We start from the raw sequence: 72089 nt of genomic DNA on the forward strand, positions 1-72089 counted from the left end.
GGTCAGCTTGTACCTTTGATCTCATATAAAAGACAATGCATGTAGCCAATCCCATAGTAAACCATCTAAGGATTTATTAACTAATAAAAGAAATAAGGGAGTTATTATAAGGTTAAAGCAGGCAAGCATATACACAAATGAGTTACAGTCCATGGTTTTAAAAGTTGACCTAATTGTAGTAATCTGTCAGTTCTGAGTGTCTTTTACGGCTAACTCAGGTTGACCCTGGGGATCTCTACTTCTGTTTCATAGCTTTGGCCCTGTGAGAGTCCAAACAGCAAGAGAGATGAAAAATTTTCATGTCAACTGTCTTTATTTCCTTCTTCCAGAATTCAACCTGATGGGACAAGCCCTTTTGCACTTAGCCTCTTCATGGTGTGAGGAGATTGTTAGGGTTCCCTCCCCACTCTGAACTCTGGGGTACAGATGTGGGGACCTGCATGAAAGACTCCCTAAGCTTATTTTTACTAGCTTAGGTTAAAAACTTCCTCAAGGCACAAATCCTTCCTTGTCCTTGGATGGGTACTGCTGCCACCACCAAGTGAGTTAGACAAAGATTCAGGAAAAGGATCACTTGGAGTTCCTGTTTCCCTAAAATATCCCCCCAAGTCCTTTCACCCCCTTTCCTGGGGAGGCTTGAGAATCTACCAACCAAATAGGTAAACCATGTGAGCACAGACCTTGGGTTTTTAGGACACTAAAAACCAATCAGATTCTTAAAAAGCAGAACTTTATTATAAAGAAAAAAAGTAAAGAAGCAGCTCTGTAAAATCAGAATGGAAGGTAACTTTACAGGGTAATTAGATTTAAAACACAGAGGATTCCCCCCTAGGCAAAACTTTAAAGTTACAAAAAACAGGGATAAACCTCCCTTTTAGCACAGGAAAAATTTACAAGCTAAAACAAAAGATAACCTAATGCACCTTGCCTTGTTTACTTACACTTTTTGTAATATCAGAGACTTGTTTCAGGATTGTTTGGAGGAGATGGATTTTCCTGATCTGGTGCCTCCCTGCCTCCCGAGAGAACACAAAGAAACACAAAACAAAAACCTTTCCCCACAGATTTGAAAGTATCTTCTCCCCTTATTGGTCCTTTTGGTTAGGTGCCAACCAGGTTATTTGAGCTTTTTAGCCCTTTACAGGGTAAAGGAAGGATTTTATGCTACCCTTAGCTGTGTATTTATGACAGGGATAATTAACAATGTTTTTGTATTGTGATGTTTCACAATTGCCCATTTGGTTTTGATAGACCTTCTTGATGGGCAGGAGATGATACCTTCTGCCTATGTTCACAGTTTCAGGGCAAACATTTTTTACAGTTATAAAACAAAAACTTAAATATTACCTTTTAGCATGTGATAAAGATATGTGAGATTAATGCATACAGCAACTTACCAGCATTTCATAAAGTCTAAACACTAAACACATTGCTATAAGTTCAATACCCACCTTAACCATACTAACGCAGAGGTGAAACAGACTGGTTTCCAGCAATGAATTTGTCAGTGCTCAGCTGAGGCCTGAAGCTTTGGCAAGATCTGGCACCTAGTTTGCCAGTGTCACAATTACTAAAGCAGGTCTGAACCTGCTTAGAGTCTGGTTTGGATCACAATTTTTCCCTTAGGCCTCGCATAATGTTAGAGTTAAAAAACAACAACTTTTCAGCAAGATGACACTTCCAGTAGCAGGCCCCAAAATGCCAATTGTGATTACATTTTAAAAAAAATGGCATTTCCCGGTTTATTTATTATGACAACTGCTTTCTACTTTGTGATCTCTTAAACTGCTTAGCTGAACAATATGGTTGCAGTTTGCCTTTAAAAAATGTTTCTTGCTTATTTTTCTAATAAGCATTCCTAGACTGTAGAGTATGGATTGCAAAGTTTGCCAGTATTGATATTTGTATCCACTGGTTAATTGTGAGTATGAGGCCCTTCAGGGCTTTTAGCTTCATTTCACAGTCAGACTAGTTCTTATGAAAAAAAGAACAGTTCCTAAAATTCTTCTTCCTCTTCTTTTATTTTTTTTTAATAGCCATCAGGTCTCTCTATTTAATAGAGTGTTACCATATTGAGAGTACAATACCTATAACATCTCATTTCTAGTGATTTGGTTAAATTGAGTGAAATCTCTGATTACATATTTAACAGACTATGCCTGTCTATTAAATGCTAATATTTAAAAAAAAAGTTGGACTGAGGGACTGGTTTATTGTAGGTGGATATACTCTTAGTATTGAATAAAAGACCACCAAATATTTAAGTATCTTTTTGACCTCTATCTGTTTTGCTAGATACATTATTGGTGTGTTGGTTTGCTAAAATTCTTTTTATTTCAGCCCAAAATAAAAGGGTACCAAATACTTTTTGACACACCATGTGACTTTACTGATATTTTAGGCACTGCCTGAAATTCCTCTGTAAAGGATGGTGCTTTCATTTTTATTCAGGAAGCTTCTTTAAATGCCAAAAAGGAACTGAACAATTTGTTAATGGACACAACGTTATTTGAACACATAGGCATGACTTTATATTTCCAGAACCCTGGTTATGAGCAAATATCTTTGCTGTGTTCAGGAGATGCATCTGGAACAATCTCTATTGCAACCTAGACCTCACCCTTTCTGTCCCCAGCTACTCTGCTAGGAAAATCTTAGGGGAGGGGAGTTAGTTGCCCGATTCCCACTAATTTCTATGAAAATTGGGTATCTAACTCCCTCAGGCCCCTTTGCAAGTCCAAGCCTTTATTAGTTTTAAAACTTATTTCTAATTTTTTTGGGGATGATCTTCCAGTAAAACTTTACACTGGAAGGAGATCTGGCATTTGGAATTTTAGGAGTGTTGGTTTTACCTGGGGAAGTTGGAGAAGGCAGCTCTGGTGAATGCACATTTGTAACTACAGTATAAGGTTTAAAAGCAATGATGTTTACTGTTTGATTTGCCCTGAAGAATTGGGATGCATTCGCGGCCAGTACAGCTACTGGAAAAGTCAGTTCATATGTCTGGGGGTGGAGCGGGAATCCTCCAGGGACATCTCCATGAAGCTCTCCTGCAGGTACTCTGAAAGTATTCTGGAATCATTGCAGCACAAAGCATGGCAGTGAGTGGTCCTCGGTTTTGGTCGTATCAAGCAATGTTCAGTCTATATCGTTCTGTGTTAGCCTCAGGAGAGTGATGTCATTCATGGTCACCTGGTTGAAATAGGGGAATTTTTGTAAGGGAACAGTAAAAGGACCCCATTCATGTTGGGCTGTTTGCGCTTGGCTAAAAGGGATCATCCCGGAGAATAGCCACACAGTGAGGTTGGGAGGGAGGTGTGTGCTGCACATCCACCTGAAAACCGCAGCCCCTCCTTTTAAATGTGAAACCGAACCCATTGCTTGCTATGGGAAAGGATGGCGCTGCAGTTTGAAACCATTCCCACATGTTATACGTAAGAAGCCAACCCCACGTACCCTTTGCCTTACCATGGCTGCATGAAAACGGAATTCTGTTGCCCAGCCGTGTGTGATGTGTCACCATACCTGCAGGCGCTCATTATAAAAGGCAAAATGCGACCTTGTACCTAAAGCACATGTGCTGTCTGGTGCAGCTGCAGGAAAGCCAACAAGAGCACAGACCTCCGCTGGATCCATTGTACAACCGCCTGCCCTCCTTCCCAAGTTCCATATCCTCCTCACCCAGATGCCCAAGAACGTGGGGGTGGGGTGAGGAGGGGAGGCTCTGGGCACCCAGCCACTCCACTCCAGAGGATGGCCCAAGGAACAGAAGGCTGTCATTCAAATAGTTTGATTTGTAGTGTGGCTACAATAAGCAACGTGGCCTTGTCCTTCCCTCCTCCCGCACCCCACCCCACCCGGGCTACCTTGTCAGTTATCTCCCTTTATTTTTTAATTAATAAAGAAAGAATGCATGGTTTCAAAACTATAGTTACTTTATTTCGAAGGGGGGAGGGTGGTTGGGTTACAGGGAATTAAAGTCAACAAAGGGGGCGGGTTTGCATCAAGGAAAAATACACAGCTGTCACACCGAAGCCTGGCCAGTCATGAAACTGGTTTTCAAAGCTTCTCTGATGTGCAGTGCACCTTGCTGTGCTCTTCTAATCTCCCTGGTGTCTGGCTGCTCAAAATAGGATGCCAGGTGATTTGCCTCAACCTCCCACCCTGTCATAAACATCTCCCCCTTACTCTCACAGATATTATGGAGCACAAAGCAAGCAGTGATAACAATGGGAATATTGGTTGCGCTGAGGTCTGACCTAGTCAGCAAACAGCACCAGCAAGCTTGTAAATGTCCAAAGGCACATTCTACCACCATTCTGCACTTGCTCAGCCTATAGTTGAACTGCTCCTTACTACTGTCTAGGCTGCCTGTGTAAGGCTTCATGAGAGCAAGGAGTAGGCTGGGTCCCCAAGGATAACTATTGGCATTTCAACATCCCCAGTGGTAATTTTCTGGTCTGGGAAGTAAGTCCCTTCTTGCAGCTGCTCGAACAGCCCCGAGTTCCTAAAGATGCGAGCGTCATGTACCTTTCCTGTCCATCCAACGTTGATGTCGGTGACATGTTCCTTTTGATCCACCAGTGCTTGCAGCACCATTGAGAAGTACCCCTTGCGGTTTATATACTGGTTGGCAAGGTGGTCCGGTGCCAAGATAGGGATATGCGTTCCGTCTATTGCCCCACCACAGTTAGGGAACCCCATTGAGGCAAAGCCATCCACTATGACCTGCGCATTTCCCAGAGTCACTACTCTTGATAACAGAATGCCAATGATTGCATTGGCTACTTGGATCACAGCAGCCCCCACAGTAGATTTGCCCATTACAAATTGTTTCCCAACTGACTGGTAGCAGTCAGGTGTACCAAGTTCCCACAGGGCTATCGCCACTCACTTCTCAACTGTCAGGGCAGCTCTCATCTTGGTATTCCTGCGCTTCAGGGTTGGGGAAAGCAACTCACAGAGTTCCAGGAAAGTGGCCTTACGCATGCGAAAGTTTCGCAGCCACCGTGAATCATCCCATACCTGCAACACTATGCAGTCCCACCAGCCTGCTTGTTTGCCGGGCCCAGAATCGGCGTTCCACTGTATCAACCAGCCCCACTGCCATCATGATGTCCCAATTGCCACAGCCCATGCTTTCAGGAATGTCTGTGTCCATGTCCTCATCAAAATCGTCCTCGTGCTGGCGTCTCTTAGCCTGGTTCTTCATATACTCCAGGATAATGTGCAAGGTGTTTACATGCTCACAACAGCAGCGGTGAGCTGAGCGGGCTCCATGCTTGCCATGGTATGGCGTCTGCAGGAGAGCAGAGTTGCAGCAGAAGTGGTGGATGACGACGGATGCCAAGAGACTAGATATTTATACAGAACGACGAGAGGACCTGCGAGGTGGATTCATGGCACCAGGAGAGCAGGAGAGTAGAGTTGCAGCGGAAGTGGTGGATGATGACAGTTAGCAGTCTGCTGGAGGATTCTCTGCACCTTGAAGTCTTTAAACCATGATTTGAGGACTTCAATAGCTTAGACATAGGTGAGAGGTTTATTGCAGGAGTGGGTGGGTGAGATTCGGTGGCCTGCATTGTGCAGGAGGTCAGACTAGATGATCATAATGGTCCCTTCTGCTTAATGTCTATGAGTCTATGAGCAGCACCCAGGACACAACAGCAGTGGTGACGGTGAGCTGAGCTGAGCAGGCTCCATGCTTGCCGTGGTATGGCGTCTGCACGGAAAAAACGCGCGAAACGATTGTCTGCCGTTGCTTTCACGGAGGGAGGGGTGACTGACGACATGTACCCAAAGCCACCTGTGACAATGTTTTTGCCCCATCAGGCATTGGGAGCTTAACCCAAAATTCCAGTGGGTGGAAGAGACTGCGGGAACTGTGGGATAGCTACCCACAGTGCACTGCTCCATAAGTCGATGCTAGCCACAGTAGTGAGGACGCACTCCGCCGACTTAATGCACTTAGTGTGGACATACGCAATCAATTGTATAAAATTGATTTCTAAAAATCAACTTCTATAAAATCGACCTAATTTCGTAGTGTTGACATACCCTGGCTTTCATAGAGCTCTTAATTCAAAATTCAGGGATACAAAAGGGATACTATCTCTATTGTCATCTCTAGAGCCACTGATATAGATCTGGCTATGCAGACACCATTTGCCATGTATAACTCATAAGTTTTAGTCATCATATTTGATGATCTTGCTCTTCACTTTGTTTTATTGTTGAATTCTAAATTCACAACTGGACATACAACTGGATATTGCTTGATTTCCCATGACTAAAGATTTTAACTTCTTCTCAATCTTTTTTTTTACCCAAGGGTTTTACTCACTTTTCACCCTGTTAGCATGTGGGAATTTGTGGCACCCCAGTTACTTCTTAGCTACCTAATTCCCAGCAGTCCTCATCCATTGGTCTGGTACTCTTGTTTTCCCTATTTCCATTACACTTAGCCCAGAAGGTTAAATCTAACAATGTCATCATTAAATTCATGGGTGTAGTTTGAGGGGATGCAGGGGGTGTAGTTTACCCCCCGAAACAGAGACGAGGGGTGTGTGTATGTGTGTGTGTGTGGGGGCGTTACATGGGGGCCACTTTCTCCCCTCCCCCGATTTCTGTGAGCGCTGAGCTGCCCTGCAGGGCTTGCTCTGCTCAACCTGCGGCGGGAGAGTAGGGGTGCTCTGTCCTTCCCACGCTGCATCTCCCCCCCGGCATGTTTTGGCTCATGGGGAGGGGGTGAGATGGAGCAGCTGTAATCCTGCGCTTCAGGCTGCAGCCTCGGCAGCTGGAGGCTGCCTCCTGGGTTCTAGTGCGTGCCTGTTTCCTCTACAAGGGTGAGTGCCAGCAGGGGGGCAGGGCAAGGGATGGGTTGGATGGGTGAGGGAAGAGAAGGGGACGGGGCAGGGGACAGTGGAGAGAGGAAGCGGGAGGGGATGGGGAAGAGAAGGGGACGTGGGAACGGGTGGGGGAAGAGAAGGGGACGTGGGAACGGGTGGGGGGAAGAGACGAGGACACAGGAACGGGTGGGGGGAAGAGAAGGGGACGTGGGAACGGGTGGGGGGAAGAGGAGGGGACGTGGGAACGGGTGGGGGGAAGAGAAGGGGACACGGGAACGGGTGGGGGGAAGAGAAGGGGACACGGGAACGGGTGGGGGGAAGAGAAGGGGACACGGGAACGGGTGGGGGGAAGAGAAGGGGACACGGGAACGGGTGGGGGAAGAGAAGGGGACGTGGGAACGTGTGGGGGGAAGAGAGGAGGACACGGGAACGGGTGGGGGGAAGAGACGAGGACACAGGAACGGGTGGGGGGAAGAGAAGGGGACGTGGGAACGGGTGGGGGGAAGAGGAGGGGACGTGGGAACGGGTGGGGGGAAGAGAAGGGGACACGGGAACGGGTGGGGGGAAGAGAAGGGGACGTGGGAACGGGTGGGGAGAAGAGAAGGGGACATGGGAACGGGTGGGGGGAAGAGACGAGGACACGGGAACGGGTGGGGGGAAGAGACGAGGACACGGGAACGGGTGGGGGGAAGAGAAGGGGACGTGGGAACGGGTGGGGGGAAGAGAAGGGGACGTGGGAACGGGTTGGGGGAAGAGAAGAGGACATGGGAACGGGTGGGGGGAAGAGAAGGGGACACGGGAACGGGTGGGGGAAGAGAAGGGGACACGGGAACGGGTGTGGGGAAGAGAAGGGGACGTGGGAACGGGTGTGGGGAAGAGAAGGGGACGGGGCAGGGGACAGTGGAGAGAGGAAGCGGGAGGGGATGGGGAAGAGAAGGGGACGTGGGAACGGGTGGGGGGAAGAGAAGGGGACGTGGGAACGGGTGGGGGGAAGAGAAGGGGACACGGGAACGGGTGGGGGGAAGAGAAGGGGACACGGGAACGGGTGGGGGGAAGAGAAGGGGACGTGGGAACGGGTGGGGGGAAGAGAAGGGGACGTGGGAACGGGTGGGGGGAAGAGAAGGGGACGTGGGAACGGGTGGGGAGAAGAGAAGGGGACGTGGGAACGGGTGGGGGGAAGAGAAGGGGACGTGGGAACGGGTGGGGGGAAGAGAAGAGGACGTGGGAACGGGTGGGGGGAAGAGAAGGGGACGTGGGAACGGGTGGGGGGAAGAGAAGGGGACACGGGAACGGGTGGGGGAAGAGAAGGGGACACGGGAACGGGTGGGGGAAGAGAAGGGGACGTGGGAACGTGTGGGGGGAAGAGAGGAGGACACGGGAACGGGTGGGGGGAAGAGAGGAGGACACGGGAACGGGTGGGGGGAAGAGAAGGGGACGGGGCAGGGGACAGTGGAGAGAGGAAGCGGGAGGGGATGGGGAAGAGAAGGGGACATGGGAACGGGTGGGGAGAAGAGAAGGGGACGTGGGAACGGGTGGGGGGAAGAGAAGGGGACGTGGGAACGGGTGGGGGGAAGAGAAGAGGACATGGGAACGGGTGGGGGGAAGAGAAGGGGACGTGGGAACGGGTGGGGGGAAGAGAAGGGGACACGGGAACGGGTGGGGGAAGAGAAGGGGACGTGGGAACGGGTGGGGGGAAGAGACGAGGACACGGGAACGGGTGGGGGGAAGAGAAGGGGACGTGGGAACGGGTGGGGGGAAGAGAAGGGGACACGGGAACGGGTGGGGGAAGAGAAGGGGACACGGGAACGGGTGGGGGGAAGAGAAGGGGACGTGGGAACGGGTGGGGGGAAGAGACGAGGACACGGGAACGGGTGGGGGGAAGAGAAGGGGACGGGGCAGGGGACAGTGGAGAGAGGAAGCGGGAGGGGATGGGGAAGAGAAGGGGACGTGGGAACGGGTGGGGGAAGAGAAGGGGACGTGGGAACGGGTGGGGGGAAGAGACGAGGACACAGGAACGGGTGGGGGGAAGAGAAGGGGACGTGGGAACGGGTGGGGGGAAGAGACGAGGACACAGGAACGGGTGGGGGGAAGAGAAGGGGACGTGGGAACGGGTGGGGGGAAGAGGAGGGGACGTGGGAACGGGTGGGGGGAAGAGAAGGGGACACGGGAACGGGTGGGGGGAAGAGAAGGGGACATGGGAACGGGTGGGGGGAAGCAGCAGCCGGGCATGTGGCATCCACTTGGCAGCAACAGCAGCCCTAGCAGGGAGGTGGCTGCAGCGGCACCAGAGCAGCCACGTCACTGCCACAGCTGTTGTCAGGGTGGCCACTAGCAGAACCAGGGTTCCCCTCTTAAGCCAGCCTGTCCCCCCCCAGCACCAGCAGCCCAGGTTCCTCTCCAAGTGGGCGGCGAGAGCCCGTGAGCCAAGGGCACTGGCTTCCGTGTGCACGTGCATGGGTGTGCCCCTGCTTTGCTGCCCCGCCCCCCATAGAGCGGTGGGCTTACGCCTAGGCTTAAATTTATAGGCATTTCTCCGGTTACTACCTGCTGCCCAGACAACAGAGTTGTAACACTCTGTCACATGCGATTCACAGAGCTTAGGCTTGGATCAGCTCTAATTTATTTAGGGGTGACTTAGAAGCTGAGTTAAAGGCTTGGCGTCTATAATCTATAACTCATCTTATTAATGCCATATACAGCATCAATGTGTTCTTATCTGCACCCCAATAGTTCCCAGTAATACTTTTAAGTTGATGCAGCCTGTCTTTACATTTAGTCTTGATATTATCTATATGACCTTTCCAAGGTAGTTGATTATCAAATATAACTCGTAAGAATGTAAAATTATGAACTACCTGTATTTTTTCTGTATAGAGATATTGGTTCCATTCTTCCCCAGACTTCCTTTTTATGTATATCATTCCCTTTGTTTTAGCAAGTGAGAACTTAAATCCCCAAGTATCTCCCCATTCTGAAATCCTCCAGAATGCCTCATTGGTTCTCTCCACAGCTATCTTAAGTCTTCTGTGTTTGGCCCATATAGCACAGTCATCCATAAATATTGTAATACCTATTCCTGCCCATATATTCTCCACGAGGTCATTCATTATAATGCTAAACAGGGTTGGGCTGATAACACATCTCTGTGGAGTGCCACTAGTAAGTTTATAAATATTCAACAAAGCACCCCTACCCTGACTTGTATGGTTCTATCACTTGAGAATTCTCCTATCCACCAGAACATTCTTCCTCTTATTCCAGTTGTGGCTAATTTCTACAGCAAGCCTTCCCTCCATAGCACATCATATGATTTTGCAATGTCCAATGAGAAAGCTAGCAAACTTGGTTCCTCATAAGTTTTTTGTATTTCTGTGTCTAATCTTATTATATGATCAACTGTGCATCTTCCTTTCCTTTGTACACAGTTTATAATTTCTTTTTTTCCAAGTATGCTACTAATCTCTCATTTAGCATGCATTCCACAATTTTGCCCACATGATGTGAGGACAGTAGGTCTATATGCATCAGGTCTTGTGTTTTCCTATTGGTATAATGACTGCTTCCTTCCATTCTGCCAGTAGAATCTCTTTTCCCTATATATTATATTATTTCAATAAAACTCTTAAACTCCCTTCCGGTAGGTGCTTAAACATTGCATTACATATGCTATCTTTACCACAGCTGTATATTTTGCTTTTGTTTATAGCTTTTTTGTGTTCCTGTATGTTGAAATTGTCATTCAGTATGTCATCTTTACATTCTACTGAGCCAGGCAGGGCCTCACAATTTTCTTCATCAAACATTCTTTTTTGTTCACAGAACTCTTTCCTGTGATTGAAATCACTTGTTGTCATAAACTATCCCTCAATACGAGGATAAAAGGGGGAAAAAAGTCATTGATGAGACTTAAGATGGCTGAGGAGTGCAATCCATGCTCTGCAAGTTTTTCCACATATATGACAGGTGGTTGCTTAGAGAGAGCACAACTGCTGGCCGCGATGCTGTACCCTTTCCTTCCTCCTCTGCCATTTTGCAGCCTCTTGAGCAAGGCGATTCTCTTCAAAATGGGCTGAGGCTTGAGATATAATGCAATGCCATTGCAGTCTATTGCCAGCCAGCTCTTCCCAGTTCATGGGGTCAATGCCTCCCTTCTTAAGATATACTTTAAGAGTGTCCTTGTAGTGTTTCCTCTTATATCACTGCTAACTTTTTGGAACTCCTTTGCTAAAATGTCCACTTTAAGTTAGAATTTTCAACTTTATCATTTACTATAAGACCAGGTATAAATTTGTTTTTACTTCGTATCCCATTCATTCTTTTAACTTGTTTATATAGCTCTGTGTAACCTTGGAATCTTTGTTCATTTTCCCACAATACTGTCTCCAACTCTCTTTCTCTGCCTTTTTAATAATTCTTTGTGCCACTGCTTTACATATTTTATAGTTCATTAAGTCCTTGTTATTCGTTGTAATTTTTGCTTGTTTGTATGCCTTCTCTCTCTCTTTCTCTCTTTAGGTGTTGCTTTACAATCTTCATTCTGAAGATTTCTGAGTTTGTGGCAATTCAATGTTTTATGTATCGCTAGGTTGACTGCTGTTACAACTCCTGTTATTATATTATCATGAAATTCCGCTAGATTATCACTATAATTTGGTACTTAGATATCAGCACATGTACTCTTAAAGAGTCCCCAGTTTGCTTTTCTAAGGCTCCAGGTAGGAATTCCTTCATTGTTTTTAACATTACCTTGGTCTTGATATGTAATTTACACAGGAAAGTGATTACTTCCCATTCCATCTCTTTTATAGGTTTACCAGCAGCATTTGCTTGCTGTTTTGTTTGTTGCAATTCCTAGCTCTAAACCTGAAAAGGTTCTATCCACCAGCTTAAACATAGTAGGTGCTCCAGTATTGAGCAATACCATATTGTGCATGTCAATGAACTGTCCCAGGCGTTTGCCATTATAATCAGTTTTCATGCTTCCCCATAATTCATTATGGCTATTAAGGTCTCCACAAATAATATATTGGCCTTTGACACCCTGAATTTACTCTTCCAAGTCTAGACTGTCTTGTTTTTAAAAGGGGTTGTAAACATTATAGATTCATATAAAGCTGCTATTGTTCTGCAGAGGAATCTCAACAATATTGTACTCAAAACTTAAGTTCTGTACAGTTAAGTCAACATAACTAAGACCTTTCTTTATAAATACACAAGCCCCTCCTCCTCTTGTTATTTCTTTGTCACATCTGACTACATTGTATCCTGAAAGTCTAAACATAAGTTTCCTCACTGACCTTGTTTCTCGTATACATATCACTCCAGGTTTGCTTTCTCTATTTCAAAACCAGTTTTCTTTTAATTCCTGACCATGTGTTATTAAACTATATGCATTCCAGCAAAAAAACCAAAACCAAAACCAAACCCAAAACATTAGACCTGTGTTGTTTAAACTGCAATGTTATTTTCATTTTTAAAATTATATGAATGCAGTCTAAAGAGAGAGGGCCTATATGGAAATACTTTTCTGCCACTTGTTATAATTTTTATTCTTTCAGTCTTCTTCCCTGTCTGTAAAGTGCACTTAATAACTTCTGTCAGAAAAGCTATAAATTTCTCTTTGCCTACAAGCAGTACATCTTCATTTATTCCCCTTATATTATCTTTCCTGCCTTCAACGGCATGTAGGTGTACTGGTAGCTCTTTTCCCTCAGTAGCATTTTCCTCCTTCTGTATATTGTGCTGTGAATATATTTTGGTGGCTACTACATAGGATATTGTATGGATAATTTTAATTTTCTGTATCTCCCTCTAGCTCATTCCTCTGCCACACATCCTTTGTATGCTGCCCTGTGCTTATCCTCACAATTGCTGCATTTTAGTTCTGTTCCTCACGGACAGTTCTCATACAAGTGTTCTCCTTCACATTTGGGACACCTTGTTTTCCCCTTACAGACAGCTGCCACATGCCCGAAACTTTGACATTTAGAACATCTCAAAGGGGCTGGGAGATATGGGATATCATCTCTTCTGGGTTAAACCATATTAACCCTATTAGGTAGCATTGCACCTTTAAATGTTACTCAGGTGGCTGTGGATGGTTTGTGTTCTCCCGCTCTCCTGCTAATCAGTCTTTTAACAAACAGCACTTGGTCCTCACTTATACCCCTTTTCATTTCATCCTCAATCATGCCAAGTGGAACCCCATACATTATTCCTCTTGCTTCTGTTATATGTTTAGGTAGCTTGCAAATTACTTTTATTTTCCCTAAAACTGTAGTTTTAAGAAGTTTTTCTGCCTTATGGGTACATTCTACTAATAAATCTCCACCCTGCAGCCTTTTAGCTCTTAATATATCACTGATATTTCACCTAATCTATTCCATGGTTTTAAAGGGATTAACATCTCCTGTTACCTCTGTCTTTACCTCTTCAGCTAGTGATTTAATAATTAGAAGATGTCAATCCTTTTCCTTCTCTTTTTTTCCATCCATGTTTGCTCCCTCTTCTTCAGATACAGGTATTTCTATTCTGTTTTTCTTCTTCCTAATCCGCAGCTATTCCTCATCCCTTGCCTCATCTCCTCATTTTCCAAAATCACTTCCAGCCTGTCCCTCTCAACCTGTATTTGCAACTCTGTTCAGCCAGCCAACCGCCAGCCCCAGCCGCTCCTGAGTTACAAGTCCCAGCTCTCAGCCTCTCTCAGCCTACACAACCAGTTCACAGCCTGGTCGGCAAACACCACTGCCAGTGCAGCCCAGCCAGCCAGCCCCATTCTGTCCTCAGCTTGCTGGCTTTATACAAGCTCAGCCTGCCTCTGACCAGTTGGGCTTCATCATCTTCAAACCTAAGTCTTCTCCCAGGTGCAGCCGACCAGTTTTATTGACCTAATTTAACCTATTCTGCCTTGTGTCGGGTGGACACCCCATCACATACCCTCCCTCTTAAGACTATTCCATGGAGGTACAGGTGCTGCCTATCTTGCATTTTTCATAACTGGACCCACAGGTTATCGCTTTGCCTGCCCCAGGTCCCGCATGAAGAGAAGCAGTGTGCCCTGTTCTTCCATAGTGCCACAGTACTTCTCCCATTGGAACTCTAGGGCCTGCTCCTCAGCTATCAACTCCTCAGATAGCCTCTGCCATTGCTTCACAGGCTACCCAAGAACCCTTTCCTTCTGGGTCTGAGCTCTCACCGTATTCCAGCTAGTCTCCATATTTATCCCAGTATCCTTCAGCTTTATCTTTGTGGGAGTGTTTCTTCCTTCCAACTCCTCTCTACCTTCCATCATTATAGCCCCTTTGGCCTTCTCTGCTAGCTTTTGTGCCCAAGTAGTGGGCCATTGGCACTCCCTTCTGTTCCTTTCCCTCAGACTTGCTCTTTTCCTGGGTATTTTTACCCTTCTTGTTAGGATAGCCCCTCATTACATGCCCTAATTCCCCACAGGAAAAACAGGTATCCCCCTTTCCTGCTCTCGCGACAGGTGGGACTCTTCTTGGCTGTTCTGCTTTCCTTCCTTCCAGACAAACCTTTTTATTACAACATAGGGAGGGGCATTCCTTTTTCAGGTGTCCCCTCCTCCCACAGGCGTGACACTTGCTTGGCAAGACCTCTGGCTCCTTAGCCGTTAGGAATGGAAAAGAGGTTCTGTGGCTAATTTCCTCCTGGATCATCTTAAGGAAACATTGTTGCAGTTCAGCCAACTTTACCAAATAACTCTGTAGAAATTACTGTGTTTCTCACTTCAGAGTAGCAGCCGTGTTAGTCTGTATTTGCAAAAAGAAAAGGAGGACTTGTGGCACCTTAGAGACTAACCAATTTATTTGCGCATAAGCTTTCGTGAGCTACAGCTCACTTCATCGGATGCATACTGTGTCACAAAAGCTTATGCGCAAATAAATTGGTTAGTCTCTAAGGTGCCACAAGTCCTCCTTTTCTTTTTGTGTTTCTCATTGTCTCTGTTGGTTCTCTAGGATCTGCATAAATAGCGCTTGGATCCCTTTTTGTTGTTTATTGGCCTCCTCTGATGAAAGCGGCAACTGTGGGGTCCAACTCGAGAAAGTATATATGCCTTCAGCAAAAAAGGCCTTCACTCACTGTAGTTCTGTTGTTGCTTCCCCTTTGCTTTTTCTACTGGAAACACTCATCCTCCCCTTGTATTGAGGTAACCATCACACCCACATTCTCAAACTAGTTGTTATGGGGTTTGCACATTATTGGCTGTCTCCTTGTGGCCACATCTGGGGATTAGCTCTTTTCAGGTCAGATGCCCCCATTCGGACGGTTGCTAACACTGTGTCCTTCCTTGCTCTCCAGGACTTCCAGAGCTCCTTCTTCATGACTCAGGGTGCTCCATCTTTGTGGCTTGGCCCTCCAGCCAAGTCAATGTAGTTTTCCCTTTCCAGGGTATCAGACTCTTGCTGGGTTGGTTGTCCACATGCCATTCGAGATGGTCTTCTGCTCTGAGGCCAGGTCCTATGCCACATTCCCAGTGGCTGGTAGGAGAACCTTGGCCCACCCACTACTCTGGGTTCCAGTCCAGGGACCTTATGTCTAGTAACTCTTGTCTATTTCTTCCCAGACCCTGTCGCTATTTCCCTAGACTCCTTCCTACTTCCCTCTTTGACTTCTTGCCAGACTCTAGTCCCAAACATACCTCCCTTCTCCTAGGGAGTGACTGCTGACTACTTCCTCTGCAGCCCCCTTCTGTCCTCAGCTTGTTGGCTTTATACAAGCTCAGCTTGCCCCTGCCCAGCTGGGCTTCATCATCAATCAGTGCTTGTCACTCAAGCCTAAATCTCCTCCCAGTTGCCGGCTACTAGGCTAATTAGCCTAATTTAACCAGTTCTGCCTTGTGTGGGGTGGACACTCTATCACATATGCTTACAAGCTTGTCAGTAATGGTGGATACATAAAGAAAGAGAGGCTTTCCATGATATAGTAATTTTCATAAGAACAACTTCACAACATCAACCAGATTTTATAATTTGTACAGACAGATTCCCCAAATTGTCACACCTGGTTCCCTAACATGGTCCTATCATTATCCTATCACTTTCACACTAGAATAAAAAAAGTTAGGCTACAGACATCTCTAGTTATTGCATTCATTTGTGCTCTGACACTATTAGAGTCGTAGACTCAATGTCCAAAGGAGTCAGGTGCCCAACACCTATTGATATGCAATGGGAGCTGGGTGCCTAACTCTCACCTTGCCTGTGGTACACAATAGTTTAGTTTCCTGAGGACTAACATCCTTTGATTTAACTGAAATTATTGGCTCAGTGATGGGGTATTTGAGTGAAGTCTGATTGCCTGTATTATGCAACGGGTCAGACTAGGGCTGGCCTTACCGTGAGGCAAACTGAGGCAGCCACCTCAGGTGCCAGACTGGGAGGCACCAGTAGGACCCAGAGTTTCAAAGTTTTGGCCCAAGTGAGGGGACATGGGGGGCATCATTTGAGCTCCCAGCCTCAGGTGCCAAAATGTTGTGGGCTGGCCCTGGGTCAGACTAGTGATCTAATGGTCCCTTCTGGTCTTAAACTCAATGAAACTATGAAATTCCCTTGGGCTTCTTTGAAAATCCCAGCTTCAGTGGTTTGCAAAATAGGCTCGTTTGCTGCTTGATTTCTGGTCTTGATTCTGATTCTTCATTAGGATCAACCAACTTGGATTCTGTAGAGAGAGCTCTGTGGTGTTGGGAGGGTGTGGATCAGGGAAAGGTCTGAAGGGATGCAATTCATCCTCCCTGTCCAATTCCCATGGAAAAAGTAGCACTGTTAATACAGTCTTTTCCATGGCTTCTTCTGTACTAAGGAAACATTTCTTAATGGTTCCAGGACCAGCTGCTGGCTAGAAATTCCACAGGGGAAAAGGTCTAGGAAATTCACTCAGGGTATCCTCAGAGTTTTCAACCCAGCAGGCATTTTCTGGGAAGAGGGTTGATCAAGGCTACTGGTTAGTATAATTTTTGTGTCTGTGTGAGAGAAAAGTATTGTGTTTGTGGCTTAGTATAGTCAAAATTAGCGAGGTTCTACTGTAGGGAGACTGGGATATATTTTTCCAGCTGTAAAGCAAATGTCTTAAAAGAGGACCATTTTCTAAAGCAGCTGAAGAGTATTTAATCACTAACGCACAGTCAATGTCAGTCTTTCCAGGTGTTTCTTGATTGAATTGCTCAGAAGTGAGGCCTCAGTCACAGTAATTACATAACTGTTCAATGGCTTCATATATTAGAAAACAATATGAAAATATTCCTGAGGTTTAGGCCACCTGAATCATCCTCTCAACAAGACAATGAAAATGTCACCCACATTCACTTTATATTCAGGCTATTACGTATTATTCCATCAAAACCAAAGGTTACAGAGAAACTTGTGCTATTTTATCCTTCCACATAAAATTCAAGTTCCTTGTTTTCTCTTTCAAGGCCGGGGACAAATTGTCCCATCTCTCTTCACATCTTCTACTCCATTCCTTGCCCACTTTGCTCTGACCAAGCTTCCCTACTCACTATCCCCCTTTTCCTACTCCAGCTTCTATTCTGTTCTATTCAGGTTCTTGTACTGCATTTATCACCATAGTATCTGAGTGCCTGCCAACCGTGCAATAAGCAATGTGACTAATATCTATTATGTGTTGTTTATTCTCACATCTTCTCCACAGGGGCAGAAACACCTTCAGTGGCGTGTTTTATTTTGGTAGGGTTTTTCTGCCGTGTGGATCCTTTTTTATTTTGTGGGATGCAAATCATTGATTAAAAGGGCTTATGGGGCCTGATTCTCCTCTTGCGCTGAGGAGTTCTACCTTTGAAGTCAATGGAATTATTCTACTGAGAGGAGTACCAGGCCAGTAATATGTGCATGTTTCATGTGCTGGGCATGAAGTTGTATTGAACTACATAAGTGTTGATATTGTAATGAACTAGCTAATATGGGTAAAATTGTCCTTCACTGGGTAGAATCAGAAATACTCAAAGGTAGAGCAAGCTCAAGCATATATTGTAGAGTATGCTCCATGTTGCTAATACGTAAGAGATAGTCTTTCAGCTCAACTGCTAAGGGTTTGGGTTTATGGCGCAGGAGCATCTGAATTCTATCATCGTGAAATCACAAGTGGATAGTGGCTATGGATTTGTTACAGATGTCACAGAATACTGGATTATAGGGTTTAGCATACATAGATTACCATTCATGTCGCACTCCCCACCAATATCCAGGCAGAGCATTATGACTGGGGATGTACACTGATTTAACTGGATTTGTTGTTTTAACTATTATACAAATATTTCAGCCTAGTAACCAAGATGAAAGGAATCTAAAAGGGTAAATCTTCATTAATGTGCACAGAGAGGTAAATGCAAAACTCTATGATCAGGCACATGGCCAGCCTGAAAGCCATATGTTGTAAACAAGTATTTCTTTACCTATTTATGACTCTCTCACAGTCTGTGCTTCGCTTATCTTTGACAATGAAAATTAATTAAGGTGCTTCCAAGTTCTCAGTGCTGTAACATTTGGGTAGCAAACACTTCATGGAAATTTGTCCTTGCTGTAAAAACCAGTGTTTTCAACGGAATTTAAAAGAATAACATGGGGAACATTTTTCTGTGAGTCTTAAGGGTTTGTTTTTATAAAACTAATTTTTTAGATAAAGTGGAGTTGTCACCTTACTAATGGCTTATCCACACTGGGATTTCACACTGAGATAAACTGTGCCAGCACAAGTCATGGTTAACTGGGCATGGATTGTCTACACTAGAGGCTTGCACAAATGCAGCTATGTTGGTGTAAAATAACCCAGTGCAGACAAGGCCTACAAGTCAGACAGTCTAGCACTCACAGCAATGCACCCCGAAGAACCACTTATAAAGAACAAACGAAAGAAATGCCAATTCCTAAGCAAAGAATGGGGCCTGGGATGATGGCTTCACGGTGCAGGAGGGGACTCAGGGCTGGGGCAGAGGGTTGGGGTGCAGGGCAGGGGTGAGGGCTCTGGCTGGGGGTGTGGGCTCTGGAGTGGGGCTGGGGATGAGGGGTTTGGGGTGTGGGAGGGGCTCAGAGCTAGGGCAGAGGGTTGGGGTCGGGGGGTGAGGAGTCTGGCTGAGGAGTTCAAACTTTGGGGTGCAGCAGGCAGGCTGCCCTGGGGCTGGGGCCAGAGAGGAAGACTCTCCCTAGCGCTCTCCCCGCCGGCAGCAGAGAGCTATGGGGGAGAAGCCTCCTCTCCTCTCCCTCCCGCGCCCCCAGCACGAAGCTCACCCAAGCCCCAGGCTGCGGCTCAGGAGGTCCAGACAGGATAAGCCTCCTGGGAGTCGCCTGCCAGGGTTGGGGGGGTTCAATGCCACTGCGCCTCCTTCCTCTGCAGGTGCAGCAGTCAGCCTGCTGCCAGCGCCCCTCCCTTAGCCAGCAGCGGCGGATGAGGGAGTGCAGCGTGCAGCTGCAGGGGGCAGTCGCCCGCTGCTCAGGGCACAGATGAGGCAGGGACACTCAGGGGAGGTGTGCGGGGCAGCAGGCGGGGATGGGGGATGCTCTGGGGGAGGCACGCAGGGGTGGCAGCAGGCAGGGCCAGGGGAGAGACTCGGCCCCGAACATCCATGGAGCCGGGCCGCTGAGGCCCTGAATTTGCTGGAGCACAGGCACCACAGGCCCATACAACTTGCCGCCCCTGAAGAAGACTGGAGAATAAAAGTTACTGTGTCACTCTCTACAGTTAAACGTTGAAGAGAAAAGATCTGCAGGGGGATCTGCAATTCTGAGTTTGGAGCATTGCCATTGACAACAAGCATGCACTTGGAAAGACAGTGGACCAATAAACTGTTCTCTAACTGTGGTTAGAATTAAAGAAGATATGCTTTCCTGGGATGTTCTTCCTCTTAGTATTGTTATGAGCTGGATGAAACCTTGCTATGGGTGGAGTTAAAACCTAGTTCAAACTGATATGTGACCAAGTCCCCCATTTAGTAAGAAACACTTAAAGGATCACACACAAAACAAGAGTGTGCCCAGAAACTAGCACCTGGCGGGCCGAGGGTTCAACTGGGTATTTTGATCAAGTGTGTGTGCGTGCGTGTGAGAGAACACACAGAAACTGAAGACAGACAAGAACAGAGGGAGTGGCAGAGGCAAAAGACAGCAAAGTCTAGCAATAGCCTGTGAACACAATGTGCCCCTGGAAAAAGCTAGAGAGAGGGAGAGCTTTTGGGTGTGTTGGCTAAAGAGGCTTGGGGCTGTAAACTAAGAAATTTCTCCTTTTGTTTGTGGTTCCTTCTGCATTCAGAGACAAGAGCTTGTATGTTCTTTGTAAATAAACAAAACTGCATCAAAGAAATACCTGATTATCACCAATTTCTACTCCCAACTGGAACAAACTGTTAGACCCTGAATTTTGTCTAGCCACACAGGCCAAAAGGAGTAACAATATTTTGTGGCTTGGGGGTGCCCCCCTTTTTTTGGAAAAAAATGTGAATCTATCAGAGAGATTGTCTGTCTGTGCAGTCCGAGAAAAAAAAAACCAGTGTATATTTATTGATTTATGATGGTACCCAATACCATGATTACATATTTAAAAATCCCTGAGTCTGACTGTTTGCCCTTAAGTACATCTTTACCCTGAAAGTTATAAAGATCACAAATGTTTAAGTAATTCATCCCCTTTAGCAGCAAGGATAATATCAATAGTCAGCACTACTTAATTTCACCATCTGTTTTCTACCATGTTACCTTACTTTTTCCAGTGTTGGGGGCAGTAAGTCTTGAACTTAAAATGAATCTTAAATAAATAAAATCAGCAACAGACAGACCATCAAACTCTTCTTTTTGGTGACCTTTTTTATGAAGCTTACAGGTTTTAAATGGTAGCTGTTAGTCCCTAATTCTTAAAACGGACATTTAAAATAATAGAACCATAGACATGTAGGGCTAGAAAGGACCTTGAGAAGTCATCTAGTCCATTCCCCTGTGCTGAGACAGGACCAAGAATACCTAGACCATCCTGATAGGTGTTCGTCTAACATGTTCTTAAGAATGCCAATGATGGCAATTCCAGAACCTCCCTTAGAAACCTATTCCAGTACTTAATTATTTTTATAGTTAGAAAGTTTTTCCTAATATCTAACATAAATCTTCCTTGCCACTGATTAAGCTGATTACTTCTTGTCCTACCTTCAGTGGACAGGCTGCTGTTAGTAGACACCTCTACATAAATCAGGCCCAACATTTCTTTATCCAGAGAGTAGGTCTACAAATCTATAGCACTTGGTGATGACCATTTTTTGGAGAGTTTGCTCTTTGTGGCATTTTCTTCTTTCAAATACAGTTTTCTGTCCATTTTTACAAATGTAAGCAGTGTCAGGATGAGCTCCACCCTGACATCTGGTGGTGAGGTGTGGCAAGTTGTGGAAAAGAACTTCAGGGGCTGATCTCATTTGCATAGGCACACCCACCACGCCTAGAATGAGACCATAGCTGCCCAAATGGTCACTTTGGCTGCTGTGGGATCCCCAGTGTCTCTGTTATTGGGACAGGAAGAATAAATTGTTATTACCCTGATTATGGGAACTGTGCTTGGAACTGTACGTGGCCTTTTGTTATGATGGAGGGATTCACCATCAACTAAGTAGCACTCGCTAGGCAAGGGTCATGGGTTCCAAAACTGTGTGAATGGAGAGAGGCTGGGGACAAGTATTAATACTTGGTGGCATGGGCCCCTTGGTGAGGGCCTTACATGCTAATTGCACTTCCTCCTCTCTCCACTGTGGAATATCAGAGCTAATTTTGATTTCATTAGAAGTCTAGTTATAGGCTGCTGAGCTCACTTTGGGCTGACAGTGCACCAGCACTGGGGCTCCCCTACTACAAGCTGAATTCACCTAAGAGCTGAAATCACTGAGTGTTGTGTTAAGTAGTGGGGGAGCCTGAAGATATATTGTGGAGCAGTTTGCGGGAGGGCTGGTGAAGCAGTTTGATGTGGAGCAGTTTGTGGATGGCAGGAGCTGCTTGTGGGCCGTGGAGCTGAGCGAAGGAGTTTGTGGGGCGACTGGCGGAGCGGAGCGTGGCTGAGCGAAGGAGTTCGTGGGGCGGCGAGCGGAGCTGAGCGAAGGAGTTCGTGGGGCGGCTGGCAGAGCGGAGCGCCGCTATGGAGCTATGGGGCGGTCAGCTTCAGATCATGTAAGGTGCCTCTTACCCCCGTCCCATTTCCACCCAGGTTGGGAGGTAAAGCTCCGCAGATAAACTTTCGAACTCTGGGGCTGCCCTGACCAGGGACAGAGACTTTTTGGGGCATTGGACTTTTGGGACTTTGGGTGATTTGGGGTTGCTGGACTCAAGAACCAAGGGGAAAGGGGCATGCCCCAATTTGCTTGGGGTGGGTTTTTTTTTGCTCATGGGTTGTGTTATGAATCCTGTTGGTGGTGTTTCCCCAACATAATGCCACATTGTTTCTCTCTGTTATTAAAAGGCTTTTGCTACACTCAGACTATGTGCTTGCGAGAGGGGAAGTATTGCCTCTTGGAGGCGCCCAGCGGGGGTGGTATATATTTGTCCCAGGTCACTGGGTGGGGGCTCGAGCCGGTTTGCATTGTGTTATTGGAATGGATCCCCTAGATATTGAACCCGGCCCTTGTTGCTGCCAACTCTGTCGAGCAGAAGGGTTACACAAACATGCAGACATACCATCTTGTGTTTATCTTGACTTTGAAGGTGAGGGCGAGAAATTTGAATCTGGCAGAGGGAAGGCACAGCGTAGTCAGTTAAGGGATGCCAAAAAGAGAATGACAAGGTGAGAGCATTAAGAGGAAGACTGTTCTAATGCCATAGCATTATAGTTGGGAGTAGAGGGATGAAAGTTGAAATATGGGGAGACCAGAGAAGAAGCGGTAGAGGCATCAGAGCATCGACTAGAATTTTAGTACTAGTGCGGAAGAGGAAAGAACAGTTTCTGGAGATGGAACCAGCTGGATTTAACTATAGCCTGGATGTCATGAGCATAGAAGGAAGATTTGTTAAATGAAACACTGTAGCCTTGTCTTCCCTAGCAAAAGAAAAAGGGTGTTTTTAACTCACGCTAACTAACTTGAGGTAAAATCCTGGTGAAAACAAGGCAGGTTGTAGTTTCACAAGTTAACAAGTCAAGTTATAGGGGAACCTAGTCAAAGGATAACTATGAGACACCAATATGATGTGGCTGTGAAAAATGCAAATGCAATCCTAGGATGTGTCAGGAGGGGCATTTCCAGTAGAGCTACAGAAGTGTTAACATCATTGTACAAGGCACTGGTAAGACCACATCAGGAATACTGTATAGAGTTCTGGTCATCCAGATTTGTGAAAGATGAATTGAAACTGCAGCAGGTACAGAGAAGAGTTACTAGGATAACAGGTGAATGGAGGGCCTATTTGACAAGAGGAAACTAAAAGAACTTGGCTTGTTTAGCTCAGCAAAATGGAGGCTGAGAGGGGATATGATTGTTCTCTATAAATACATCCAGGCGAAAACACCATGGAGGGAGTAGAACTATTTAAGCTAAAGGACAATGTTGGCACAGGAACAAATGGGTATAAGGTGGCCATGAATAAATTAAATTGGAAATTAGAAGATTTCTTACTGTCAGACAGGTGAGGTTCTGGAACACCTTCCCAATAGGAATTGAGGGGTCAAACAAACTTAATTAGTGTTAAGATAGTGCTTGACAAATGTATGTATGGGAGTGTATGTGGCAGCAGGGGGCTGGGCTCAAGAGCCCTGAAGGTCCCTGCTGATTCATGTCTTGTATTCCTAAAACCTCCGGGCTTCAGTTGGTCACCTGCAGTGGTCAGCAGGATTCCCCCTCCCACAATATATTCTGTTTCCCCCATTCTACCTCTAAAGCATCATAGATGGCCACAGCTGTAGATGGGACACTGGATGGGTAGGTCATTGGCCCAAGGGGGTACTAAGAATTCTCTTTCTCAGGTACTTGGCTTGTCGGTCTGACTCACATGGTGAGGATCTAACTGATCACCATATTCAGGATTAGGAAGGAATTTTCCCATAGGTCAGATTGGCAGGGACCTTGGGGTTTTTTCCCCTTCCTCTGCACTGTAGAGTGTAGGTCACTTGCTTAGGATCATCTGGTATATTTCACTTCATTCCCTGCCATTGTGGGGGCCTTGGGCACTGGTGCACCTTAGCCCCTTCTGTTCTTCTGCCTGGAGTAGTCAGGAGGTACTGGATCTCCCGGGCCTGTGGGGAGAAGAGGCTGTGTAGGCACAGCTATGGACCAGCCATAGAAACATGGACATCTACTAGTAGTTTGCAGGCAGGGTGCAGGGGAAGGGCTATGATCAGCAGCAGTGCTGTGTGAAAGTGAAGGAACAGCTGCAAGCACACCAGTAGGTCAGAGAAGCCAACAGCTGATCTGGTGATGAGCCACAGACCTGCTGCAACCCCACAGAGCACCATGAATACCTCCAAGGAGCCCAAGATGCAGTCCCCTGCTGCTAACAGCAAGGAAGAGGAGGAGAAAGAGGACAAGAAGGATGGGAGACATGACTGAGCTATGCCGTGAGCCAGGACCTGTGTGAGAATTCACCACAGTCTAGCCACTCCTGGCAGCCAAGAATGGGTGAGCCCAATGCAGGGGAAGGAACCTTGGGTAAATGTGTGAATACCTTTTCCATTACAATGTTTAGATATACTGATGACATCCAACCCCAAGCTAAGCCGGACTTAAGTATTGACTTCTCATTAATTTACTCATATTAGAAGAGGTAGAGGTACAACGAAGTGAGGTGGAGTTGGTATCTACTTTTCATTTCCCTGTAGGGTTAGGTGGTGGGGAGAGGGGAAGGGAGCCATGTGGAGCAGTTTGTTTATGTTTACTGGTATGTCCCTTGAATTCTCCTGAGAGATCTCAATGAAACTTTCGTGGAGGTATCTGCAATCCTCTTTCAAAGTGTAACAAGGGACACTCACAGCTAGGGCACCTCCTCCTGGCTGCTCCTTCCAGATCCAAGAACCCCTTCTGTCATTCATTTGTGTGCTCCGTCACCTCTCTCTCTCTCTTTCTGACACAGGGTACTCACTCTTTGTGGCTTGGCCCTCCGGACAGGTCACTATAGGTTTTCCCCCTTCTGAGGTATCAAAGGCCCACAAGATGAACCATCCCAGGTAGTCTTTAAATCCACTGCCCTGACTGTGCCACTTCCCCAGTGGCTGGTAGGGGAACCCAGGGCCACCCTCTATTCTAGGTTCCAGCTCAAGGACCCTTTAATCAGCTGCCAATGTCTGCAACATCCCACCTTGCCACCGTTTCCTTGAGCCTTTTCCTACTCTGCCTCTCTCAGGCTTCTGTTCCACCAGCATAAAACCCTTCCTACAGGGCCTGGATCCTCTAGGCTTGTACTCTCCCCAGGTTTCCCCCTTTCCCTGTGTAATGCATAGTGAATAACTACAGGCTTCCCCACTACAGCCTTTTTCTGCTTCCAATTTCTTGGCTTTATACCAGCCCCACTTGTTCCTTCTCAGCTGGGCTCCACTATTAATTCAAGGTTGCTTAGGCCTCCTAATTTCCCTCAGGTGTGGCCTATATAGTTAATTGGTCTTTTCTCAGTCCCATTAATCCATTCCAGGTTAGTGTGGGGGTGAACACTCCATGACACAAAGTTCTTTAGGAAATGACAGCCTTATTTGTCTCTCCACGGTAGGACACTTTCCTATGCTAGTCCTCGATGACTTCAGCAGGCACCATTGCAATAAACAGTCTAGAGACAGATGGGCCCCAACGGCGCCAAGATGCCAGTAGCAGCTTTTTTGTCTTGGTTACCCTCAGGAGCGAGATATCAGCTAAAATCACCATCACCTGTCAGAGGCAGATTAAGATTTACTGGTGCCCTGGGCAGAAAGAACATTTTGCCCCCTCACACCCTGGGGGCCCAGGGCCACCAGAACTGGGGGCTAAGGGAACCTTTGTCCCTCCTCCACTTATAAAAGTGGGAGGGCCATAGCCCCCTTTTTAAGATGGACATAGTAGTCTCGGGAAGGCGAGGAGTGGTGGTAGTATAGGTGTAGTTTGGGGGATGAGGGAGCATTGTCCCTTCAAACTGCAAGCCTGGGGCCAGAGGCATATGGTTGCTACCTTGGGTACAAAGCCCAGTGGCAGCCTGTCACTGGGAGCAGGAGGGACCAGGCAGGGGCAGCTTGGCAGCAGCAGGACCCAGCAGGGACAGCCTGGCAGTGGGAACCAGGTGCAGGCACTAAGCGAGCCTGGGTGGAGAGTGGTGGCTGCTGAGGCCGGGCCAGTAGCAGCAGAAGCTGTGCTGGAGGAGCCTTCCTTGCCCAGCTTCTTGCCACAGGTACTGACTTTACAATGTGCCTGGGGATGCTCAAGCCCCGGCTCTGCCCCAGGCTCCATTCCCACTCCACTCCTTCTCCCAAGGCCCCACCCTTACCCACCTCTTCCCACCCCCACTCCACCTCCACTCTGCCTCTTCCTGCCCCCTCCCCTGAGCATGCTGCGTCCTTGTTCCTTGCCCCCCAGCCTCCTGTGAAACAGCTGATTGTGGCAGGCAGGAGGCGCGGAGGGGGAGGTGCTGATCAGCGGGGTCCACCGGTGGGCACTGGAGGGAGAGGGAGGTTCTGATAGGGGGGCTGCTGGTGGATGCTCAGAACCCACCATTTTTTCCCAGTGGGTGCTCCAGCCCCAGAGAACATCTATGCTCCTCTATGTCTGCAACCTTTCTGGAGCTCCCTGATTCCTGTCAGGCTGGGCCAGGGCCTCCTCCCTCCACAGAGCATGTGTGCAGGATAGGGTTACCAGGTGTCTGGTTTTTGATCAGAATGCCCAGTAGAAAAGGGACCCTAGCATCTCCGGTCAGCACCACTGACTGGGCCATTAAAAGTCCAGTCAGCAATGCAGCAGGGCTAAGTCAGGCTCTCTGTCTGCTGTGGCTCTGTGTGGCTCCCAGAAGCAGTGGCATATCCCCGCTCCGGCTCCTAGGCATAGGGGCATCCAGGGGACTCCACACACTGTCCCTGCCCAAGGCACCGGCCTTGTAACTCCCATTGGCCGGGAACTGCAGCCAATAGGAGCTGCGGGGGCAGTGCTTTTGGACAGGGCAGCACATAGACCCCACCTGGATGCACTTTCGCATGGTAGGAGCTGGAGGGGAGCCATATGAGGTAAGTGCTGACCGGAGCCTGCACCCCTCATCCCCTCCCATGCCCCAACCCACTGTCTCAACCCTGGTCCCCCCCTCCCGCATCCCAAACCCCTCATCCCCAGCCCCAACTCAAAGCCTGCCCCACCATCCGGAGCCCGGCCCCTGGCACCCAACCCCTTGCCCCAACCTGGAGCCCCCTCTTGCACTCTGAACCCCTCTCCCCCAGCCCTGAGGCCTCTCCCACACTCCAACCCCCCCAGCCTGGAGCCCCCTCCCACACCCCAAACGCCTCATCTCTGTCTTCACCCAGAGCCCACAGCCCCAGCCGGAGCCCTCACCCCTTCCTGCATCCCTGCCCTCTGCCTCAGCCTTTAGCCCCTTCCTGCACCCTGAACTCCTAATTTCTGGTACCACCCCAGAGCCCTCAGCCCCAGGCGGACCCCTCACCCCCTCCTGCGCCCCAACCCCCTGAGCCAGCCTGGTGAAAGTGAGCAAGTGACAGATGGAGTGAGTGGGGGTGGGGGAGGGAGCAGTGGCAAGGGTGTTCGGTTTTGTGCGAGTAGAAAGTTGGCAACCCTAGTGCAGGACCCAGGGTGGGGGCAGGAGTCTGGACCTGAGCCCCTGCCCCTGGGTCCCACCGGCAGTGGCGTGCCCCATGGGGCAGGGATGCAGGCTGGGGGTTGCTCTTGGGCACCCCGGACCCTCCCCATAGTGGCCCAGGGTTCCTGGGCTGCTCTTACTACTGTCCAACTCCAGCTTCTGGCCTGGCCAGGAGGCGGGACCCTGGGGGAAGAGGAGGAGCAGGGGGCATGGCCACAGTTCTGGTGCTGGTGGCTCCCCCACTTCTACGCTCCATGGGCCCATGCGTTAATTCACCCCTTCTGCCTGTGGAAGACCGTGCCAGTAGCCTGTACTTGCACCCGTTTTAATAGGAGCTGAAATTGTATTGTTTTATGCACCTGAACAATTCCCTCCTCCTTCCCTCAGTACTGGTCCCCATGACCCTGCTTGCCCAAATTCACCATGGCTGGGACTGCTGTGCAGAGCTGCTCCAAAGTTGAAGTGTCAGTAAAAGCATGTGGTGTTTAAAACTTTAGGGGAGCAAAGAGTGGGAATTCTGAAACACAACTTTCACTTTCCTATGTGATTATGAATACAATGATACATCTGTGTGTTTTATTTCTAGTTGCTTCTATTGCGGCCTTGAGGGCTCCCTCCTCCACGCCTGTGGAACACCTGACCAAGACAAGAAGGGGAAAGAAAGGACTCAGGAGGACATGTTCTCAGAGATCCTGCAAGTCAGTGCTGCATCGGACTATGAACAGAGAGTCTGGAGGGTGAATATTTCAGACACTATGGAGAAGGAAAGAGCGGATAGGAAAGGCCCAGAAGTCCCAGCAGGAAAAGGGATGGAAGATGCACCAGGATATGGAGAACTAAATTTTAACAGTTCCCTACACCCCAGTGTTTTTTGTGGCATCAGGCCCTGCATCCCTACCCATACCACCCCAAGCTGGGGGACAATGAAGGCAGCCACAGCTTCAACATACATTGACCTGTGATTGCTGTATGTGTAGGCAAAATGGACTGAAAAGGACATGAATGTCCTTTCCCCTTGCTATGTTCTGTTCCATTAATTTATTTACATAACTTTTTATTGTATTGGTTTTTAAACTGAACACTTTTTTACACTGGTTTTGATTCACAATAAATCTCTGTTTTAGAAATTAATTCATCTTTATTACTTCGTAACATCTACTGCAGAATGCACAGCGGTACTGACAGCACCCACTCCTTGTTCTTGTACAGGACCACAGGTCCATGACAGAGTGTAATAATTATAAATGTACAGCAAACCCTGCACAATTAATAGGTATATTAACAGACTGCTATATTCATAAAGGTACACTAAGCACCACACCATTCCTAACCACACCCCAAAACTTCAGGGTTGGGTACAACACAGTGCACTGTTCCACAGTACTGTGGTTGGTGGTTAAAGTGCTCTTTCAAGGCCTCCTTCAGCACCGTAGCTCCTTGTTGAGCTCTTCTAACAGCCCTTGTGTCAAGGTTCCTTCCCCACTCTGAACTCTAGGGTGAAGATGTGGGGACCTGCATGAAAGACCCCCTAAGCTTATTCTTACCAGCTTAAGTTAAAAACTTCCCCAAGGTACAAACTTTGTCTTGTCCTTGAACCGTATGCTGCCACCACCAAGCGTTTTAAACAAAGAACAGGGAAAGATCCCACTTGAAGACATCTTCCCCAAAATATCCCCCCCCCCAAGCCCTACACACCCCATTTCCTGGGGAAGGCTTGATAAGAATCCTCACCAATTTGTACAGGTGAACACAGACCCAAACCCTTGGATCTTAAGAACAATGAAAAATCAATCAGGTTCTTAAAAGAAGAATTTTAATTAAAGAAAAGGTAAAAGAATCACCTCTGTAAAATCAGGATGGTAAATACTTTAAGGGTAATCAGATTAAAAAAATAGAGAATCCCTCTAGGCAAAACCTTAAGTTACAGAAAGACACAAAAACAGGAATATACATTCCATCCAGCACAGTGTATTTTACCAGCCATTAAACAAAAGGAAATCTAACGCATTTTTAGCTAGATTACTTACTAACTTAACAGGAGTTGTGAGTCTGCATTCCTGATCTGTTCCTGGCAAAACCATCACACAGACAGATCCTTTGTGTTCTCCCCCGCCCCAGATTTGAAAATATCTTGTCCCCTCATTGGTCATTTTGGGTCAGGTGCCAGCGAGGTTACCTTAGCTTCTTAACCCTTTATAGGTGAAAGGGTTTTGCCTCTGGCCAGGAGGGATTTTATAGCACTCACTACAGCAAGGTGGTTACCCTTCCCTTTATATTTATGACACTTTGTGTCTGGCTGTTCAAAGTCAGCAGACAGCCACTCCCACCTCCACCCCAATAGTAGCTTCCCCCCACCCCTTTGCCTCACAGATATTAAGCAAACACAACAAGCAGCTGTTACCATTGGGATATTTTTCTCACAGAGATCTAATCTCATGAATAAACAATGCCAGAGTCCTTTCAATCTACCAAAAGCACGTTCATCTGCCATTCTGTACTGCTGAGATGGTAGATCTTTCCTTGGTCCTATTGAGGGGGCCAGTATGGCTTCATGAGCCAAGGGAGCAAGGCTGGGTCCCTCACGATCACTGTTGTCATTTCATCATCACCAATGGTAATCCATTGGTTGGGAAAAAGTGTTCCTGCTTGCGTCCTTCTGAATGCAGCTCTCATTCTGGTGTCCCTGCGCTGGAAGGCTGGGGCTAACTCAGCACAGAGATCCAGGAATGTAGCCTTTTGCATCCAAATGTTCTGTAGCCACTGCTTGTCATCCCCAACCTGCATTACAATGTGATCCCACCAGTCAGTCCTTGTTCCTTGGGCCCAGAAGTGACTCTCTACCATCTGCAGCTGCTCTGTGAATGCCACCAACAACCTTAAATTGTTTTTTTGCTATGTCCCATAGCAATCTGTCCACCACAAAATTGTCATGTGTCCAGGTGTTCTGAGTCTTCTTGTGGCTCTGCAAACATTGGAGGATCATTCATCCTGTGTTTGCAATTCTCCTAACAGTAGTGCAGAGCTGTGCGGGCTCGGTGCTTCTTTCAGAGATGGTGGACAGTGAAAAATGCTAAGTAGGTTTGTGGGATTTTTAAAAAAATATGGGATATGAATGGATTATGGGATGGTGGAATTTGCATGATGGGAACTTAACCACTCGAGTGTTACTCATTTCTGGACAAGGCACCGAATGATGGTGAGTTGCACACTGGGATACCTACCCATGGTGCATCGACAAGAACTTCTGGTGAGTTTGTGCTACACCGATGCAAGGAACCAAATATGCATGTGTACAAGAGATATACTAACTGTGGTGAGTTTATTCTGATGTAACTTGTGTCAATCCAGTCTACTGTAGTGTAGACATGGCCTATGACTGTGACTCTATACTGACTTGTGAAAATTACACACTGCTTTGTTTTCACTAGGATTTTATCTCAAGTTAGTTAACTTGAGTGAAGAACGTGCTTTTTTCTTGTAGTGAAGACAAGGCCTGTGAGATGGGAAAGTGAGGAAAGTTCTTGCTGGCAATGCATAAAGGACTGAAAGGGGAATGTTTGGGGCACAAATGGCCCTGAACTGTAAAACTTTGGGTCTGAATTCCATCAAGTTTTGGAGGATGGGCATTGAGCCCATCACAGAGATATGAGCCAGCGGTAACTGTGGAGTGGGAGCTGGGCTTTCCCAGACTCCAACTGGGCAGTTTGGACCTACAGGTAGGTGGGTCTCTGTGGCTTTGCCCCAATTCCCAGCGCAAGGCAGCTCTACTGGAGCCACACTGCCAGAGGCTCCACTGGAAAGTTAACAGAGGACTTGTCCTCCTTGGTCTACACTGGGTGTTGGTGTGGCATGATGAGCACCCTCCAGCCTCACCCTGGCCTGCTAACTCCTTGTCCCCTTCCTGCCCCTGGATAACCATTGTAGGGCCTGGGAAGGCAGGAAATGGTATCTGATCACACCCCCTTCTACATGAGGAAAGGGGAAATACATACAGGGGGACCACTTCAAACATGGACATAATCATAAAGACATGAATCTAGCCTTTGTTCTGCTGAAAAACGGATGGCTCCTAATTTTTAAACCAGACCATAAGCCTATACCTCTCATTAATAGAAACATATTTTTGTTTTAAATGAATTATTTCCTACCATTCTTTCCTTCAGCTTTCAAGTAGTATTTTTCCTGTGAATTTCATTTATCTAAATACTCCTTATGCAAAACTGTATCTGGGAATCTGTTTCAAGGCTGTAACTAGTTGAATCAAGTGTCTTATGGCAAATAGCAGGTACTGAGTATAGCCCCTACCAGCTGTAGAAGACTGGTAAGCACTCCAACAGGAAAACAAAGACATGCAAATAAGGTGGGCTCTGCAATCAAACCAAGAGGAAATGATATTCATGTGTAAATGAATGTTGTGTTTGATGTGAACACAAAGAAAAGTGTCCTATTGAAGGACCTCTGAGACCCAGAAAAGTTTATAAATACATCTTTTGGATCAGCAAATGTTTATAACATTCAATATGTGTCACTGGCTTTGGTCATTCCAGAATTTTTTGTGTATTGATTCTTTTGATTCACACTAACAGATTGAAAGTCCACAGGGAAAGAATCACTTCTCACCACAGACAAACAATGGGAAATATTAAAAAAGACAACCATTTAATTCCATTTAATTTAAGTAAATTAAGGGGTTTATTCATTCAAACAGTTTTCAGCAGTTTCCATGGTCATAAAGCAATAGGATTTGAATATTCCTGAAGTGCTGTAGGCAGATGAAATGCACGTAATTTATACCCTAGGCCTGATGGAGCAGTTAAAAGTAAACTACACCCTCATAAAAGATATTCTAATCACTACATCTAATTACAATGAAGAATAAGTTAATAAAAATACAACCAAAACCCATGATTAACAAGCAGCCAAGGAGTAGCCACTTTAACAGGCTGATGTAGGTTAGGACATAGGAAATAAATCTCATACATTGAGTGAATGGGAGATCTGTGGTCGTCAAGCTGTCATGTAAATTCTATGTCTTAAAAATTATTTAACCATAATTAAATAATTATTTAAAAAAAAGAAAAACAGAATTTGCTTTGATAATCTGATTTCCTGTTCACTCCAGTAGTGATGATTACATTTCATCTCACTCTGCTTCCCAGCTGCAAATCCAATCTGTAGCTTACTCTCCCACTGAAAGAGAAAGCCGCACCATTCAACTGGCGGGATTGTTTCCTTTCCCCTCAATCCACATGCTTGAAGGGGACCATCTGTGTGCAGAAATGGGGAAAAAAGGGATGGGTTAACGTGCCTCTAGCAAAATTCTTTCTTCTGGATCCCATTAAGGGCATTTCGGGGGCTAGAATCTGTGCTGGAGGGGCAGGGGGCAGAGTCTGAGAATGGGCAGGCCGGGAGTCAAAACATAAGATGCACTTTAGTCTTCTTTCTTAATTTGCTGAGGTTTATGTGGGGCTGTGTTATCTTTCACATGGAGCCCTTTGTGGTTACTGAGACCAGGGGTAGTCCCTGGTAGCCTGGCTCAAGTAGAACCATAATGTCAGAAACTGAGGGCTCTTGCTGGGGGTTAGAACAACTGTGAAGGGCTCAGGCGTCCTGTAGCCACCTAGGATCCTATGTGTTTGGTTCTATTCAGTGGGGGAGAAGCGAGGGGAATAATTCTTTACATATGTATTTCCATAACACTCTTGAAAATGCTACACTGGGGACAGAGTCTTGTATGCACTAGTTCCATGTGCCCCTTCCCAAACCCACCTCTAGCTCTTGGGCAGCTAGCTAAAACTGAGCCACATTGCCAGGCTGTCTCCTGTTCAGGAAAGCCTCCTGCAAGGAGAGGGTTCCCAAAGGCAGGGAAAAAGCTTATGCATCCTGATGCAGCACTCAGTTTTTAGCAGATTTGACAGTGGTGGCTGGGGGAGATGGTATGCATCCACTCATCCCCCAGTCCTCCTACTTCCTCCACATGTGCAACCAAATTCTCTCTCCTCCATCCTCAGTGTTTGGCAGCATTTTAGTCCCTTCAGACAACACAAGGTGGCCCTTGCAGTTGGATACCCAAATAAGAATGAAAAGGCAAGCTGCATAAGCCATCTGAAACAGAAGGGCCAAATCCTCTCCTCACCTTCAAGAAAAATCCCTTCTCTGACAATGGCTCCTCCTACACCTCTCTGAAAGGGGGAGGGATAGCTCAGTGGTTTGAGCATTGGCCGACTAAACCCAATGTTGTGAGTTTAATCCTTGAGGGGGCCATTTAGGGATCTGGGGCAAAAATTGGGGATTGGTCCTGCTTTGAGCAGGGGGTTGGACTAGATGACCTCCTGAGGTCCCTTCCAACTCTGATTTCTATGATTCTATGAAGCTGATAGAACACTCATCTCCGCAGGTATCCTGGGCTATGATGTGGGCGAAAGGGCGAGGCCGTGAGAAGAGGAGGTAGAGAAGGAGGAGGATGTGCCAGCGTGAGTGGAGGCTGTGGTTTAAATACATTTGGATGTTTTTGTGAAGGGACAGGATGAAAATCTGAGTGAGCCGGGGCTGTGTTTTGTTGATTGCAAAGACAGGGGTTAGAGGTATGTCTACAATCATCTTCTGGATGTAAGAGCTTAATCAGCGGAGAAGAGGCTCATTAGCTGAATGGGTAAGAAGGAAGAGGGTAGATTGATATGACCTTTGTGTGGAGAGGAGAGCTGCATGGAGACTGGTTATTAAAGCTTCTCTCTGATTATACTTGCCTACTATACTTGCCTGGCCCAGCTGTGATGGGGTAGCAACATTCCACACTAAGTGGAGCTGAGAAGAGTAGGAGAAGTGGGATTTGCCACTAATGGTGAGAGCTCCAAACTAATTAATACGATCAGGGCTCACCCATAGTGAGGAATCTCCCCTCTCCCCCTTCTGCCTGGGGAAGCATAAAGACAATGGACCAGATTCACTGAAGATGCTGCACAGAGGAGAAACCTCCCTGAACCAGCGAGGTCCCTGTGTCCCAAGGATGAATCTGACTCAGACACATAGAAGGAGAGCTGGTAGTGAAGGTCCCTCTAGCTCTACATTCTAGATGTTTGTTTCACTGAGAATCCGCATTCATTGTTTTAAAGAAAATGCTTGTCCCCGACTCCTAGCTCTCCTTGGGAGTGTTGTATATAGTGTCCGATCTATCAACATCTCAGTGTTGCAAATTTGAATTCAGACTTTACTAGCTGTCATGAATAACATCACATTTCTCTTATTCATGTGCTGATGATGTCAAGTTCTGGGAAACAGCAAAAGCAGCAGCAGCTGGGAGCTGTTCCTGTTATTTCAGGATTCCCCCCCGATGTTTGGGTTCTTTATTCCTGTGCTTGTTGCACACTGCTAGAGGTCAGTCAGCACTGGAAGTTTTCTACAGCGATGGGAGGGTACCTGAAGAAAATGGAGAGCTTGAAATAACGTGTCTAAGAGAATAGGACTAATTTCTTTTTTTTAGAAGTAAAAAGACAGAGATTGATCCTTTTTTGCCATTGAAGAAAGTTCAGTTTTCAAGAAATAACAAATTCCCTGCTCTTGTTTCACACTGAACAACTAGTTCTAATAAGGAATTTTCAGTATTTTCATCTTTATGATAATTTCAGAAGCAGTAGCTCATTTGTTCTTAATAATGTTACTGAAAAATGCCAGTAATTATATAATGGCCGCAGAAATCACATTTTAAGCAAATGAAGAAAGAAATGATTTTTTTGATTGTAACTCTCCAATTTATATGTAATTACTAACTATAAAAGAACCTTCCTGGTATGCATAATGACCACCTTTTGTCCCTGCATGAAAAGTCGAGGTGTTTTCATTCAAGGTTTTGTTCTCGTCAGCTTATTTCTGGCTGGTTTGGGAGACAGAGGCAGCTGTTTTTATGACATGTCTCACAGCCCTTCTCCAGACTATCGAACATGTTAGTTTGAAAACCAGCTGGGTATATTCTTAATCTGTCAAACCCAGTCCACAGAAGCAAGAATTCTGGGCAAGTCAGTGGAAACCTGCTAATAGTAAGAAAAAGTGGTCCTGGATCATTTTTTAAAAAAGTCTTTTAACAGTGAATGACAATTTTTAATTACTGTATCTGCAACTTCTGTGAGAAGTATTAAGAATAATACAACAGGCAACATATAAACAAGAACACATTTTTTTCCCATTACATTTGGCTTTACTGGCAATTTCCTGGTATATGGACTGTCCTTTTTATAACTACACAATGAATTCTAAAAGAAAAAAATATATACATTCTCCTGTCTTGTGGGCTCAGGTGGTTTATATGATTGTCTCAATGCTACAAGGTTAGGTATAATCAAAATGATTTTTTTTGGTCTTTTGAATGGAAAAATAATGTTTACCCCATCTGTCTGAGTTCTATAGCTTGATACAGTCTTCTTTCTGATGGAAATGTGTCAGATCATTGGTAGGCGATGAGATAACTTTGGCAGATGCATTTTGGCTGGACGGGAGGGAGCTTTGCTAGGAATAAGGAGGTAACAGAGGAGATGATTACTGTAAATTAGGTGCAAGGTGACAAAAGCATCTATGGTGGGGTGCTCTTCTCACCACTAGGATGGCATCTCCTCCTGGTCGTTCTGGGGAATAGCTCAAGGTCAACACCCCTTCCCACAGTTGCATTTTATCTTCTGCCTCTCTCTCTCTCTAGGACTGTGGCCCCTCTCTCACTGCATGAGCTGCTGTTGCCTCTTCATGACTCAGCCCTCTGACCACATCACTAGATGCATTTTCCCTTTCCTGGGTATCAAGTCTTTCTTCGCCAGCAGTCCTAGGCAGTGTTCCCATTCACTGCCTCGTAGTGCCACTCCCTCAGTGACTGGCAGGGGAATCTGGGCCCACCCCTTACACCGGGTTCTGGCTCTGTGACCCTCTAGCCAGCCAGTCAAGGTTAGTTCCCATCTAGACCTTACTGCCTTTCCCTGAGCCTTGTCCTACCTTCCTAGCTCCCTGCTCCCTCCACCCCACCCCCAAGTTTGCTAGCCCAAATGCACTCTTCTTCCCAGGAGTGACTACAGGCTTTCCCAGCAGCCCCCTTCTGCTGCCAATGTCCTGCCTTTATAGCCCTAACCCAGCTCATTCCTTCTCAGCTGCACCCCCTCACTCAGTCAGGGGATTGCTTAGCCACCTGATTCCCCTCAGCTGTGGCTTGTAGGGTTAATTAGACTCCTTCTGAGTCTGCATTAACCCTTTCCAGACAAGTGCGGGGTAAACACACCCAATCACAGCATGCATAAGGATTTTAGCCACTGGGGCAGAAAGAATCATAGAATCATAGAATATCAGAGTTGGAAGGGACCTCAGGAGGTCATCTAGTCCAACCCCCTGCTCAAAGCAGGACCGATCCCCAATTTTGGCCCAGATCCCTCAATGGCCCCCTCAAGGATTGAACTCACAACCCTGGGTTTAGCAGGCCAATGCTCAAACCACTGAGCTTTTATATGTTGTGGAGGAAGAAGTAGCAACACTTGATAATAGTCCGGATAGAGAGATGGTGCAAGAGTGTCAAAGGATTTGTCTAAACTGCAATAAAATTGTATCGGCACTGAGTCTGAGAGCCTGGGTCAATTGACTTGGGCTTGCAGTACTTAGGTTCACAGGACTTGGGCTGTGAGACTAACAATTGCAGTGTAAACATTCAAGGTCTGAGCTTGTGCATCTGCACTGCAATTTTTAGTCCCTCAGCTCAAGCTCCACAAGCCTGAGTCAGTTGGCTGAGTCAGTCACATGGCTGTGCCACAGGTCTTTTATTGCAGTGTAGACATACCCTTAGCCTGCAAGATAATGACCTGAATAACAGGTGTAAGAGTAGTCACCGGAGTCAATGGATACTGATCTCTTCATGTTACAAGAGTTTTTTAAACTTGATCCATGTCATGTGACAGTGCCGAGGTAATAAGAAGCTGCCTCTTAAATGCTGTGTGTTACAACTTTATGAGGTAGTATCAGAAGTGAACTAAATCCGTCGTGCAAAAAAGCCACCTGAATCCCTCAGTATGTAAAGGAACCTGGCAGAGAATTAGATGAAGTGGCTGCATAACTTCTTTATTAATGATAATTTTTACTACTATAGTTATTGTGAGAGGCAGTGCTGAAAGTGACATTGCAGCTAAGGTTGCCTAACGCTTTCTATCGTTGACCTGGATTCAGGTGTTTATGATATTGCTAAAAATGTAATCTTTTGGGCTGAAATTTTCCAGACCTTGGTCTTTACCTCAGGCTGAATTATTTTTTTAAGCTTTAGCAAAAACGGCGTAGTCATTTCCAAGAATGATGGTAGGGGAAAAACAGGTAATTTTGCTCATTTTAATTTTTTTACAATCACTTTTTAGAAGAATTTTAGCACTTCGTGCTTTGGATCAGGAACTAGAAATTTTTCCTGGAGGTAGTCTTGGGGTTTGGTTAGTCCCTTTTGCTGTTCCCATGAAAATCTTCTTAGGTTTGGTCTCAGAAAAGCTAGGAAAATCCCCATTTGGACATACACAGTAGGATTGTATATAGACATGCTGCTAAAGTCTCTGAACATTCCATCTGCAGTGAGCATGCTCCAGATGCCACAGAACTTGAACTCCAGATAGGACACACTAGTAGCACCCCTTTGGCCAAGAAGAGTGCTGAACTAGGAGCCAGGAGGTGGTTACGATTTCTAGTCTGAGCTCTTCCTATGTAAACTTAATTCAGCCCCTCCCTGTGTACATGCGTTATGATAACCTTTAAATACATGATTATTCTTTATTGTATCCAGTACCTCTGCTTCATTCACTACACAGGATGGTTTGTGAATGAGGCAGAGATGACCAAGTTCAATCTCCTGCGGTTAAGGCACTAAATCTTGATCCAGGAGAACTAGCTATAGACTTCAGCTGTTGTAGCAGTCAAGGCTATTATGAGTTGCTACAAGGGGGGCCAATTAAGGTTGTAGGGATAAGCTTAATTCTGGCATTTTGAGTGCATGACTTTGCAACCTTAACATTTTTAATGTAGTCCTTTGCACAATGTTTATTTATTTGCATGTTTTATGCATGTATTTATTCATTTGCCCAAAGTGTTTTAGATATTTTCCAAACACATAAGATGACATAGACCCTGTCCTGGACCATAGCCTAGAAGAGAAAAAATGGACAAAAGCTGAGAAAAAGTGATAAACTAATACACTGGACAAGTAGAAAGGTAAGGGTGATGACTGGTACTTATATAGGTACTTTCACATTTTTAGTTCTCCTTTGCTGTGCAAATTATCTCCAGTTAATTTCCTATCTATCGATTATGATTTGAATAATTTCTTGTAGGGCTGAAGTGCATCTTGGAAGGAAATGGAGACAATGGGAGTGTAGTGATCTGACATATTAGTTTAAAGAGGGCATTCCATGTATTAGGTGGTATATGGAGTACAGAAATGCACCAGTTGCTGGCGGTGGATCACCGGCTCAACCACTAATGGACTGTTGTTTTCATTAAACGTTGCCTCTCACAAACCAGCATTTAAACCAAAAATCACCATTCCAGGTACAGTTCAGGAAAAATTTAAGAGTAAACTGTCCTGGCATATCAGATACTGCAATAGGAAACAATAAATCCTTACCACTTATACTTTAGCTCTAGTTAAGAACCTCTGTTGGCTTTAGATTGGTAGCCTATTTTATTCAGTTACTGAATTGTGAGAAAACGAACCGTTAAATCATCAACCACTTTTATAGGATTGGCAATTTATTTCTAACAATAATAACATAGAATTTTCTAGTAAATGTTAGACTTTTGTTAAATAGGATTTTGTCCCCTTCCAAAAGAACCATATTTATTTACTTGATAAATGCCATAAAATAAAATATGTGAGGTAGCTGTGGTTTGGTGCCACTGAACCTGTAACAGCAAAATTGCCAATCTACTTAAAAAATGCATTGACTTTATTCCAAAATTCAGTGTAAACCAATTGTCTCTAGCCCATTGTTGTTAAGAAATGGCAATGCTTTAGAAGACTGGGTTACAGCAAACACATTGTACTAGATTCAGACTCAGAGGGTATTTATGCCAACATGCGTTATGTATCTGAGGCTCTTTCAAGAGAAGCTGCCAACTGTCTTCATTAAGTAGTGCCAGATGTGTTATGCCATTGTGATGTTTTAACTCTATGAATTGATCAAAGATCTTTATTCATTTCATGGAGATCCTTTTATAGCTTCTAATCTCAATCTTTTTTTTAATTACTTTGGATGAGACTAATTTAGATTTCAGTGGTGGAGGGATAGTGCCCTAGTCCACTGGAACATGCACTTCTTTTCTACACTAGAAAGACGTTAGCTGATTTATAAGCACATCATGGAAATCATGGAAAAGTTGTGTCTGATCTGATCTTCATGGTTGGGTAGGAATACACCATGTGTTCTGCTTGGAGAAATTAGGTGAGTGAGAACAAGGAGGGGAAAAATAGACAAAATAATTCAAGCACCTCTGCATAGATTATGTGCATCTCTGTTTACGCTGACCTATTTAATAAGACTCCCATCACCATAAGAATTGTTCACCAACCAAATGTTTAAAAAGAGAAATGACAAGATCAGTCTGTTTCTCTTTTTCTTTTTTCTCAGCCTATCAGAGAAATACCTTAAAATACCTTGATTAACTTAGGGTTGCTGGAGTTTTTTGTTTGTATGTGTGAGTGGGTGTCTGTTTATGTGTGTAAGTGGGATGGTGTGTGTGTGTGTGAAAAATTTACTGAGAGAAAGCTAAGTCTAATAGATACATTTTATACTTCTGAACAAGGTGAGGTCAGTGATCAGTCTTATATTTTCTAGTAGTGAGTTCGTGGTGTAGTTCCCAATTTGTAGATTCTAAGGTCAGACAGAACCTTAGTTATCATCTAGTCGAATCTCCTGTATAACACAGGCCCAGAGACTTCCTGAAAATAATTCCTAGAGTTTATCTTTTAGAAACCATCTGAACTTGATTTTAAAAATTGTCAGTGATGAAGAATCCACTATTATCCTTGGTATACTGTTCCAATGATTAATTGCTCTCACTGTTAAACATGTTTCAGAGTAGCAGCCGTGTTAGTCTGTATTCGCAAAAAGAAAAGGAGAACTTGTGGCACTTTAGAGACTAACCAATTTATTTGAGCATAAGCTTTCATGAGCTACAGCTCACTTCACGAAAGCTTATGCTCAAATAAATTGATTAGTGTCTAAGGTGCCACTAGTACTCCTTTTATTTTCCCTGTTAAACATGTATGCCTTATTTCCAGTCTGAATTTGTCTAGCTTCAACTTCCAGCCCTTGGATCCTGTTATGCCTTTGTCTGCTAGATTGAAGAGACCATTATTAAAAATTTGTTCCCCATGTACATACTTACAGACTGCAATCAAGTCAACCCGTAACCTTTGTTAAGCCAAATAGCTTGAACCTTTCGAGTCTGTCATTATAAGGCATGTTTTCTAATCATTCTCATGGCTCTTCTCCGAACCCTCTCCAGTTTATCAATATCCTTCTTGAATTGTGGGGTCAGAACTGGACACAGTATTCCAACAGTGATCGCATCAGTACCAAAAACAGAGGTAAAATAACCTCCCTGCTCCTACTCAAGATTCCTCTGTTTATGCATCCCAGGATCACATTAACCCTGATGCTATAGCGTCACACTGGGAGCTCCTGTTCACCGTGAGCCCCCAAATCTTATTATCTCCAGGTGCATTTCCCTTTTCTCACCCTGCTGGGACTCTTGGGCCTTTTTCCTGCCTCTCTGTCTTTTTCCATGCTGTTGGTCATGGCCCTCCAAACTCTTTGTTCACAGTCCATGAAACAACGGCTTGCAGGATCTTGCAGAACATGCCCTGCCTAGTCCTCTTTTTGCTCGTCCTCATGCATTCTGTGGGCGTAGAGGGGGAACCCCTCAAAGCTGCCATGCCAGACGCTGCTGATAAAAACAGGATTTAGAGTCACTATGGAAAGGAAAAGAAAAATTTCAAAACTCCCTTCCCTTATCCTTATAAACATTTTACCTAAGAAATGTGTATTGACACTTCAGCGTTGGAGTGCCTCAGCACAGCACTATGCTCCAGCCCCATCCATGATGCATGTGGCCCACCAGGGATTGGGTGTGGTACGGGGGTGGGAAAGGATTTCTTGTTATTTGAAACCATAACCTTTTGATCCGTTTTCCTTGAGTATGCATACAGGACAATGGTGTTGAATATTGACACTATTTTCCACAGGCAGTGGTGATTTTAGTTGATGTCTCACTCCTGAGGAGTGCAAAGATAAGAGAACACATCTGCTGCTGGAGTCCCGAAGCCACCTGGACCTGTATGCCACTAGCCTGTTTACTGCAATGGTGCCAGCTGAATTTATCACAGAGTGGCATGGGAAAGTGTCCTACTATAGAGGAAAAAATAAGGCAACCAACCCTAGAAACATTTGGGAGAGGATTGTAGAGTATCTCCATGAAAGTTTAATTGAGATTTCTCGGGAGGATAAAAGGGACATCCCTATGCCCATAAACAAACTGCTCCCCATGTCCTTCCCCCATCCCGCCTTGCTTAACCCAGCAGGGGAATGAAAGACAGATGGTAGTTCTACCTCTGTTTGTTTGTACCTCTACCTCTTCTCATACTAGTAAAACAATGAAAGTCAATATCTTTGTCTTGTCTGCCTGGGGATGGACTAGGCGCTATTTTTAAAGTTAAGCATCGTAAGGAAAAATGCATGCACACTTAGCCGAGTCCCCCCTTCCCCTTCATCAGGCTTGTCTGTGCTTGCTTGGTGGACTGGCTACACTGTGGCAGAATCTCATACAGGTCCTAGCTCACAGCGTGGCTGCAGTCCCCACTGCATCTCTCCGACTTTTCCTCCCTGTTCATGGCAGGGTTCTCTGTCTTGGGCTCCTCTGAGTTGTGGTGGTGATGGTGGGCTCTTCTGAGTTATGGTGGTGATGGTGTGATGGGATCTCTGCCAAAGCATGGCATGCAGTTCCTTGTCAAAATGGCAAGTCTGTGGTGCAGCACCAGATCTATTGCTGCACTCCTGGGTCTCGTGGAGTCTTGGCAAAGTTCCTTCATTTTCATGCAGCACCGTACTCCTGTTGTACTCCTTTGTCTGCATCCTCTGTGAAATCTGCTTGCGGATGTGCACATTTCTACAGCTGGGCTGTAGCTGTGCTTGCATAGCCTCTTCTCCCAACAGGCCCAGGAAATCCAGTGCTTCCTGTCTACTCCAGGCAGCAGTGCAACCTAGTGCGTGGAGCTGGCATGATCAGTTGGGCAGTTGCGTGCAACAAAGGTAAGCTGCTAAGTGTACTTGCTAAGGTGGGCAAACAGGAAAAGGCATTTCAGAAACATGGGATTTTTTTAAAGTGTGGGATGGCGTCACAGGGTGTGGCTCCTCTTCTGCCTTCTCCTCACAGAGACTGCACAGACTCCCGTCATTGTGCCTTCACTGTGTCCTTTTATTGTAAGTTCTCTCCAGCCAGTTCACAACAATCTCTGGGCAACAGCCTATTTATGATGTTAACCTAGCTTTTAGCCGTCGTACCAGGGCCTGAGAGGAATAGAGGTCTCCCTACTCTGAGCTCCTGTGGGGCTAGGCTGAGCTAGCCCTGTTCCACCCTCTCTTCTTTACACTTCCTTCCTGTGCCTCTTCTTATCAGCCTGTGCTGGCAGGGTAATTGGCTCAGCTGGCCAGCTTGACTGACTAATTATCTCTGTCGGCTTTCTCCAGAGGAACTAATTAATACCTGAATGATCAGCGTGCAGGATCACCTGTTTGTACCCTGCACTCTGTCACAGGTGGCTTTCGGTCTCTGTGACCCCTGGGCAGTGGACTTTAAAACTGTGAGCAGAGCGGTCACTGCTGCAGGGACTAGAGCATTGTGGAACAGCTGCTGGTGGACTGTGTGTACACTCCTGCTGTGCTAACCTCAGTAGGTCAGCCATGGCTCTGTGCTCTTCATGGAGGTGGTTTCACTACTTTGTTGTAATGGGGTGCTTACATTGGCCAGAGACAAATTTGAGTCTAGGCACTTAGGCCGACACAAGATGATTTACATTGACCTAACTTTGTAACATAGACCAGGCCCAAGACTCTCTATTCAATGGAGAGCTAGCACAGAAGGTGGAGCACTGGGTCATGTGTTCATGGTGACTTGTGTTTTTAAGCATATTGGCTGCTGTGCTTTGTACAAATGGGATCTATCTCAGAGTGACTGCCTAAATTTGTGTTGCAATAATGAAGCTTGGAGGTCATGAGTGAATGGATCATGGTGTCCAGATCTGTGGCTGGTAGGAGGAGTTACAATTGCTTGGTCAGTTGTAGGTGGAGATGGGTGTTTTTTTTGCTGCTACAGCTATTTGGGCTTTCACTAGATTTGAGGAATCCAAAAGAATCCCAAAGATGGATGTAACAACCTGAGAGCAGATGACCTCAACAGGGGAATATGTCCTAGAACAGACAAGTTCTTCATAGTGCGTCCATGTTCCTTACAGGATCAACTCCATTTTGTCTGTGTTTACCTTTAGCCCTCTGCTCTTCAGGAAGCTCTTTATCTCTGCTAGACGTTGGGAAAGTTTGAGATCAATTTCTGCTTGATATCAAGGCAATGTAGAGCTGGATATTGTCTGCATATTGTTGGTGCCTGTGTTGTTTCACCATCTCTCCCCCAGGCTCTGAATGGATGATGATGCATATGAGAGAGAAGACATTGCCTTGTGGAACTCTGCAGCTGAGGGTTTTTGGGGTAGTGGAACAGCTACCCATAAATGACCCTCTGAGTTCAATCTGAGAGGAAAGACCTGAGCCATTTTAGGGCTTTTCTGTTCACCTCTGACATCCCTTAGAGATGGGGCAGGAATATTTGGTGTTCACCGTATCAAACATACCAGAACATTACGCATCTGAATAGAGTTCAAATGATGTTTCACTTTTTATCCTATAGAAATGTTCATATTATTGACTGTGAATAGTGAATATAATACATAGTAACTCATGCTAAAGCCTACAGGTAAAAATCTATCTTATTTGTTATAGATGATTTTCCATTTAATATGCTGGAGTTGTTCCAAGGACATCTTTTCAAAAGAGAAGCAGGTGTAGATGAAGTTTTGTGGAACTTAGGCTGTATTTTTTTTGATAAAATGTTTAATTAACAAGCATGAACACAGTGAGGCACTTGAAATGGAATTAAAACAATTGTTTGATATTAAACAGCACACATTCAATTTTTGAATGCAGTTGCATTGAAAAGCTTGAAAATATCAACCAATTGCTGTGTGTTCAAAAGAGATATTTTAATTTTCTTTCAAGGTTTTTCTTTACACAAGTTCTAAGCTTAAAAAATTGTTCAAATGAATGTGAGAAATAAAAGAAAAAAAGAAAGAAAAGATTTTTTTTCTAAGTGTTAGAAGCTTATAATGCTTGCTTAGCAGAGCAGGAAAAGAATTCAGACCTATGTTCTGAAGTACAGTACTGAACAGCTATGTTCTTACATGAAAAAGTTATAGTTGTTACAACTTTGCATGACTACAATTTTGATATATCACACTGCAAAAAATCCGAATAAAACATATAACAGAAAAAAGGCCAAACAATATTCAGGATGAGAATATTGATGAAAAGAACAAGGAAATTCTTAATTAAAGGTGACATAGGGCTCAGTTATACAAGTTGCTGAGCACTCTTGGCCAAATCTAGCAAAACACTTCAGAACATGCTTAGTTTAACTTTAAGCATGTGCCCAGTCCCTGTGATTTCCGTAAAACTTCTCACATGATTAAAGCTAAGCACATCCTTAAGTGCTTTGCTGGATCAGGGCCAGCGTGCCCAGTACCATGCAGGATCCAACTCATAATGTCCATAACACAGCATTCTTGAGTTGCCTAGCTCTGTTGAAGTCAATGGCAAAACATTCATGAACTTCAATAGAGCCAGGATTTCACCTCTTGTTCCTATGCCTTTCCGCACTTGTGGTTCCTTATTGGAAGGTGCCATAACACTAGGTACTGTAACTTATCCTGCCTCGTTCTTTACAAGTATTATAAATAGCAATAATATTTCATAATGCAAGTGGGCAAACTGGAAAAAAATTTTAGATCGAGGCAAATACTTAGACCGTGTTTGTGAAATACGTAGTTACATCACAAAGAATTATGTTACAGACAGTAATTGGCCAGCTGGAGCCAGAGTCCTGGTAGAAATAGGCAAATATTCTATAGAATTCCTTTTAAGGGCAATAAAGACTACGTTAATATTGTCATGGAATACATCCATGTATTCATACCCTACATGCTATTGTAATCTTTGTACAAAGTATGCCTTGTAAGGTATCATTTGAAAACTCAATTTGTTGGTCAGTATTGTCCTTGTCAAATATGTGTGGCTACATTGTATGTGGAGTTATAAGAGTCCCCTTTATGGAGTTATTAAAACGTTCCAAACCCCAGAGTTCTGCCCAAACAGAAGTTGGCAAACAGGTCTGTCCTAAACAAAGGGATGTGTGCTTTGCTTAATTTGCATTTGCAGTAAACAGAGTCATCAAGTAGGAAGGGAAGACAAAGGAAGTTCAAACAGGTGAAAAAATCAGCAGGGAATATCCTTCTATATAGACTCTTTGGCTCCTGGTTCTCAGCTGGGAAATGTTTTTCATGAGCGGGGACTGAAACTATAAAAAGGAGGGTCAAACACCCCAAGACACCCCCACTCTCACCTATCACATTCACTGCATCTGAAAAGACAAAGGAAGCAGGCATTGGACTGAGGGGGGAGGGATTTTGACCTGAGAATTTGGCCAGTAATCTGCTGGAGAATGTGATGAGAAACTTTGCTTGAATCTAATATAGTTTGTTAAGTTAGGCATTGGTAAACATTTTATCTTTATTTCTCTTGTAACCATTTCTGACTTTTATGCCTCATTGCTTGTACTCACTTAAAATCTCTCTTTGTAGTTAATAAACTTGTTTTTATTGTTTTATCTAATCCAGTGTGTTCAAGTTTAAGTGTCTGGGTAAGTCCATTTGGGGTAACAAGATGTGTGAATATTATTCTGTTAAAGGAATAATGGACTTAATACACTCATACTGTCCAGGAGAGGGCTGGGCAATACAGGGCATATGTTTCTGGGGGGAAATCCAAAATTGGGGTGTGTTGGGATCACCCTGCAGCGTAACTAAGGCTGCTAAAAGGCAAGGTCTGGCTGGCTGTCTGCAACACTCACACAGATATAGCTGGGAGTGACTTACATGGAGACTCTTTGTGAGCAGTCCAGGCTGGAGGCTACAGCAGCAAAGCAGTGTAAAGGGCACCCCTGATTAGAGGGAAGGGGTAATGCAGTTGCTTATTAGTCTGGATTGTACCTTGGCATGTCACAAGTATGTCCTGGAATAACATCCCATACTGTTCTTTCAGTTCAGTAACTGTCAAAGTAAAGTAGGATGACTTTTTTGATACATGGGAATTGGGAGAACTGATTCTAGGCTTTTCTCTAGTTTAGGGAGTAGAGCATAAAGTTAGAGGCCCAGATACACCCAAAATAATAGAATAATAACTTTTTGGTTAATAGGAGCTTAATGACAAACATGGTGCTACTAATAAAATAGTACGTGGCCAATACTGTGTGACTGTGAGTAAAAATTATACTTTATATCTTGTAGTATGTATCATGTTCCATGTAAAACACTGCTAATGCAATCAGGACCATATCTTGGTTCTTTGGGAGTTTTGCTGTTGACTTCAATGAGACCAGAATTTGTGCCTTTATGTTACTGCTGTGACTTTAAACTCACAAAAGTCTGTGAATTCCAGGTGAAAGTTCACAAAGCAACACTTTGCACATATGCATTATAATAGTGTCTTTAAACACATGGTCACACAACAATGGGCAATAAGACACATATTTGGAAAAAAAAGATTCACTATGGGCTAGGCCAGTGTTTCTGAACCTTTTTGGTATCAGGGACCGGCTTGCTGCCTTCCTAAACTGTGTCAGGGAGATCTCGGGGACCGGCGCCGGTCCATGGACCGGTCGTTGAGAAACACTGGGCTAGACTGTGGAACTCTTACTTATGTGAGGAATGAATGAACTGAAGTCAATGGGATTACTTGCTTGTGCTCACCAACACAAGGAAGACATTCACAATCCGGCCCCAGGTGCATGTGTACAAAGAGGAAGTCCTTTAGTGATGATAAAGTTGTAAGGCTTCTGATTAAGTGATATAGAAAAATTTAGTAATAGTCGTCAAATGTGAACTATGTAAGGCTATTTAAATAAAATGAAAACTAAATTAGATGACTTTTTATTGTATTTTTCATGACTTTGCTATTTACTGTATGCACAAAAATAAACAAAAACAAGAAGTTTGGATCCTCAGCTGCTGAAGGTTAGAATTATCCCTTGAAGTCAATGGAGCTATTTTCATCTACACCAGCTGATGATCTGGACCACAGGAAGAAAATTCCAAATTAAAAGCTCATTCCTGTAATATTTAAAAGGGGTTCCAAGATCAGATATGGTAAAGCAGTGAGATTAAAGAGCACCATACCAGGGCAAACAGAAGGCGTCTGAGAAAAGAAACATGGAATGCAGATGATTAAGTAAGCTGTAAAACTCTTTGGAAGGAAGTACAAAGGAAAATTAGAAAAGCAAAAAGAAATAGTAATCAATACATTGATTTCCCCTCCCCCCCAAAAACAATAATGGTGTTTCAAATAAATACAACAAAAACAAATGATGAAAGAAAACAAACAAAACCCTCCCCAACCCATGGACCCTACTAGTAAATGGAGTTTTAAAGCAAGTGAGCACAGTAATTAATAACTTATTAATCAAAATTTAAAACGGTTCTGACAAGGCACTTTAAAAATACAGTTTTCAGAGTAACAGCCATGTTAGTCTGTATTTGCAAAAAGAAAAGGAGTACTTGTGGCACCTTAAGAGACTAACCAATTTATGTATGATGTATTCCATACAAAAAACAGCTGGCATTTAATTAAAAAGCTCACTAGATTGAGGAGTGTTTTTTGATTAGAAAGAGGCAAACAGAACTGCATTATTTTTAAAAAAGGATGAAGAAGCAATATAACGTGAAGGTCATATTTGCTATTTTGACTGCTACTTCTGCGAGTGCCATTTCTGTAAGAGCCTGAATGTGTGCCAAGTAAAGCTGGTCAAAAAGGTTTTAATTTTTTGAATTTTTGACCCCCGGATTTGCTTTTTCTCCAGATCGTTTATAGAGTAGTTGCAATTTTTCAAAAATTAAATGAAAATTTTAAAGAAAAAATTCATTTTTAAAAAGATTTTTTTCCCTGACCTTTTCAATCAGCGCCAGCGTCATATAACGCCAGGCACAGGCCACATTTAGCAGGCCTACACTTCTTGTTTGATAACTGGGTACGCCACTAAACTGTGTTTCCCACTATTCCTCTCCCTTCATGTATAACATATGCACGTTGAGCTATAATGGCTGTTGTGGCCATGCAGTAAAGGAGCTCTGAAAGACACCAGTGTTGGATTACGTTGGGTGGTGGAGATCAGAGAAGGCCCGTGTTAAGTCACAGAGCATGTTGTGTGCCCAGTTACTAGTCAAATTTTAAAAAAAAAATAGCACTTACTTAACTAAGGATTTAGGACCCAATAAATAATGAACAATTTGCATGTGTAGTGCTGTGAGTTCCACACCCAACCCATGATTTTTTTAAACAGCCAGTTGATGCACAGTGGGTGTGTGAGAGTCCGTTGCTCTCTGGTTGCCAGCATCTGCTTTATGTGGTGGTTTTGGGATGGCTGGCTTGTCAGACTCAGTCCAGAAGAGATCACATGACTGACCCAGGCCATCTATAACTTCTTTGAAGCCCTATCTGATGAAGTGGTGGCTATAGGGCAAGACTATGAATGGAGGCAAATGTTGTGACAGGCCACTGGAATGATCTGGAGGGCACCAAGAAGTGAGGTGAAGAAGGCAGTCACTGAGTATGCTGAAGCTAGAGAGGGAAGCTCCAGCAATAGGAGGGGCCATGGGCTCTCTTCTGTGAGGAGACCATTGTGCTCCAGCCCATCTAACAGATGGCCACCCATGGAATACAGGGGCTGGTCACTGTACCATGAGCCAGCAGTCCTCAGGTGAGCATGGAGGAGTTATGTGCCATACAATACAGTGTGTTGACATTGCTCAGAACATATGGGTTGCATAATCTTTCCCCCTGCTGATTCCTACTGCTCCAGTGACCGGAAGCAGAGTGTTTATCAAAAGTGACCCTCCCTCTCCCCAGTATGTCCAGATTTTAACTTCCACAGTGTCTGAACTCTGAAGAAAGCATTCCCAGCTCTGTGAAAACTCAGACATTCCCCCACTGTCAGGCAAAAGCCACATGTCCTACAATTATAACTGGGTGCAGCAAATATCTTGTCCTGTCAATTGCGTCTTTACAGCATGTAACTGGAAACTCTGTGTCTGTGAGAATGAAGTGTTTCCTTTTGTATTGTTCCCTTCACACAGGAGCATGTAGGCTCCAGCAATAGATAGCTGCCACTAGCCAGGACCAACAAGCACAAACATCACTTCATCCTGGAGGAGATATGGCTATCTGCATCTGGTGAATGGAAGAAATCTTGCATTGACTAACAGGGGACTGGTCAGGAAGTTGCAAACAAAACACTTATAAATAAATAAAAGAAAGCACCTCTCTGACAAGTTGACACCTGTACCACTTCCTCCTTCCCCCTTTTTTGTTTCTATACTCTCACCTTACACTTGTAGGAGTACTTTGTTATTCCATACATTGGCTGTTTTCATGATCCTTTCCACTCTCAGCAGGTGTCTTTGGCATGTCTTCAGAGGCAGCCTCTGCAGCAGTGACCAAGAACCAAGGAGCAAGGTAGTCCCATACCTAACCATTTAGACTTACCTTGGGATTGCCTAGCTTTTCAACACTTAGTTCCTGTAATGCTGCCCTGGTAGGGGAAAAACTACAAGTTCCATTTTGTTTAGGCAGTTCACCATTTTTGTTTGTAAGGAGTTGTTGTTTGTCCACCATGTTGGTGACCTTCTTCTTGAGACAATTCACACCTTTTTCTCTCTAAGGCAGGAAAGAGCCAGACTCCATGGGTGCTCTGGGGCTGGAGCACCCATGGGGAAAAATTAGTGGGTGCTCTGCACCCACCACCAGCCAAGCTCCCTGCCCCCCCCCCTCCTCCCCGCCCCGAGGGCGCTGTGTCCCCACTCCTCCACCTACTTCCCAATGCTTTCCGTCGGGCCACTGCCAAACAGCTGTTTGGCAGCGTTAGCGTGCTCTGGGAGTGGGGAGAGGAGCATGAACGTGGCGTGCTCAGGGGAGGAGGTGGGAAAAAGGCAGGGCTGGGGTGGGGATTTGGGGAAGGGGTTGGAATATTGGCAGGGAACGGGTGGAGTTGGGGCAGGGACTTTGGGGAAGGGGTTGCAATGGGGGTGGGGAAGGGATGGGAAGAGGTGGGGCAGGGCCAGGGGCGGTGGGGGGGGGTTCAAGCACCCATGGGAAAGAGGGGAAGTTGGTGCCTATGGTCACATGGCCTGTGTTCTGCCTAGCAACAGGAGAGCATAAAAGACTGCTGCACCCGAGAGGAGGGGCTGTTCTTCCTGATGGCAGCACAGTACATGTCCTAACCAAGACTTCGAGGGATCTAAAGAAGACCACAGAAGAAGATTCAAACTCCATAGTTCCAGCTATCAGTTCTTGATTGATTCTTAGCTTACCTGTATCCTGAACTCCTGTGTCCTCACCTTGCTGTCCTGATGTATTCCATCCGTGATGTCCTCTGTCGTGGGTCCATTGCTCTGAACCTGGTGTAGTATGCTATGTACCTCTGTACCTTACCCGTAGTAAATTCCCCTTTGTCATTATGGGTTTGGGACCTTGACTTTATGGAAGTTTCTTGTGCCAACCTGTACCTGTATGCCCTTTGTGTATTATTTTGCTGGGGGTCCTATAAGTTACTGTTTCCTGTTTGAGTCACTGTTTAATAAACCAGTTTGCTTTATAGTTAACCCTGTCCTTAGTTTTCTCTATGTTGATAGATGCAGTTTGGGGGAATGAGTCTGCTGGGTGGGGACTCTGAGGTGTGGAACCTAGAGCACATCCAGTTAACCACAGGCAAGATCTGAGTTCCTGGTTAACACCCTCGTGCCTGAAATTCCCTGCAGACCCTGTCGGGTGCCTGATCCTGTGGCCCCACTCACAATGGCCAAAAGGTGTTCACCACCTTCCCAATAGTGCATAGCCACTAGGTGTTCAGACCAGGCATTTTAAAAAATCCCAGTGAGTGCATAAATTTCATTATGTACTGGATTAGGTACAAGTCTTCCTCTCTAGGTGCCCGGGTAACTCTGAAAATTTTGACATTTATATTATGGGTCTTAGTTATAATTACTTGGATGACAACATTTGTACAGAGGCATTTCAGACAATCTCAGCTCCATTAACTACTTTTGTCAGCAACCATTTTTATTTTAAATTAATCCTATAGGACAGAGGTTCTTACCCTGTGGGTCATGATTCCCCAAGGAGGGCTGTGAACAGATGTCAGGGGGTCACAGCTCTCTTGTCCTTCCTGTATTGCTAAAGGAGAGGGTCCCTACTAGATCCTGGCCAGGCGGGATAAGGGTCATGTTATGGAAAAGAGGATGTGAGTATATAAAGGGTGGAGAGCCACTTATATACAGCTTTGTAACTTGAAACTAACTAGCTAAACATTCTAGGATGTGTAAGGTATATTTATTAGTTTTCCAATACCTAACAATTCACTAATTATCTTGGATACCTTATACATGTTGTTGCTAAACTTTGAAGATTGTGCTGTTCCAAGGTTGGCATCCTATTTAATCCCCTCCACTAGCTAACCTTGCTTTCTTATAAGGGAGGTCAATAACCCACTGTTGCACAGAAAAGTTGATTTGTTAATTAGTTTAATTGCCTCTTCTAATAATGGCAGAATAAGATTGGCAGAGCAAGCTTGTTATCAATCTGTGGTACTGGTAATCAGTAATTATACGTAATGAGGCTTTTTTCTTGTGGTATCCTGAAGATTGTCTTGAACTCCTCACCTGATTTAACAAATAGATTCTCATGTTGAATTTTCCTCTTATCTTCCCCAAAAGAAGAGAAATTAGAGCGTGTTAGGTGGAAGCTCTGTTTGAAGCCTCAATTTTCTTGAGTGTCCTGCTCTTATTGGGAGTACCAGGTGTGCTTAGTGACTGCAGCCTTCAGCTTCAGGTTCAAACTCAACTCGACTTCTGTGAGTCTTTGATTTCCCTTTTGCTGAAGAGGCAGCGGTTGTCTTGACAGCGGGAACAAAGCTTCATCCTTGCACTCTGATATGCATCAAGGTTTAAAAAAATAAAAGGAATCAAAGAAGGCTTTGGAGAAATTAGGTGTTCACATTTTTGATGACCAAGGTTAGGGTAAATGCCTTCTGTAATTTACAAGATGAATTCAAAATTAAGAATTCTACTCAGGTTGGTTTACCATTGTCATCACTGTAGTAGCTGAAGACATTGCCCCTAAAAGTAAATGCTTTGAACACATGGTCCTGTGAGGTGCTACACAACCAGAAATTTCAGAATCAACCTAATGATGAGACAAAGAGTATGTTATGAATCAATTTTGCTGGAGAGGAATAGAGACTGAAAAATACCATAGATCGTGTTAAAATAAAACTGAAGAAGGGACTTGGAGTAATGTGGAGGCAATGCAATCTTGCTTTTAAGGGGCAAAGAGGAAATACCTTACATGCTCTTTACCAATTCTTACATCAATCCTTTCTACAGTATTGACCTGCTTTGGATGGACTGATGTTCAGCTATTCTGCACTGGAAAGGAGGTCATCCCAGCATAGCAGGAAGAACCAAAAATAATTTCATATGAAAAGACTAAGTTTGTAACATCAGGATTTTAAGTATTGTTATGAAATCCTATCACAATTTGCACTGTCTGCTCAAATCAAAGCCCATTTAAGATAGAAATCTATTTATGTGTAACATAATTTGTGGCTAGGGCAGAAAATAGGGGATCATCATATGAACATCTTGCACTTTGGGTGTCCTGTAACCAAAGTACTTCAAAATCTTTACTTATTCCTGATATTTAGAAAGCTAGATACTGGGGGCGAAATTCTGGCCAGGTATAGGCAGATGCTTACTGAATGTACATATGGATTAAGACACTTATATGAAGCATCTATACTTCTTTTTTGTTAACTATCCTGCCATTGTAGACCTTTAAGAAAGACGAAGATTGACTCTTTGAAAAGGGGTAGACTCTTGCAGGATTGTGTGGGAGAAAGGGAGAAAAGCCCCTGCTCTACAACGTAAGCAGATGCACCATTTTGGCTTTGATATTAGGATCCATTGGACAAAACTCTTCTGACAGAAGAATTCATGGTGATTGGATGAAATTGTCCATGAAATTGATGAACCGGTTAGGCAAAATGATGTGAGACTAAAATAGAGAAATGGTTGGGTCCATGTATGAGAGCTCCATATTCAAATTCAGCATGGTGTAAGCAGAGGCACTGTGAATACTCACTGACAATTCTTTTTCACTATTTACTTGGCTCCACTAAATATATAGGACACATGCATGGATATAACCAAAAATATACAGAAGCTCAACTTCATTTAAAACAGCAGGTGCAATTGTCACAGCGTAGGGTGTAAGGCAGTGGTGGGCAACCTGTGGCCTGAGGGCCACACACAGCCCATCAGGAGAATCTGCTGGCAGGCCGCCAGACAGTTTGTTTACATTTGCACAGCCGCCCATAGCTCCCAGTGGCCACGGTTTGCTGTTCCCGGCCAATGGGATCTGCAGGAAGTGGCGCGGGCCACAGGAACGCACTGGCCGCTGCTTCCCGCAGTTCCCATTGGCTGGGAACAGTGAACCGCGGCTACTGGGAGCTACGGGCAGCTGTGCAAATGTAAACAAACTGTCTGGTGGCCTGCCAGCAGATTCTCCTGATGGGCTGCAACTTGTCCACCACTGGTCTAAGGAGTGGAAAAATAAATAAGTCTTACAAGAAAAGAAGCAAAATAACACTACGTTGGAGTGCTCTAGACATGCATTTCATATTTTTCCAGTATTGCAAAGGCAGAAAACTCAGTAATTACATCACGCACGGTGATAGTTACTAAAGAATGATCACAGGATAGCACAGTAGTTACATGTTATAGAAAACTCACTCTTTGTGTGAGGTTCTGACACAGAAAAAATTAGAAACTTTGGAACCAATATTTCAAGCTGAGAAGACTAAAATACTGTGATGATGTGCACTATGGAAAAATGTCAGAAAACCAAAGTTGTAGCACCATCAACATAACATACCTCCTAATGATTTAGAAGAAAACAACTGTCATTAGTTGTCCCTTGTCTTGAAAACAACTGTCCCTTGATTTTCTAACCTTCCTGATGACTGGAGTGACAAAGAATGTTTTTTCTGCACTTATTGCCATTAAGAAAGATTTGAATAAATTGAAAAATATGTCACTGTGTGGGGTTATTGTGTATCTTTTGGGTTTTTATTGTCCATAAGAGGAGAAAAAATACAATTAAATAGGCAAAAATAAAACAAAACAAAACACCCAGGAGATTGTTCCTAAATCTTTCAAAGTAATATCACATTAGCAGACTTACTACAGCAAAATGTAGGCAAGACTTTTACTAAATATGGCCTCAATGCAGAAATAGAAACTGGAAGACAAAAAACCTGCTGGAACTCAAAGGAAGCCAGATTTTATGGTCATTGCTACAAAGGCAAAACGGAGAGACTTTGTACTTGAGTGTATGAAATTCAAAGGAGCACAAGATACTTCTTCAGTTTCTGTGTAGGGATTTAGAATATGTTTCACTTGAGGAGGTAATAAGACTTGCACACAATGTAAATCACAGTTTTTTAAAGACACAAAGGCCAAATTCATCCCTGTTGCAACATCAGTGATTGCAAGGGAGTTACACCAGGAATGAATTTGGCCCTATATCCATGTCGAACATGATCTTCTCTAAAGTCATGCAACAAAAGCACTAAAGAATGCTGTTACTAAAGAGCACATGCCTCAAATCCATGTTGCTTGGACAGTGTTAACTATCGGATATCAGTGTTGCTGATACTCTCTTCCAGTGGCAGGATTCTGTAGCTTTCCACTCTTCTGGTACAATGAGAAATGAAATCAAAAGGTGATACTAGTTAGGTCTTGGCAGCTCTTCATGCAGCTCTTGGAAAGCTCAAGGAGGTTTGTCGTCTGTGGCAGCACTGTACTCATTTGGAAGTCACTTGAACAAGCTGTGGGTTGGCACTATGAACCTTCCATTTGGAGGACTCAAGAGGTGGATCTAACACAGCAACATCACTGATGGGGTTGGACCCATCTTCCTTTTATGTTCTCTGAAAGGCCTGTGCCATCCTTCTAAATGAATAGCAAATGCACATGAATATAGTAGATAAAAGTGAGGGACATTTGGCATTGGCTTCTTGAGCTAGGTGTAGTGCAGACTAATGTTAGACAAAGTCTCTACCATTGGATCTCACACCTAAGCTGCACTTTAACAAATTTGTGGTTCAAGTTCAGGGCCTCCTGTACCATAGTGAATGGACAAAGGGGTACTGTGACCACGCAGATCCCCAATTGCATTTTTACTTATAGTCAAAATGAGTGCCCAGGAAAATACACCCTTTCATCTTAATTTGAGAATTTGATTACTGGAAGATTGGACCTTAGAATTTCACACATGTTCATCACCCGGAAAAACACATTTAACTGCTTAGCAGAAGCTAAATTATTTCCTATTAAGTGGAATTTAAGTTAATACTGTTCTGATTAAGCAGTGGTTATTACCATTTACTTTCATTAGGCTCAATCAGTTTCCTGGGAGACAAGGACTTGAGGAGACTCAGCAGTTTGTAGGACCAAGCCTTTAAATGAATGTTTTTTTGTCTGAGCTGTATTTTTAGACTTGTAATTTACATCATTTGAACCACTTTCCCTGTTTACGTTCTCTCCTTGCATCTGCCTATAATAATGTTCTTCAGGAACTATTAAAAATGAATATAGGACTAGTTTCTCTTTGTACACATGTGATGAGTCTTGTGCACATCCCAGATGGAATTAGTTCATAATCAGATGGCATAAAGCTTGTCACTGCAGAGGCCACAATATTGTAGGCATAAATATATGAACAAGCCATAACATTAATTCAGTGTACAGTAGCATAAGGGTTTTTTTTTAACATGATGTATAATTAACCTGTGGAACTCACTGCTGCAAAATCAAAATAACTTAGTTATATTTTGGGAAAAAGAAACAACAGACTTTGATATGAGTAAGAATAGATTCAGCAGTTACTTTAGCTAAAAATTATGAGAGTTATCAGCCCTCTTGATTCAGGTGTAGGCTGATGAATAGCTAGAATCAGAAAGAAATTTTTCACATACTTCCTCTCTATATATAGTATATAGATGCAGTTTGTCCTGCCCTGCAGAAGAAATATTGAATTCTTGGTTCCAGGAAAGGCATTACTTATATTTTGTTGTGTTAAGATGATTTTTGAACGGGAGGGAGATCTTGGATTCTCTCATTTCCCCCTTTAATTTTACAAATTTCAGAAAAGCACTATTGTGCTTTTTCCCATGCTGCCCTTGATCATATAAACATCATACAAATGAAGGACTGGAAGGAACCTTGAAAAGTCAAAACTGATACTGGCTGGGTGGGTAAGATTCAAAGGACTACTACTTATCTCCTTGAGCTATCCATCCACAAAGCTACCTCACTGTCCTCTTCAAATCCCTTCGTCATGATGTCTACAAAAAACTTGACATAGATTAGGTGTCTGGCATGATGAGACCACTGCTTGTCATGTTGACCTCATCATTTCTTTGTGCTCCCCCGTCGTTGTTTGAATACACCTATTGTCTCTTGTTTTATACTTTGTAAGCTTTTTGGGGTCAGGAGTGTCTTTTTGTTCTGTGTTTGTACAGCACCTAGCACAATGTGGCCCTGGCCCATGACCAGGACTCCTAGGTGTTACTGCAATACAAATAACAACAAGTAATAATATATAAAAATAATTCCCTTCTTTACAGGCTTTGTGAAAGGCTGACCCATTCCTCCAGCAAAGGAGTGCTGGAAAATGGATCTGTCTGTGGCTCATGAGTACATGGGTTAGCCAATGATGCTGCTTCCAGTATCTGGGGCTGAACACAGTGCTACTGCATCACGTCCACTACAGGTTGGCTTTAGTTCCTTCAAATGCCAATATAGCAAAAACATTACCAGTTTGGAATGTATCTTGACTTTAACTCTCTTCCTGAGTCCACTTACTAGAAGCCAGCCATCAAACTGTCGTCTGTACTAATCAGTAAGTTGCTACTGGTAAACAAGTTCTTTTATTAGAAGGTATTCATTTTCATTAGTCATCAGAGAAAGCAAATGGGCCTGAGTCTCCTCTCTCTTGCACTGATATAAATAAAGAGTACTCCAAATAAGTCAATACAGTTACTGTGTTTGAAAACTTTTATAAGTGAAAGGAGATGCAGGCTCAGAATCAGTGCATACATACAAGTCACAGGTACTGTTGTACTGGACATGCAAGAAGAACGACAAGATGTAAGGGTTGTGGTTTCACTAGGCATCAAGTGTATTAACTTAACTCATCTGGGAACGCCATGGTATCAACTCGTCCAGTGCAGTTCATAATGCCTTCTGTTTCATTCACAAAGTGTGAAGCTGAATGCAGTTTAGGTTGAATAAGTGAAACTTTGTTAAACCCTGTGGACTGCTCTCTCCATGCGACTGCTCTCTCCATGCAACTGAGTGCTCAAAATATGATTCCATCCTGCACACTCCGCTGATCTTTGGCTTGAAAATATGGTTCTGCTCCTACTGGTACTTGGCTTGTGTCTTCTACCCATCCTGCTAGTATCTTGATGGGCTGTAGCTGGATGTCCTTCCTGTTGCCTCTTTGATTCACTTATCTGCTGAAACTGGGAGATAGTGCAGAAGGTCAGTGGATTCAGTGTCCTGATCCCCTTTCCCCAAACCCACTGATGATGGGTATATATCCTTTGGCACGTCTAGGTGTTACACAGGGTTGTGAGGCACCTTGCTACCATCTGCCCTTAATGTGAAGAAACCTTGCTTGCTGTGGGCCAGCTCCCCAACTTCATTGGCCACAGGCAACACAAACACTCCTCCCTAGACCTCACAGTCTCCACTGTCAGCCTGTGAGTTAACAATAGGCACATGGCAGCGCTCCAGTGTCTCTCTGGAGTGCCCAGCTGCTTGTCTACTGGAGAAACAGTATCTACCAATTTGCTGCATCCCGAGAAACAGTGCAGCCCAGCTTACCAATTCCACCTTAGATCACCACTCCGCTTAACACACAACACTTAGATATACCTGATTTCACCATAAACATAAGTTTATTTAACAAAGCATAGAGATTCAAGTAGTAGCAAGTAGAAGTATTGGAAACAAATGGCTACATATAAAATAAAATCATAATATGCATTCTAGGGCCTAGACTTATTCTACAAGGCATGAGAGTATCTTGTGGATTATTCGCAAAAAGAAAAGGAGTACTTGTGGTTAGTCTCTAAGGTGCCACAAGTACTTCTTTTCTTTTTGCGAATACAGACTAACACGGCTGCTTACTCTGAAACTTGTTGATTATTGCTCATCCAAAATCCTTGCAGCGCTTTACAGCCAAGCAGGCTGTGGCCCTCCTTTCATGAGACATGCACACTGTCAGTTTGCCTCCTAGGTGAAGACTTAATTGTGTCTCTTTGTGCTCCAAGATATACCAAAACAAATTTTGTCTTTATTCAGAAATAGGACTTCTCCCTACCCCCTGTTGTTTGCTTCATCCTCTAGATTTTCTGTTTTGTGGATTTTGTAATCTCTCAGTTTACACCTGGCTCAGTATGCAAAGAGGCATACAGCACGCAGATATAGGGATATAGGTGTCTCTTATCTCCTGCCTGAAAGGAACATCTCTGAGATATGCACAGGGGTAAAAGTAAGTCCAGTGATTTACCAGTATGCTGGGGCCAGCTCTGGCCCCCGAAAGGGGCGGGGTTGAGGGGGTCAGAGCCAGCCCCAGCTCACCCTGTAAGGTAAGTGCCCCCCCTGGGGTAGCAGCTGCAGCCGCAGACTGGGGCTCCGGGGGTTATTTAAAGGGCCTGGGGCTCCCCTGCTTCTACCGCCCCAGCCCTTTAAATAGCCCCGGAACCCTGGAGTAGCGGCGGTGGGGCTCTGGCGGCTATTTAAAGGGCGGGACCTTAGAAGCAGGGAGCCCCGGGCCCTTTAAATAGCCACCGGAGCCCTGCAGCCTCTACCCCAGGCCTCCAGCAGCAGGGCTCTGGAGGCAATTTAAAGGGCCTGGGTCTCCAGCCACTACTGGGAGCCCCAGGCCCTTTAAATTGCCCCCTGGGGAAGCTGGGCTGCCCCAGTATGGTGCACCAGCTCTTGCCGGTATGCCATACCTCCTGGCGACCGGCCTTAACTCCGAAACCTTAAGAGCATAATTTTCAGAAAAGATACATAACTCCTTAAATATTATCTAGACATACATTTTGCAATGGTTGTGACCACCAGTGGGTACTGGCTCATGGTAGGAAACTCACAGGCCACCCTTTGGTGAACTATTATGCGGATATCTGGCCCACGGGCTCCCTGTGCAACCCTCTGCACCCGCTGTGCCCTCTGCCAGTTGGCATCAGGCAGTCCCTGCATCACAAAAGTCCTGCTCAGGGTGTCAGCTGACACCAGGAATCATACTGGATAGTACCTGATCTCTACGTGGTAGCACTGGAGGTACAGCGGCATTCACTGCAACCTCTTTGGAGTATGAAGAAGGGTCTTTGGCACGATTGTCTCTCAGGATTTGTGCTCTGATTGCACTATTGCTGCGTGCTCATAGGTGTACGGTTGGAATCATGCCACTCCAAATACCACCGCCGGAAGCTCTTTTTCTATTTGGTTGTAGCCCCGTGAAGAGTCTGACAGGCCTCTGCTGGCAAAAGCGATCGGCTTCTCTTGCAAAAGAGTTACAGCCAGGCCTTTCTCTGATGCATCACGCTGGAGTGTCAGTGGCTCTCTTGGCAGGGCTGCCTGGGGCAGAATAAAAACAGAGGCAATGTGAATGAGTTCCCAGCCAGAGTGGTCTTACAGCCTGGTTTGTGGGGTCAGAGTGCCCTTTAGGTTTGGCCCAACTGCCCCTCTGTGATGGGGAGCCAGAGTGAGGCCCACCCCCATGATATAGGAACCGCCACTGCAGGGGGAGTACAGGGTGGGCTCTCTTTTCAACCCCTCCCCCTTTGCATCATTGTTTTTTTGGAAGGGTGAGGGGTCTTCAGTTTGGGATTTTTCCCCTAACGCCCAAAAACCTTTATGTACCCGGACCGCAGGATACAGGCATCCATTATCATTTGTTTCAGCATGTCAAATGCCTCTTGTTCAGGTCCTGACCACTCCCACTCAGCATCCTGTGTTGGGAGCTGACATATGGGTTCCATTACCACAGCCAGGTGTGGACAGTCATTAGAAAATTGATCATTCTTATGAAGCGCTGTACCCCTTTCACATCTACTGGAGCTGGCATGTCTCTGCCTCCATCTTGGTGTGATCTTCTTACAGTCCCTCTGCTGAGAACAGTTGTTCAATGTATGTCACCTCATGCTGTTAGAGTCTCATTTTTTCTGGATTGAGTTTTATTTTCTTGTCCCTGCATCACTGTAGAAAAGCTTGTAGTTTTCTGTCGTGGCCTTGTCCAGCTTCTGTATCATTGGTCCGTTCCCCTACAATAAGGATATCATCTGCAATTTTTTTTCACCCCAGGCAGTCCTTCCAGCGTTTGGTTAAGTCTCCTCTGGAACACGTATAGTGCTGGGCTTATGCCCACTGGCATGCACAGCCATTGGTAGTGACTAAACTGGGTTGCAAAGGGTTGTCAGCATGCTAGACTCTTTATCCAGGCTTATGTGCCAAAACCCATTTCTCACATTAGAGACTATAAAGGTTCTGGCATTGGAAAGTTCTGGCAAGATGTCTCCAATTGTGGACAGTGTATAGTGGCACCTTTTCAGTGCTTGGTTCAATCACTTTGGATCTGTGCAGATGCGTAATTTGTCTGATGGCTTCTTTACCACCACCATGCTGCTAACCCAAGTTTATTGGCCTCTATAGGTGCTATGATACTCCTGGTCTGCAGACCTTTGAGTTCCTTCATACTGGGGTATGAAGTGCCACTGGAATTTTCCTTCATAGTAAGCACACAGATTCCATGGTGGAGGTCTACATCCCATCGCAGTTTTCCTTTGAGGCACCTGTCCCTTTTGAAAACGTCCCCATATGCTTTTTAAAATTGTCTCCACTGTCCATGGGACTCCCCTTTTTCTTCTTATACTGCAGCAGTCCAATTCTGATGTTGCACCATGATCAGATCCATGGTTGTGTTCCCCAAGAGGGGTCTGTGGTGCTTACCATTCATCACCAAAAACTTTGGTTGGTACCGTTTGTTATCTTTTGGTCTGATGACTATGGGGGTCACATTTTCCTATGGTCTGCATTATGCTTTCATTGTAGATTGTTAAATTGAACCTACTATTTGAAATGGGAATGTCTGAGTCCAATTTGCCCCGAGGAATCACATTGCTGAAGGCTCCCCTTATCAAGCTGAAATTACACAGGAAATTTCCTTATTAACATTGTTTCAGGCACAAAGAATGTATTGTTCCTTGTTGCTTGCCTGTCCTGACAGCCTGAAGCTGATATGCTCTTGGACTCAAGGAGAGAATCAAGATGTCTTATCATTGTGTGATATGCCATCCTCTTGTGCAAGTCTGAATCCTTCTGGGATCTTCCTCTGTTCTTGCGCACACTGCTAAAATGATTCAACTTTCCACATTCCTTGCAATGTTGTCCTAGTATTGGTAAATATTTGCCTGCATATTGTCTCCCACAGTAAATTAATCTCACTATGGGTATGGAACCCTGGCTACCTGCTCTTTGTTACTCTTGTCTCGTTGCATGTGCTACTCCTGAGGGCATTCTGTGCCAAAAAAATAAAAATTCTGTGCACAATATTTTAAAATTCTGAAAAATGATGCAAGTTTTATTTGCCAATAAATAAATGCAGAGACTCCAGGATGGCAGTGGGGAGCCCAGGCCACTGCCTGCACGAAGGTGGGAGATCACCCTGCAGTCTCCCTACTCTGGGTGCAGCTAATTGGGGGTCAGTGATGTGGGGGCTCAGGGTGGTGCAGGTGGGTGGGCTCATCACTGTGGGGTGGTCTGGGTGCAGGGATGGAGGTCCAGAGGCAGGGGGTCTGGGTGCAGGGGGCTCCAGATGCAGGAGTTGAGGGTCAGTGGGGTGGGGTTTGGGTATGGATGGTTAGGGGAGTTCTGGGTATATGGGGTGAGGCTTGTCAGGGGTGCCTGGGTATGAGAGGTCCGGATGCACAGGGGTTGGGCAGATGGAGGAGCAGCTCCCCGCCCCCTGCAGCTGAGGAGCGATGGAGGCAGGAAGCAGGGGAGGATGCTGAGCTTCCTGCAGCTGGAGGAGGTTTCTGGGGGTGGGTCTGACACAGGGGAAGAGGAAGCCCCATCCTCTCCTGCCTCTAGCCCAGCTGGGACTAGCAGCTGATTCTGGCTCAGGGTAGGAGCCACTGGCTGGCGTGTTCTCAGCCCTGAGTTGATTTACCTCTCTGCTGGCTACTCCGGGTGCTTGAAACGATGTACCTGAGCTGCTAGGGAGTGGTGTGTGACTGCTCTTGCAGCTTCCCTTTGCTTCCCTGTCAGAAAGTCATTTTTCTGCAGGGAAGCAAAGAAATCTGCGAGGGACATGAATTCTGTGCACGTGCAGTGGCGCAGAATTCCCCCAGGGGTAATGTGCTTCTGAGGGTGTTGTGCCTTCTGGGGCTTTCATCCATTCTCTTGAGTCACTTCTGATTGCCTTCCCAGAGCAGGTGGTGATTCCAAGTGCTGCAGCCTATCCTGTCCTGAGTCAGGGGGTCTGTGAAGTCCCCCAAATTACACATAGCAACCAGTGTACATAAGGCAGTAACAATGGGGGTCTCTCTTCTCCCCTTTGGATTGGTCTCTAGAGAAAAACCTGTGTTGCTGTATATTTCATTCTTCTTTGGGGAGCAATAGATCCCAGGGCTCCCAGGACTGATGTGAGGTTTGAAGCAGCGATGAGGTTCAGAGTACTGCAGACCTTCCTGTCTTGCTTCCTGATAAGGTAAAGTAACAGTTTAATCCTCCTGCTGTTGCTGTTCTCCTGCATGTCAGGCCTGCATACATACAGCTTGAACTCGTCCTTCCATGGGTTCCCTGCTGGGCTAGGTTTGTGCCTGCAAAATCCAGGCCTCAAGGGCAGTGGTCTCCAAACTGGGGTGCACAAGATGATCCCGGGGGTGCGCGGCAGCAAGAGTGCTGCCGGACGGCACTCCGCCTTTTTTTTTCTTTGGCAGCAGCTCTCCATGTCCATGGCTGGTGTTCCGCTCTGGCAGACCGCCTGCGGAGGGTCTACCGGTCCTGTTCCGTTGGCGGCGCACCTGCGGCAGGTCTTCCGGCCCTGTTCCGGCTGTGGCGTGTCTGTGGCAGGTCTTCTGGTCTTCACGGTGGGGGTGCGCGAGCCAAAAAGTTCGGAGACCAGTGCTCTAGGGACTTCAGACTGAGTTCCAGGCCAGTTGCTGCATTGCAGAGAACTCACATCTCAGACGCTGCCACCATGTTTCGTTTGCAAAGAGTAAAGCTGAATGCAGGTTAAATTGAACAAGTAAAACTTTATTAAAGCTGTGCACTGCTCTGTCATAGAGGAGTTGCTTCCAGACTAATGTCCTGCATTCCCCATTCTATTGGTATCCCCTCAATAACAATCTCTTCAGGGAACATTTGCCCTCTGACTCCAGTTCCACTGGGCATGATACACCGTCCTTAATTGTTTCTACCTGGTGGACAGCTGCTGTCATCTCCCATTCCTCCACCCTTGGTCCCAGCTTGTTGGTGGGACCCCACCCCCATAGGAGGATTCAGTGGCTGGGGAAAAGGGATTATCTCCCCACTGTACCAGACATTAGGTGCCCCAACCCCTTTTCCCCAGCTTCCTTAGGGGATGCCTTTCTCCAACTCCATTTCCAATTCTGATTGATCAGGAAACTGGACCCCCTATGGAATTAGTACCTGCACTGGACACCTGCCACCTGCTAAGTTGTGAAAACTTGAACCTAGCTTTCCTGACCTACCTCCCTGACCTGCTGTGAGAAGGCAAAAAACCCCATCCCACCTCACCCAATTTGGCAGTGAGGGAAAAATTCCTTCCCACTCCCAAAAAAGTGACAATGTCCACAGCAGACACCTTCCTCTTGAGTGTGTAGGGTGAATGAGTTTACCTGAGCTTCACTGACCCACCCATCAGCTCAGGTGGAGCTCTTACATGAGTGGCAGGGGTGGGGAGAGCCTTAAAGGAATCACAGTCCTTTATTCTCCTGCCAGTTTCCTGCCTTTGAGGTGATGTGGGGGGCAGGGGAAGTACATTTGACTAGTCTAATTTTCCTCCCTGTGAAAGGGTAATGCTGCTGCACATGGCATACAAGTTGTGGTTTGTGAAAATGAATTCAATGACATAAAGCAAATTGAATGTGCATATTTTTAATCATCATGTTCTCTATCAATTAAAATAATTAGCAACAAATAGCCTGACAATTAAGTAGATACAGTATTTTCTTCCTAAGAGATTTCTCTTTAAACTTTATTAATATCTTAGCTGTATATTCATAAGAAACAGACTCTATCAGAAGACCTTTAGCTCAGGCCTATTATGTATTATTCCATCTGTTTGTGATGAACCAGAAAGAGCTATGTGTTAGGTCTTGCCTTATGGCAAATCCTGATCTGCAGTTGCTGTTTTCCCACACTTACTTAAGCTTCTTTGCACATCTACGCACACAAAGCAGATGCCGGTGCCACAACAGGCCTGAGAGCCTCCTTCTGAGTGTGAGACACTTTTATACAGCCAGGTCCTTAGGACTAGCCTCCGGCAAAACCAACCAACCAAACAAAAAGGCTGCATACAGTTGACATCAGACAATCTGAAACTGGTTTATTGATTGAAAAGGCAAATAACATACGAGATCATCAATTATATGCCATAAATCTTCTGGGCTACCTCCCCATTGTGTGAAAGTTTTTGTGATACGAAGTTAATTTGAGGAGCGTGAATCTTTGAAATTCAAACTGCTAAGGGGATTGCAAAAGAAAATGATGTTTAGGGAGCTCAAGACATGACAATGATTATTCACTAAATAGCATTTTCTTTTAAAAACACAACAAAAAAGGAACAGTGAATGAAAACGCAAGGTATGGTTTTCTATGTTTTTGGTGATTGGTTCTTTTCCACTAGTGTGAAATCCTGACCTATTGAAATTAATGGTAGTTTTGCCACCTCGGAAAGCTAAATGTGGAATCTCTCTTTTGGCACCTATCCCATCTTAAAGACGGCTCTGGGAGTTCTCTTTGCATTCAATCCCACTCCTCATAAAGCACTGTGAACATGTTTATTAGAACTGAATGGACTCCTCATAGCAGTTTATTTGCTACATTTAGCCCCTGTCTGTCCAATTAGCTTCAGACTTTTTTTTTTTAAACTGAGTTCATTATTCTCAACTATTTAATGAGTGATTCATGCAAACGTGGTTTCAGACTGTTGATTGCTTTTGAACCAAAGCTGGCCAATGTTTTTTTTTTTGCACAAAAAAAGCTTTTTCTGAAGAAAAATGACCTTTTTTCGAAAATGGAACTTTCATTGAAAAATTATTGACATTTTCAAACTTTTCCATATTTCATTAACACGACGGTGAGATTTTAATCAGGATTTTCTAATTGACATTTTTTATAGAAATCATGGTCAAAATTGATATTGAACATTTTTCTTTAACAAAAGCACATTTTCAATAAATGTCAGTGCTTAGTAATGATTTTGATAAAAAATTGCGATAAAAATGTCATGGAAACTTTCACAAATATGAGTCCATTTCAAGCCCTGCAAAATGGAAATAATTTTGAAATTTCCTGCAAAATTGTTTTTCCATTTTTTGACCAGCCCTCTTGTGAACAATTCACTATCACCTTTGTTTCCAGGATTCATGCTGTCACCTAAGACGTGATATTGTTTGTGCCTCCTGATCAAACGATTCCTAAGCCACAACATTGGCTGTGCTAATACTTCTAGTGTATACAGTCATATAAATTCTCTGTTTAGTTTTGAATATTGAATTATCCTAGCCATATTCATAATCAGAGATCTATTGATATTTGGCATTTTAATCCTCTCTGTCAATTTTGATCAGCATACTCTTAAGATCAGAAATTAATTGAACCAAACAGATATAGGGCCAGAGTTATTGCTTATATAGCCATAGACTGGAATATTTGTTTTTTTCAGGTTTGTCAATTGCTTTGGGATACCTTCGTGAACCAGTATAAATCCTTTTAGTCTTTTGCTTTAAAATATAGAGATGAGAAGGAAACCATCACAAATATCTTACTTTTGTGATGAGGACATTATTAAAAGACTAGCAGGGTCCTGGAACTATAGCTGTGAGAGTTTATTCAATACCTAAAGCTTTTTCACTACACAATGAACACTCACAAATAAGAATCTATTCAGACAGCATGCTATTGAGTCAAGTTCATCAAAGTTAAAGTAGGGCACATTTTTTGAAAGCTGTGGATGATTATACATTGGTCAGAATTCATTCACTTTTCTTACAATAATAACTTCCTTGAAATATAGCTAATTAAATTATTTTCTGACTTGGGTTTGCCTTCCTTGTATGGTTGTGATTTTAAAATACTTTATGATGTTACCTTTCTTTGTATCAGATTCTATTTTTTAACATATTTGTAAGATACAAATAAACAATTTCTATTGTGTCGACTGATTCTTTTCATGTGCTCGTTCCAGATTGTACCTGCCAGAAATAATTACCAGCAGATGTATACTGAACTAAAACACATTGGGGCAGATTGTGATTGACAGGCACATAGAAGGTCAGTGTGCTGCATACCTCACCTTGGGCAGAGCTTCTTCAGAGATGCAATCCATCAGGAACTCCTTAGCGTGCAGGGGTTGTATGTGGAACCCACTTTCAGTGTGTTTTATGCTCTGCCCCGGTTCCACAGAGGAGTCTGTTACAGTTCTGACTGAAGTCAATGGGACTACTCACATGCGTAATATTAAGCATATACTTAAGTGCTTTGTTGGCTATGATCTGAGTGCTCAGCACCTCACAGAATTGAGAGTGTAGTCCTTAAGCTCAAACTATAGAGGTTCAGCGCTGGTGAGCCTGGGTTCAGTCCTCAGTGATGACCAAGATAACAGTAATTACACTCGCATACTGCAACATCTCTTAGAGTGGTGCAGCATGCTTAGTTTGACAGGATCTATTTTCCATAAACCCAAGTTGATTTGCATTAATTACATTATCCTCCATTACGTTTTTATTAATTGAGTCCCATATCAGCCACTCCATTATCTTGCTCAGGATTGATATCAGATTCACAGGCCTATTGTACCCAGTCATCTTGTTTACCTTTTTAAAATATTGGCATAACATTAGCTTTTTTCCACCTTTTTGGGACTTCCCCAATGTTCCAAGTTTTATTGAAAATCAACATTAATGGTCCAGTGAGCTCCTCAGCTAGCTTTCTTAAAACTCTGGATGCAAAAAACCCACAGGGTCTCTGCCAATCTGACCCAGGAGAAAATTCCTTCCATCCCGTGGTGATCAGTTGGATCCTGAGCATGTGGGCAAGACCAACCATCAAGACCTCTGGGAAAGAATTCTCTGTAGTAGTTCAGGGCCTACTCATCTACTGTCCTATCTCCGGCTGCTGGGGATATTTTCTATTAGCAGTTGCAGATGGGCCACACGCCACTGTAGGCAGTCCCTTCATATCATCCCCTCCATAAACTTATCAAGCTCAGTCTTGAATCCAGTTAAGTTTTTTTTGCTCTCACTGCTCCCCTTGGAAGGCTGTTCCAGAACTTCACTCCTCTGATGGTTTGAAAACTTCATATAATTTCAAACCTAAAATTGCTGATGGCCAGTTTATAGCCATTTGTTCTTGTGTTAACCCTGGTGTTATTTATTTATTGCTCAGAAATGCATAATTGGGAAATAATGTTTATACAAAATTGTTATTGTCACCAACATACAAATCTGCAAGTTGTTGATACTATGAAGAATAAATAGTCTGGCCTTCAAGTGTGAAATGAAGAAGAGCTCTGTGTAAGCTCAAAAGTTTGTCTCTCTCACCATGAGAAGTTGGTCCAATAAAATATATTACCTCACCCTCCTTGTCTCTCTAACTGGGACCTATGACACTTTGGTCCTTCCATAAGTGCCTGCATTGGTCCCCTACCTTCTATTAGAGAGCAAGGTTGGTTTTGTGCTTGTGACACTGAAGTGGGACTCAGGAGATCTGTGTTCTGTATTCATGGAACTTTAATTCATTTGACAATTGTGGCAACTGTATGATTGCCATTGACACTGAGTGATTGTACTGTAAACTCACAAACCTGAAATATCTGTAGATTGGGAGTTGAAAGTTATATTTAGTTGTGCTTTTTGGTCTGTGGGCTCTCCACTTTCAATCAATGCTTTATTGAAAATGATTTTATTTTTTAAAAGCCCTGCAAGCTAACTGATTTGTTGCACAATGACTTGGAAAGGAGTGTTGTTCATTTTTAATTCTGGGCCTGCTCCTGCTCCCATTAAGTGCCAGAAAACCCCCCAAATAATTTTGCCTTCATGACAATAAAATAATGTTGAGGTTCTAGTGCAGTACTTGAGGCTCTTGGGGAGCTAATGTTGGCAAATGAGAGTAATGGGGCTTTACGGTCAGCACAATTCTTTCAAAAAGTATTTGTAACTAGTTAAATAAATTGTGTAAAAGTGGAGTTATTTTAATGTTATATAGAAAGCAATGGATAGGAACATATGCATAACTAAGATCTCAATCAATCTTGAGCTTCTGATCTTATTAAAAAACACTTGATCTTTGATCTTGTGGTTTATGATATGCTTTATCAAAGCCCATCGATTGATTTATAACGGCATAATCCATCTACCCCTATTCATTATTCTGAATAATCCCATACAAAGCCATATATTTGGGAGGGGAAGTAAAATACTAACCAATATTTGTTAAATCTGTGCACCGCTGATCTGAAATTCTTCTATGCTAATATTTGCTTGCTACAGTTTATGTATTTTTAGTCTGGATGCTACAATATAGACAGAAGAGCAGGTTAAATTTAGACAAAATTTAATAGTCTGTTTATATACGACTTATTCTTTCTGAGATGTCCAGAACCCTGAAACGCCACTGCTCCTCATTACAATGTAAATTTATATATTGTAATATTTGTTTTGAAAATTTATATACTGGCTGACCATATGAACATGTTCTCATTGCCTACGCAAGCCTTTGAGCAATTTGCTGCCTTTTGTTAGCAAATAAAGGCTCTCTGAGCCTCCTACTTGAGCTCAGAGTTTACCAGCTGCTATCCACTACTAGGACTCATTAGAGGCCTGCTGTTCTGCTGAGAACCACACCACATGCTACACCCTGCCTTGTCTGCATATTAGCCTGTTGCTGCTCCTTAAATTACCAGGTACAAAAGGTTGTTCTATTTCTCCACAGAGAACTACCATTTTTATCCTGTTTGAAGAGGCTTTATATCATGATCTCTCTAACTCATTAAGGTTCACAGACAGTCCACAGGTTGTTATAGTGGATTTGTCCCCATGGATGATGTGAGTGGGTTTGGGTTGTTTTGCAAATGATTAAAATGGCTGTATCTCATGTTCAGCAGTCTTCTTTTTTTTTTTATTAAAATAAAAAACACATAGATGTTTAAAACAAAAATGCTTTCCTTGTTCTAATCAAGGAGATTTAGTGGGGCTGTTACTCCAACTACCCTAGTAGGTAAATCAATTTATTTGAGGATAAGCTTTTGTGAGCTACAGCTCACTTCACTATTTGAGTTTATGCTCAAATAAATTGGTTAGTCTCTAAGGTGCCACAAGTACTCCTTTCCTAGTAGGTAAAGGAAATCTTCTAGAAGAAAATACTGTATATACTTTAAAGTTGGGTTTAAGAACATAAGAACGGCCCTACTGGGTCAGACCAGAGGTCCATCTAACCCAGAATCCTGCCTGCCAGCAGTGGCAAATGCCTGGCACTCCAGAGGGAATGAACAGAATGGGTAATCTTCAAGTGATCCATCCCCTGTCGCCCATTCCCAGCTTCTGGCAAACAGAGGCTAGGGACACCATCCCTGCCCATTTTGGCTAATAGCTATTGATGGACCTATCCTCCATGAATTATCTAGTTCTTTTTAGAACCCTGTAATAAATAGCCTTGGCCTTCACAACATCCTTTGGCAAAGAGTTCCACAGGTTGACTGTGCGTTGCGTGAAGAAATACTTCTTTTTGTTTGTTTTAAACCTGCTGCCTATTAATGTCATTTGGTGACCCCTAATTCTTGTGTTATGAGAAGTAGTAAATAACACTTCCTTATTTACTTTCTCCACACCAGTCATGATTTTATAGACCTCAATCATATCCCCCCTTAGTCATCTCTTTTCCAAGATGAAAAGTCCCAGTCTTCTTAATCTTTCCTCAAATGGCAGCAGTTCCATATCCCTAATCATTTTTCAGAGTAGCAGCCGTGTTAGTCTGTGTCTGCAAAAAGAAAAGGAGTACTTGTGGCATCTTAGAGGCTAACAAATTAATTTGAGCATAAGCTTTCATGAGCTACAGCTCACTTCATCGTAGTGGAAAATACAGTAGAGGGATTTTATATACACAGAGAACATGAAACAATGGGTGTTACCATACACACTGTAATGAGAGTGATCAGGTAAGGTGAGCTATTATCAGCAGGTGAGAAAAAAAACCTTTTGTAGTGATAATCAAGGTGGGCCATTTCCAGCAGTTGACAAGAACATGTGAGTAACAGTAGGGGGGGAAATAAACATGGGGAAATAGTTTTACTTTGTGTAATGACATATCCACTCCCAGTCTTTATTCAAGCCTAATTTAAAGGTGTCCAGTTTGCAAATTAATTCCAATTCAGCAGTCTCTCGTTGGAGTCTGTTTTTGAAGCTTTTTGTTGTAATATGGCGACTTTTAGATCTGTAATCGAGTGACCAGAGAGATTGAAGTGTTCTCCGACTGGTTTTTGAATGTTATAATTCTTGACGTCTGATTTGTGTCCATTTATTCTTTTACGTAGAGACTGTCCAGTTTGGCCAATGTACATGGCAGAGGGGCATTGCTGGCACATGATGGCATATATCACATTGGTAGATGTGCAGGTGAACGAGGCTCTGATAGTGTGGCTGATGTGATTAGGCCCTATGATGGTCTCCCCGAATAGATATGTGGACAGAGTTGGCAAGGGGC

Source organism: Eretmochelys imbricata, chromosome 3, assembly GCF_965152235.1.
Source record: "Eretmochelys imbricata isolate rEreImb1 chromosome 3, rEreImb1.hap1, whole genome shotgun sequence".
NCBI classification, from domain to species: domain Eukaryota; kingdom Metazoa; phylum Chordata; order Testudines; family Cheloniidae; genus Eretmochelys; species Eretmochelys imbricata.